Source organism: Amblyomma maculatum, chromosome 1 (assembly GCF_055883805.1).
Source record: "Amblyomma maculatum isolate TAMU_Amacu chromosome 1, ASM5588380v1, whole genome shotgun sequence".
NCBI classification, from domain to species: domain Eukaryota; kingdom Metazoa; phylum Arthropoda; class Arachnida; order Ixodida; family Ixodidae; genus Amblyomma; species Amblyomma maculatum.
Window position 1 is genome coordinate 467201210 of NC_139344.1, and position 72089 is coordinate 467273298.

The following is a 72089-nucleotide window of genomic DNA, read 5'->3' on the forward strand; positions in this document are numbered from 1 at the left end:
CGGCCTACGGGCTTCGTCTGCGAGAAGGGAAATTTCACGCACCATACCACATCGACTGAAGAAGATGAACGGTCGGATGATCGGCAGAGGAAGAAGAACGAGGATCAAAAGGACGTTTGTAGTCGCTGTCCTGCTCGATCAATCCCTCTCTAAATAAACCCCCTGTGCGTACTCAGCACGTAAGAATATATATTGTTAAGGAAAAGTACACAGTGGTAAACGCTAGTTCACTGTTAGACGCACACCACACACCGCACACCACATAACGAAGTCAGCTAGGCCTGAGCGTCGTCCTCTTCCCTACTTCCCATCAGCACTTCGTCTTCGTCTCGATACTGTGCTCCGTAACAGTAATCCCCGCGCCGAAGAAGCACCGTCCCGGTGCGTCCTGCACAAAATAACTCGAATGATATGGTTTTAGACGGGCGACATGCACGAGTTCTGGATGAGGGGTTGTGGAAGGATTCTTGGGCTGTAAAGGGGCGATCCCATAGGTCACATCGGCGACTTGCCGCAAGACGGAGTAAGGGCCCACGTAACGAGGCAGAAGTTTCTCACACATACCTACCCGGCAAGCCGGGTGCAAAAGAAGTACGAGGGAACCAGGAGGGTAGTGGAAGTCTCGGTGATGAAGGTCATAGCGACGTTTTTGAGAGCGCTGAGACGCTCCAAGACGCTCTAGAGCAATGTGGCGGGCGGTATCAGCGCGGACGATGCAATCCGAAGCGTAGCTGCAGGAAGAGTCGTCTAGAGGCAGCAAGGTGTAGAGTGGGAGTGAAGGGCCACGGCCGAAGAGTAGATAAAAGGGAGAGTATCCGGCGGTATCATGGCTTGAGGAGTTATAGGTGAACGTGACGAAAAGTAAGGAGACGTCCCAGTCACGATGGTGATCGGACACATACATAGACAGCATGTCGGTCAGTGTGCGATTGAGGCGCTCAGTAAGATCGTTCGTTTGCGGATGGTAGGCCGTGGTCAACTGGTGACGAGTAGCGCATGAGCGGAGAAGGTCATGAACCATTTGAAAGAGGAAACCGCGGCCACGATCTGCGAGCAGTTGACGTGGAGCGCCATGAATCAAGATGACATCATGCAGAAGAAAGTCGGCAATGTCGGAGGCGCAGCTGGTGGGGATATCCCTGGTTACAGCATATCGGGTGGTATAATCAGTCGCCACAGCAATCCATTTGTTTCCAAAAGTTGATGTCGGAAAAGGCCCAAGAAGACCGAGGCCCACACGAGAAAACGGCTCAGTCGGCACTGGAATTGGTTGCAGGGGCCCACTAGGTGGAAGCGAGTGTGTCTTACGGCGCTGACATAGCTCACAAGCGGCGACGTAGCGACGGACAGAGCGGCAGAGACCAGGCCAGAAAAATCTGGGGGTATCACGCACACTGTCGTACGTGCGTGATACCCCCAAGTGTCCTGCTGTAGGAACTTCGTGAAGTTCGGTGAGGACACTAGAGCGCAGATGATCCGGAACGACCAGTAAAAGGTTCGCGCCATCTGGACGCATATTGCGTCTGTATAATGTTTCGTTATGGAGTACAAACATGCTGGCGGAAGGATTGGGGATGTTGCGCAGCTGGTCAATAATTGGTTGCAGGGCAGGATCACGACGCTGTTCGGAGCCGATATTTATAAAGTCCGAGATGGACAAAACGTAGTCGTCAGCAGTATGATCGGAAAAATCGGAAGGATCTACGGGATGGCGGTACAACCAGTCAGCGTCTTGGTGTAAGTGGCCGGACTTGTACACCACAGTAAATTCATACTCTTGTATTCGTAAGGCCCAGTGACCTAAGCGGCCAGTGGGGTCCTTAAGTGAGGACAGCCAACACAAAGCATGACGATCACGCCAGTTTCAGGTGGTGCATGTCGCCGGTCTCAAGTGGTTTCTTTCCGGATGATTTATTTAACTCGGCCTACGGGCTTCGTCTGCGAGAAGGGAAATTTCACGCACCATACCACAGAAGGACTACACAGAAGGACCGCCCAAACAAGTAAGGGCGGAATATGGTCAGCGCCCAAACAAGTGCAAGGCATTCCCGCTCTGTTATTGAATAATTGCGCTCGGAGGACGAAAGCAGGCGGCTTATGCAAAAGCATAAGCAATGACGCGGGAGGAACCATGCTGGGACTGGGCAAGGATAGCACCAATACCATGTCCGCTAGTGTCGGTGCGCAGTTCGGTAGGTGCAGAAGGATCGAAGTGCGCCTGAACAGGTGGGGTGGTGAGGGCGGAAATAAGCGTCGTGAAGACATAAGCTTGGTCACAATCCCACGTGAAAGGTACGTTTTTTGCATAAGAGAGGTAAGCGGACGAGCGATGTCTGCGAAGTTCCGAATAAAGCGGCGGAAGTAGGAACAAAGGCCAAGGAAGCTTCGCACGTCATTTGAGCTACGTGGGGTAGGGAAGTCGCGCACGGCTCGAAATTTGTCAGGGTCGGGCTGCACACTATTTGTGTCAACCAGATGACCCAGGACCGGCCGAAGCTGCATTTTTTGGCGTTCAGCTGAAGCCCGGCGCGGCGGAAAACGTCCAGGACCGTAGAAAGTCGATCAAGGTGGGTTGAGAACATGGAGAGAAAACGACGACGTCATCCAAGTAGCATAAACATGCTGTCCATTTGAAGCCACGGGGGAGTGAGTCCATCATGCGCTCGAATGTCACAGGAGCGTTACAGAGTCCAAATGGCATCACCTTGAATTGATAGAGTACGTCGGGGGTGACAAATGCGGTGTTCTCGCGATCCCCTTCGTCGACAGCAATTCGCCAGTAGCCTGAACGCATGTCGATGGACGAAAAATAGCTGGCACCATGCAAGCAGCCAAGCGCGTCACCAATTCGCGGAAGAGGGTAAACACCCTTCTTTTTTATTTGATTAAGGTGGCAATAGTCGACACAAAATCTCTAACTTTGGTCTTTCTTTTTGACCAATACGACAGGAGACGCCCACGGACTGCAGGAAGGCTCAATAATATTTTGCGCCAGCATCTTGTCAGCTTCTTTCTGTATAACATGCCGCTCAGTAAGGGAATCACGATAAGGCCGTCTGTGGATGGGGCCGGCGTCACCCGTATTGATTCGATGGGTCGAAACGGATGTTTGGCCCAATGGTAGGTCCCCGAAATCAAATATATCACTGTACAACATCAAAAGGTTGGAGAGAGCTCTGGCTTGGTCATCTGGCACGTCCGCAGCTATCATGCCTGAAAAGAGATTCGAATTAAAAGAAGCCGATGTATGCTGCTCCTACAGATGTTGAGGGGTTACAGCAGCAACTTCGCAGTCCGCCAAAGGAAACAGATCAGCGAGTGCGATACCATGGGGTAAAACTTGAGTCGAACGGTTGAAGTTTAGTATGGGAAGATAGGTGCGGTTAGCAGTGAAAGTCACGACAGTATGAGGGAGTATGACGTTGTGGCGGAGAACAACATCGGTAAATTGGGCAAGTGATGTATGTGCCGTTAAGAACTGCGAGGATCAGGGCCAGCGGGACATAAATAGCAGCTTCGGATGGTAGACGAACAAATTCGGTGGATCGGAGACGGGGCTTGACATCGGTGTTTTCGGAGCAGTAGGGCAGGTCTAAGCGAAGAAGACCAGTTGAGCAATCAATCAGGGCAGAATGGGCCGTCAAAACGTCGATGCTGAGGATCACGTCGTAAGGGCAGCGGTCGATAACAGTTACGAGGGCAGGGGTAGTGCGACCGGAAAAACTCACGCGCGCAGTGCAGTCCCACGACGGCAGCGACGCTTCCATCGGCAACACTAACGGCGGATGAAGCGGCGGGTGTGACAACCTTTTGAGACGAAGGCGAAAGGATAAGCTGAGGACTGAAATTTGGGCACCAGTTTCAATGAGGGGAGTAACAGGGGTACCATCCACACAGATGTCTGGAAGGTAGCGGCGATGAGCGAGGGTCAGCAGAGGATTCTCAGGCCGGGTCGTCAATGCAGCGTCACCTCCGGGAGCTGCATTGATTAGTTTTCCGGATGAGAGCCGGAGAAGTGGGGAGATGAGGAACGCCGAGATTGGGGCGAGCGGGACCGCCGGGTCTGAGGAGACGGTGAGCGGCTGGACATGCGCGGGGCTAGCGAGTCACGAGTGCGCGTATCACGACATAGGTTGGGTGTGGAACATAGTCAGCGCTGCCATCAGAATAGTAGCGAGGTCGAAGTGACGGAACCCAACGGCTGCGGCAATGGCGAGAAATGTGGCCGACACGTGAGCAGTTGAAGTGAAGCAGATGGGTCGGTTATCCGAGGTTCGCCATTCGCCCAGGTTGCAGTAGCGGTAGCGGTACCGCGTCTGAAAGAGCGTGGTAGGAGCCGCAGTAGCTACGACTGCAACGTTAGGTTGGAGCGAGGGCTGTGCGGAAGGTTGGCAGGAGTTGAAGCCCATGTTCGCGTTCCTACATTTGCGAACTCCTGGCGAACGACAGATTGGATTAAGGTTATGGTAGCATCCGCTGGCTGAGGAGCGAACTCAATGGGTGTCATAGCTTCTATCTCTCGACGAACAATCCTGGTCAAGTTGGGGGAATGAGATGGCTGCTGTAAGGTTAGACTATCTTCGCACGAGGATGTAGCAGCTGTGTTTAGCAAGCGTTCGAAGCGGTGAGTAATACGGCGGTGTTTTGCTTGCTCGAGCTGGCGGCAAACTTGGATAACTGACTCGACCGTCGGACAATCTTTGCAAAGCAGCAGATTGTAAAAATCGTCTGCAATTCCTTTTTTTATGTGGCCCACCTTGTCTAATTCGGACATGGCGCTGTCCACCTTTCGGCATAGGGCTAGAATGTCTTGAATAGAAGACAAGTACGATTCCGTCGAAGACTGGGCACGGGATGCAAGGTCTTTTTGTGTGCCAAACTTGAGTCCGATCGGCTTGCCAAATAGGTTTCGACGCTTCTCCTTGCACATCTCCTACGATGTGATATCGTCTTCATTTGTCTCGAACCAGACGCGCGCCGTACCTGCCAGATAGAAGATTACGTTGGCGAGCATGAGGGTCGCGTCCCAACGGTTGTGCTTGCTGACACACTCGTACATGGCGAGCCAGTCTTCTACGTTGACGTGGTCGGTGCCGCAAAAGGTGCCTGGATCGCGAGGCTGCGTCATGACGACGGTAGGAGCTGATGCTGCCGCTGAAAGTGTCGCGTCGGATGGCATAGTGATAGTACCAATCTGGCGGCCACTACGGAGATCCAGGTTTGGCGACTTACGTACTTCCAGCAATCTTCCACCAAATGTCAAGGAAAAGTACACAGTGGTAAACGCTAGTTCACTGTTAGATGCACACCACACACCGCATACCACAGAACGAAGTCAGCTAGGCCTGAGCGTCGTCTTCTTCCCTACTTCCCATCAGCACGTTGTCGTCGTCTTGATACTGTGCTCCGTAACCATATATATATATATATATATATATATATATATATATATATATATATATATATATATATATATATATATATATATATTGTAGCAATCCTGAGGAAGAGAAAAAACACATAGAAGAAAGGGAAAAGGACATTGAAAAAGACGAGGACACTCGTGCCCGTGCCGGACTCGCAGCCGTTCATCAGCTGAGTTCTCTGCCCCCTCGACCTGTGCAGCGCTCCGACGTCAAACCCCCGTCATAACAACTTGGTGGAAGGCACTGGGGACAAAAACCCTCACGACGCATCCTCAACCACTGGAGCCTCGCTGGTCTTCCTGCTATTCCTCCGAAAATGCAGCAGACAACTAAGCAGTCTCGAGGATCACCGCGAAGCATTCTGTCCCCGTCTGGTGATGTACCATCAACTGCCTCATACGCGACGCTACCGCTTCGAGAGCAAGCAGGGGAAGATGTTGATGAGTGACTCACTCATTTTGAACGTGTGAACCGCTTCAACTGCTGGGATTCGGTGGCGAAACTAGCGAATGGGTATTCTTCTTGACGCAGACCGCCTTGATGTGGTACGATAACCACGAAGACTCTCTGACCACTTGAGAGGGCTTTGTGGAAGCTATCAAAAAATGTTTTTGCGATCTGACTGTAAAGAGAAGGCAGGCTGAGGAGACACTTCCTCAGAGAGCTCAGACAGCAGGTGAGACGCACCACATACATCGAGGCAATATTGGAATTAGGCAAGACTGTCTACAGTCGGATGGCCGGGGAAGGTAAGGTAGGCCACCTGCTCAAGGGCATTGAAGAAGATGTCTACCACTTCCTCATTGCCAAAGAAAACTTGAATTCGGTCGCAGACGTTATTAGACAGTGCCGGACATTCGAGGCCCTCAAGACCCGCCGGATTACACCGAAGTTTGGGCGACTGGCAAATGTCACTACCGTGGCCAGCATCGAAGAATCTCCATCCCCAAGTCTCCTGTGCGCCATTCATGAAATCGTTAGGGATGAAATTTCACGACGTGAGCTGCTTGCCCGACCGCCCTCTTGCTTTGCGGCAGAAGCATACGCTTTCCAGCCCATGCACGTACGTGCCCACTGTTACGTTTCTCCACCGAGAAGTGGGACAGCTGACGCGGCCACCGCATAGCAACAGGCAGAACCGCGAGCGGATCGGCCATTTCGGCGCCGTTCATCGGCCGCGCAACGCTTCCTCCCGCGGGCAAGACTCGACGTGTTCCTGCCACGCGCCAAATGTGTGTGCGTGCGTGTGTGTGCAGACGCCGGCCAAGCCTGGAGCTCGTGAGAGAGGGCGCCGCCCTCGCCCGTCTGCAGGAGGTGGAGGAGATGAGGTCGGACCATCTGCGATTGAGTCATTCGTCGTGAACCAACATGTTTGGCTCTCCCTCTCCTGTGAGGGTTTACCCTTTCCCTGTGAACTGGCATGCCTATATAAAGCAGCGGCCGACTCCGCTGAGAGAGAGACTACTTTTACGCGCTGTTGTTACGACGCTAGACACCAGCTGTGTGAGAGTGTCTGTAATCTCTCCGGGTCAGCTTCACTGCCCGTTTCTTCATGATGTTGCAGTAAAGGTTGTTTCGTTAAAAGACGCCTCGTCTTTGCTGGCACCTTTGATGCCGTCCACGGAGCCGCCAGGCAACGCTACCGAGGGGCCGCACGCCGCACGTAATAACTGCTGGCAGCGGTACGTTACCCCGGCAGTCGCGATCCCCACACGTAACAATTGGTGAACAGCGGTGGGATGACGACGACCAAGCCGTAACCGTGGTCGGAGGAGCCAGGCGATACCATCGTCCAACGTGAACAGCGGAGGTACGAGGACGACCAAGCAGTGACCGTGGTCGGTGAAACGAGCCAGGCCTGACCGAAGTGCAACATCTGGTGGGAAGAGCGGAGATGTCCGAGGCGTGACTCGTGAATCAAAGCAGCTCAGCGGAAAGGCGGGAGCAGTGCAACGAGCCCTGTGTGATGACTGGTTGCCTGCAGCGGAACGACTGCGTTGGATTCTTGGCTGCGAGGTTTGGTGAGTGCGGGACTTTCTTCTACTGAGTTTTGCCAGGCTTTTGTTAAGTAGAGAACAGAGCTGGTAATTGTGTTGTCGTTGTTGCTGGGTTAATTGCAGCAAGGCAATAGTGGGCAGTAGAGAAGGCAGCACTCGGAACAGCCATGGGTTTGGATTTGAAGTCGTTGCGCAAACCGAAATTGCTGGAGCTTGCGGAGGAGTTGGGTCTGGATTTTTCAGACAAACTCAGAAAACCAGAAGTGTTAAAGGCTATTCTTGAGTTGAAAGCTGAAGATGACGAGCTTTTGGAATGCCTTGAGATCATTGAAGAACGTAAGGAAAGGCTAGAGAAAGAGGAGCATGAACGTGAACGTAGGAAACTGATGCAGCTGGAGATTTCAGCACATAGAATGAGCGTGGAAAGGATTAAAGCTTGCAATGCCATTCAGTGTAACGGTTCAATACCGCGAGATGGTCCGTCACCGTTCCTCATTGCCGAGGATGTGGCCGAGTATTTGGCAGACTTCGAGAATGTCTGCAGAAGTAAACGCTTCGAGCGAGATAGTTGGGCGCAGAAGTTGGTAGCTCTTCTTTCCGCTGAAGCGTCGGAAGAAATCAAGCGATTGGTTGGCGACCGCTTGAAAAATTACGATGAACTAAAAGAGTCATTGCTGATACGATATCAGATAACGCCTCAGGATCTTCGGAAGAGATATGAGAGCGAGAAACATTGTAACGAGGCATACTTTGATTTGGCCTATCAGTTGAAAGCCGCTGTAAGCGAATGGCTAGACAGTGCGGAAGTTCCGGAGAAAATCGAACTTGCACCGGAGTGTGAGAAACAGCTTGGGGAAGCGGCCGAGCAAGGTGACCGCAGTAGCGAGCCGACCGAGCCTCGAACAGAGGAGTATTGTGTTACCTTGGTCGAGCCACCAGCTGAGACGGTTAGCACAGGCTTAATCGGCGAGAAGTCCGAAGTGACGCCGTTAAGCGAGGTGAACTGCATGCCGACCCAAGTAGCTGCAGGAAATACAGTTCCATCAAATGAGTGTGGGGAACTAGTAGTAACTGAACCGCCTCTCGAGTCAGAAGCAGAAGCTTGTGGAGAGCGCGACGGAGATGAGAAAATTTCGGTTTCCGAAATCAGCTGTGTCGTAGAGAAGGGCACGCAGAAAAACGAAGTGCCGATCAGGGAAACTGCGCAGCCCGCCAGTTGTGATCAGCCAGGGCAGACCGACGAGGAGTGCGCGTCCGCTGTAGAGAGCGAGACTTGCGAAGGCGACAGTGAGCGACCAGAGCAGAGTCAGAATCGTTCGTGCCCTGATACGCTAGGTTGTATTCGCGAAAGCAACCCCAGTGCGAACGCGGACGTAGCACACATGACCCTCACGCAATCCGAAGCGCCCCAGCTATCGAAAGAGCTTGATCGTGCTTTGGTTAGCTCCGAGCGAGGCGACGCACTGAGTGGCGAGCCGCCAGAGCAAATGCCTAGAAGGGGGACTGATGCGACTGACTTCAGCCGTTGCTGTTCGGACTTGACTGAAAGTGAGTCATGCGCTGCTGGCCGCAATGCAGACGCGGCACCACACTTTGACCACTCAGACGGCACCGGTGTCCTACTAGCTCCGGTTACCGCTAGAGCGTTGACCGCTAGCTTGCCAGAGCTCGCGCCGAAAGAAAGTAGGACTAGAGTATTCAAGTGCTGCCACCGAAAAACGCGGAAAGGCAGGCGCGAGAAAGAATGCTGCCATCGTAAGGAGGGCAAACGATTGCAGAAAGAAAGCAGAAGGCTAGTATTCCTGTGCTGCCGACGAAAAACGCGAAAGGGCAGGCGCGATAAAGAATGCTGCCATCGTAAGGAGAGGACACTCAAACGATTGCGAAAAGAAAGCAAAACGCCTGTGTTCCAGTGCTGCCGCAGAAAAAAGCAGAAAGGCAGGCGCGAGAAAGAATGGAGCAAGTGTAAGCTATCGCGAAAGAGAAAGCGACTATCCCAAAGGCACAAATGCGCCCGTGCCCAGAAAATGCGTGACTGGTGCGCAACCCGTAAGGAGAGGGATAGGTTGTTCATGAAAGTGAGTGATTCATCCTCATGTAGATATTTGCACAGAAACAGGAAGGTACGGTTGTTCCGTGAAACGGACAGCCGAAGCTTTAGTGAAAAAGGTGATCTCAACGGTAACGCCGATGGCTCAAGTCGAAGCCCATAACGTGAGAAGAAGCCTTTATTCACTAGTCGGTGTTTTTCTTCCTGACATAGGATTTTGAACCTTTGCATTGTATTATCTTTGTTTGAAGTGCTGTTTTGAAAATGCGATTTTCAAATTTGTGGACGCGTTCCAAGTGCTGCTGAGCTGCCCTTTAATATAGATGGGGGCATAAGAGGGAAATAGTCTGGCATAACTTAGTGAAGATTGTGCCGTGCTTGCTGGCTGAACGGTTGAGTCTTTAGCGTGGTTGTGACGTTGTGGGTTGTCAGCAAACTATCCTGAAGACAAGTTGCAGAGTGCCTTCGAAACCCGGACTTGCCAAGGACTTCTTCAGGCTGACTGGCTCAAGAGAAGCTGAGACGGACGACCCCGGCTAGCAGCAACATCCCGATCCCTCCGGACAGCGGATGCAGTCCCCTGCCCTTCGGGATCTCCCTTCCCCGGCGGGGCAGTCTGTTACGTTTCTCCACCGAGAAGTGGGACAGCTGACGCGGCCACCGCATAGCAACAGGCAGAACCGCGAGCGGATCGGCCATTTCGGCGCCGTTCATCGGCCGCGCAAAGCTTCCTCCCGCGGGCAAGACTGGACGTGTTCCTGCCACGCGCCAAATGTGTGTGCGCGCGTGTGTGTGCAGACGCCGGCCAAGCCTGGAGCTCGTGAGAGAGGGCGCCGCCCTCGCCCGTCTGCAGGAGGTGGAGGAGATGAGGTCGGACCATCTGCGATTGAGTCATTCGTCGTGAACCAACATGTTTGGCTCTCCCTTTCCTGTGAGGGTTTACCCTTTCCCTGTGAACTGGCATGCCTATATAAAGCAGCGGCCGACTCCGCTGAGAGACTACTTTGACGCGCCGTTGTTACGACGCTAGACACCAGCTGTGTGATAGTGTCTGTAATCTCTCCGGGTCAGCTTCACTGCCCGTTTCTTCATGATGTTGCAGTAAAGGTTGTTTCGTTAAAAGACGCCTCGTCTTTGCTGGCACCTTTGATGCCGTCCGCCGTCCACGGAGCCGCCAGGCCAACGCTACCGAGAGGCCGCGCGCCGCAGCGGTACGCTACCCCGGCACTCGCGACTCAAACCTAACACCACCAACGCCCAGCTACACACCAGCCAATGACACCGACTTCGCATTCAGGGAAGACCTGGACACCCCGCGACCTAGGCCCAACCAGATTTACCGGCAATGCTTTTATCAGCACAGAGACCATCGCTCATACCCAAACCGTACACCGCGCCTACCGCGGGAAAGCTACGTCGACCCGGAACCTACATTTCAATATTCTTCGCGTCTCACCTCGCAAGAGTCCACTGAAGCGCAGCTTTTTGATCGGCCTAATCCCGTGTGCTACCGGTGTAGTGTCGCAGGTCATATTTCCCGCTACGGCAATCGGCGCGCACAGTTCAGGAATCCTCCGACGGCATCGAGCCGAAGAACCGTCCAGCCCTACATCGACAGCTATCAGCCAGAACATTCATCCTGGAGGGGCCGTTTTCAAAACGAAGGGCTCCGCAGCCATTGTCCAGCTGCGTCTGACCGTAGTGTGACACCGCCCCCGTCATTTCGTGTGCGTCGTTCCCCGTCACATCTCCAGCACCAACGCAGGAAAACTAGCTAGCGCGGCCAATGGAGGCGAGGTCGTGGGACAGTTTCGCTATTATTCCTCCGTCTATGTTCATGTTAAATAACAAGGTTAATGTGCTCGTTGATAGTTTACCTACGATGGCGTTGGTAGACACTGGCGCCACTGTCTCAGTAATAAGTTTAGATTTTAAGAACCTTTTGAAGAACAATGTTATGTTTGTTTGGGACAAAACTGATAATTTTTATGGAGTAAGTGGAGAGTTATTGTGTCCGGTTGGGATATGCAGCGTTAAAGTTCATTTGGGGGGCACAGTATTTCCGGCGGAGTTTCCAGTACTGCCCCGTTCAACACACGGTGTAATCTTGGTAATTGACTTCCTGCGTATGTGCGGCACTACAGTTGATTATCGAACGGGAGAGCTAAGTGTTAGTGGCTCTCTTCCTCGTGAGCTTTTGGAAGAGACGTCAAATTATGAAGACGTTTTGTGTGTGCGTGATGAAGTCATCGTACCGCCACATTATGCAGTGTGCATTCAGGTGTCCTACTCCCATCCTATTGATGACTCTTTTGAGGTTACTGTTGCACCTTTTAATTCACAGTGCGTAAAAAAATGTATTAGTGCCACATTGTTTGGTTTGCATGAAAGAGGGCCGCACCGGACTGTGGACTATAAATTGCTCACCGGAACCAGTTGTTTTTCCAGCGGGCTCTAAACTAGCTTCATGTAGTGCAGCTATCCCGAATTATGTGACTCTCCTAACTTCTTCGCTTAAAAACCCCGCTATTAACTCACCTGCTGACGAGAAGCTTCTTCCGGTGATCAGAGCATCGTTGAACACCTCACAACAACATATGTTGAAGAGCCCCTTGTCCCAGCACATGTCCGTCTTTGATTTTGCGCAATCCGAAGGCTCTTAACGTTTTCCGCTGTCGCGCGCACGCCACAAGATTAGCACGGGATCTGCCCAACAGATCCGCCAAAAGCCGTATCGCGTGTCGCAGTCAGAGCGCAAGGTGATCACCGAGCAAGTTAATGACATGTTGTAAATCAGCAGTCCTCCAGACTTTGGGCTGCTCCCGTGATATTGGTAAAAAAGGACGGAACATGGAGGTGCTGCATCGACTACCGTCGCCTCAACTCCATCACTGCAAAGGATGTGTATCCTCTCCCTCGCATCGACGATGCCTTAGATTGCCTTTTCTATGCATCTTATTTCTCTTCGGTTGATTTGCGATCGGGGTATAGGCAGATTCCGATGGATCCCGCTGATAAAGAAATGTTACGCCGGATGGCCTATTTGAATTCAATGTGATGCCCTCCGGCCAATGTAATGCGCCGGTCACTTTTAAAAGATTTATGGACACAGTACTGCGTGGTCTCAAGTGGGAAATCTGCATGTGCTATTTAGACGCCGTTGTTATTTTTGGCCGGACATTTAATGAACATAACACGCAACTCGCTATTGTTTTAGATTGCCTGCAGAAGGCTGGCCTTGTCCTCAATTCTAAAAAGTGCCGTTTTGGCGAGCGTCAAGCGCTGGTACTCGGACAACTCGCCGACAGCGATGGAGTTCGGCCACATCCACAGAAGACAGCAGCAGTTGCAGCATTTGAAAGACATCAGAATCATAATTAGCTCCGCAGTTTTCTGCGGCTGTGCTCCTACTTTCGACGATTCATTCCAAGGTTTGCCGACGTCGCTTACCCTGTAACGTCCCTTCTACAAAAGGAAGTCCCTTTCGACTGGACCTCAGATTGTGACGCGTCTTTCCACCAGCTAAAGTTATTGCTTACGTCACATCCCATACTACAATATATATATATATATATATATATATATATATATATATATATATATATATATATATTGTTACGACGGGGGTTTGACGTCGGAGCGCTGCACAGGTCGAGGGGGAAGAAAACGCAGTTGATGAACGGCTGCGAGTCCGGCACGGGCACGAGAGTCTCCTCGTCTTTCTCAACGTCCTTTCTCTTTCCTCTTCTATGTGTTTTTTCTCTTCCTCATCATTGCTACATTTCCCCCCGGGACAGCCGAAGCCCCCTGGGCGAGAGAGTTAGTCGTTCCCACGGAGGCACGGCTTCATTCGGGCGACATGAGCGAGTTCCGTTCTAGCTGAGCGACGACCAGATGCGGTCATACGTGCGATTTCGTAATTCAGGTCCCTGATGCGGTCGAGGACAACGTAAGGGCCAGCGCAATGTGCCAACATTTTCTGGGCTAAACCAAGTTTCCGGAGAGGTTGCCTAAGCCACACTGAGTCTCTAGGTGCGTAAGACACATAGCGATCTTTGGAACGGTCTTTGGAACGGTCTTGCAAAGTGAGAATCCGCCAACGGGCGAGACGGCCAGCTTCTTCGGCCCGACAAAGAGTTTCGGCGATGCAAGGTTCGTCATGGATGGAATAGGGAAGAATGGTGTTGATTGAATACCGTAGATCACGGGCATAGAGAACAAACAACGGGCTGTAGATGGTCGTCTCATGTGTTGCAGTGTTGAAGGCAAACATTATAAACGGCAGTATTGTATCCCAGTTCTTGTGGCCTGATGCTATGTACATAGAGAGCATGTTGAAGAGTGTGCGGTTTGTGCGGTCCGTCAAACCGTTGGTTTGAGGGTGGCATGGTGTGGAGTGTCGAAAATGTAACGAGCACAAACGAAGAAGTCTTCCACAACATAAGCCATAAACTGGCGACCTCGATCACTGATGATCACTCGCGGAGGTTCATGGTGGAGGATGCAGAACGGAGCACAAAAATTAACACGTGGTGAGCGGTGGCTGAAGGAAGAGCGGCCGTTTCGCAGTAGCGGGTGAGATAGTCGACAAAAACCACGATCCAGCGATTTCCTTCGGAAGATTTCGGGAAGGAACCCATAAGGTCGATTCCAACTATCTCAAATGCACCATGTGGTGGTGTCACAGGGTGCAGCAGGCCCTGTGGCGTGGACGTAGGCCGTTTGTGCCGTTCGCACTCAGTGCAGCTCGCCACATATCGCTCAGTCGTCTGACGCATCTTCGACCAATAAAACCGGTCGCGGGCACGATGGAGGGTTCGTGCAGAGCCCAGGTGACTGGAAGTGGGGTCGCCATGCATGGCACGCAGGATGCATGAGCGGTAACTCTCGGGAACCACAAGTAGAAAATTTGTACCGGTGCTGGAATAAGCCCTTTTGTACAGAAGGCCATCACCGAGACAGAATGGGCTGGTAGCTGTGGAATCGCGCGCCGCCGCAAACAGTGGCTAGAGGCTTGTGGCGGCCTCTTGTGCAGTCCGCAGAGCCGAGGCTTCAGGAAACTCGAGAACAACGGAGGAGATGTAGTGATCGAAGTCAGCAGAGTCACATTCGGTCGTGGGAAGAGGGAGCCATGATAGGCAGCCTGCATCGGCATGTTTGCGGCCACTCTTGTATGAGACAGTGAAGTCGTATTCCTGCAGACGAAGGGCCCAGCGTGCCAGACGACCAGATGGATAACAAAGTTTGACGAGCTAACAGAGGGCATGATGGCCCCTCACAATCGTGAAATGGCATCCATATCGGTAGCACCGAAACCGCTGAACAGCGAAAACTACAGCGAGACACTCTTGCTCCGTAACAGTGTAGTTGCGCTCAGGTTTGCTGAGGGAATGGTTTGCATACGCAATTACATGCTCGCCAGTTGGCGAACGTTGCCAAAGCACAGCGCCAACACCGATCCCACTTGCGTCAGTGTGAACTTCCGTCGGAGCGCAGGGGTGAAGTACCGTAGTATGGGATGTGACGTAAGCAATAACTTTAGCTGGTGGAAAGACGCGTCACAATCTGAGGTCCAGTCGAAAGGGACTTCCTTTTGTAGAAGGGACGTTACAGGGTAAGCGACGTCGGCAAACCTTGGAATGAATCGTCGAAAGTAGGGGCACAGCCGCAGAAAACTGCGCAGCTAATTATGATTCTGGGGTCTTTCAAATGCTGCAACTGCTGCTGTCTTCTGTGGATGTGGCCGAACTCCATCGCTGTCGGCGAGTTGTCCGAGTACCAGCGCTTGACGCTCGCCAAAACGGCACTTTTTAGAATTGAGGACAAGGCCAGCCTTCTGCAGGCAATCTAAAACAATAGCGAGTTGCGTGTTATGTTCATTAAATGTCCGGCCAAAAATAACAACGGCGTCTAAATAGCACATGCAGATTCCCCACTTGAGACCACGCAGTACTGTGTCCATAAATATTTTAAAAGTGACCGGCGCATTACATTGGCCGGAGGGCATCACATTGAATTCAAATAGGCCATCCGGCGTAACATTTCTTTATCAGCGGGATCCATCGGAATCTGCCTATACCCCGATCGCAAATCAACCGAAGAGAAATAAGATGCATAGAAAAGGCAATCTAAGGCATCGTCGATGCGAGGGAGAGGATACACATCCTTTGCAGTGATGGAGTTGAGGCGACGGTAGTTGATGCAGCACCTCCATGTTCCGTCCTTTTTTACCAATATCACGGGAGCAGCCCAAGGTCTGGAGGACTGCTGATTTATAACATGTCATTAACTTGCTCGGTGATCACCTTGCGCTCTGACTGCGACACGCGATACGGCTTTTGGCGGATCTGTTGGGCAGATCCCGTGCTAATCCTGTGGCGTGCGCGCGACAGCGGAAAACGTTAAGAGCCTTCGGATTGCGCAAAATCAAAGACGGACATGTGCTGGGACAAGGGGCTCTTCAACATATGTTGTTGTGAGGTGTTCAACGATGCTCTGATCACCGGAAGAAGCTTCTCGTCAGCAGGTGAGTTAATAGCGGGGTTATCAAGCGAAGAAGTTAGGAGAGTCACATAATTCGGGATTGCTGCACTACATGAAGCTAGTTTAGAGCCCGCTGGAAAAACAACTGGTTCCGGTGAGCAATTTACAGTCCACAGTCCGGTACGGCCCTCTTTCATGCAAACCAAACAATGCGGCACTAATACATTTTTTTACGCACTGTAAATTAAAAGGTGCAACAGTAACCTCAAAAGAGTCATCAATAGGATGGGAGTAGGACACCTGAATGCACACTGCATAATGTGGCGGTACGACGACTTCATCACGCACACACAAAACGTCTTCATAATTTGACGTCTCTTCCAAAAGCCCACGAGGAAGAGAGCCACTAACACTTAGCTCTCCCGTTCGATAATCAACTGTAGTGCCGCACATATGCAGGAAGTCAATTACCAAGATTACATCGTGTGTTGAACGGGGCAGTACTGGAAACTCCGCCGGAAATACTGTGCCCCCCAAATGAACTTTAACGCTGCATATCCCAACCGGACACAATAACTCTCCACTTACTCCATAAAAATTATCAGTTTTGTCCCAAACAAACATAACATTGTTCTTCAAAAGGTTCTTAAAATCTAAACTTATTACTGAGACAGTGGCACCAGTGTCTACCAACGCCATCGTAGGTAAACTATCAACGAGCACATTAACCTTGTTATTTAACATGAACATAGACGGAGGAATAATAGCGAAACTGTCCCACGACCTCGCCTCCATTGGCCGCGCTAGCTAGTTTTCCTGCGTTGGTGCTGGAGATCGGCGCCGTGGTGACGGGGAACGACGCACACGAAATGACGGGGGCGGTGTCACACTACGGTCAGACGCAGCTGGACAATGGCTGTGGAGCCCTTCGTTTTGAAAACGGCCCCTCCAGGATGAATGTTCTGGCTGATAGCTGTCGATGTAGGGCTGGACGGTTCTTCGGCTCGATGCCGTCGGAGGATTCCTGAACTGTGCGCGCCGATTGCCGTAGCGGGAAATATGACCTGCGACACCACACCGGTAGCACACGGGATTAGGCCGATCAAAAAGCTGCGCTTCAGTGGACTCTTGCGAGGTGAGAAGCGAAGAATATTGAAATGTAGGTTCCGGGTCGACGTAGCTTTCCCGCGGTAGGCGCGGTGTACGGTTTGGGTATGAGCGATGGTCTCTGTGCTGATAAAAGAATTGCCGGTAAATCTGGTGTGGCCTAGGTCGCGGGGTGTCCAGGTCTTCCCGGAATGCGAAGTCGGTGTCATTGGCTGGTGTGTAGCTGGGCGTTGGTGGGCACGTACGTGCATGGGCTGGAAAGCGTATGCTTCTGCCGCAAAGCAAGAGGGCGGTCGGGCAAGCAGCTCACGTCGTGAAATTTCATCCCTAACGATTTCATGAATGGCGCACAGGAGATTTGGGGATTGAGATTCTTCGATGCTGGCCACGGTAGTGACATTTGCCAGTCGCCCAAACTTCGGTGTAATCCGGAGGGTCTTGAGGGCCTCGAATGTCCGGCACTGTCGAATAACGTCTGCGACCGAATTCAAGTTTTCTTTGGCAATGAGGAAGTGGCAGACATCTTCTTCAATGCCCTTGAGCAGGTGGCCTACCTTACCTTCCTCAGCCATCCGACTGTAGACAGTCTTGCCTAATTCCAATATTGCCTCGATGTATGTGGTGCGTCTCACCTGCTGTCTGAGCTCTCTGAAAAAGTGTCTCCTCAGCCTGCCTTCTCTTTACAGTCAGATCGCAAAAACATTTTTTGATAGCTTCCACAAAGCCCTCTCAAGTGGTCAGAGAGTCTTCGTGGTTATCGTACCACATCAAGGCGGTCTGCGTCAAGAAGAATACCCATTCGCTAGTTTCGCCACCGAATCCCAGCAGTTGAAGCGGTTCACACGTTCAAAATGAGTGAGTCACTCATCAACATCTTCCCCTGCTTGCTCTCGAAGCGGTAGCGTCGCGTATGAGGCAGTTGATGGTACATCACCAGACGGGGACAGAATGCTTCGCGGTGATCCTCGAGACTGCTTAGTTGTCTGCTGCATTTTCGGAGGAATAGCAGGAAGACCAGCGAGGCTCCAGTGGTTGAGGATGCGTCGTGAGGGTTTTTGTCCCCAGTGCCTTCCACCAAGTTGTTATGACGGGGGTTTGACGTCGGAGCGCTGCACAGGTCGAGGGGGCAGAGAACTCAGCTGATGAACGGATGCCAGTCCGGCACGGGCACGAGTGTCCTCGTCTTTTTCAATGTCCTTTTCCCTTTCTTCTATGTGTTTTTCTCTTCCTCAGGATTGCTACAATATATATATATATATGGTTACGGAGCACAGTATCAAGACGACGACAACGTGCTGATGGGAAGTAGGGAAGAAGACGACGCTCAGGCCTAGCTGACTTCGTTCTGTGGTATGCGGTGTGTGGTGTGCATCTAACAGTGAACTAGCGTTTACCAATGTGTACTTTTCCTTGACATTTGGTGGAGGATTGCTGGAAGTACGTAAGTCGCCAAACCTGGATCTCCGTAGTGGCCGCCAGATTGGTACTATCACTATGCCATCCGACGCGACACTTTCAGCGGCAGCATCAGCTCCTACCGCCGTCATGACGCAGCCTCGCGATCCAGGCACCTTTTGCGGCACCGACCACGTCGACGTAGAAGACTGGCTCGCCATGTACGAGTGTGTCAGCAAGCACAACCGTTGGGACGCGACCCTCATGCTCGCCAACGTAATCTTCTATCTGGCAGGTACGGCGCGCGTCTGGTTCGAGACAAATGAAGACGATATCACATCGTAGGAGATGTGCAAGGAGAAGCGTCGAAACCTATTTGGCAAGCCAATCGGACTCAAGCTTGACACACAAAAAGACCTTGCATCCCGTGCCCAGTCTTCGACGGAATCGTACTTGTCTTCTATTCAAGACATTCTAGCCCTATGCCGAAAGGTGGACAGCGCCATGTCCGAATTAGACAAGGTGGGCCACATAAAAAAAGGAATTGCAGACGATTTTTACAATCTGCTGCTTTGCAAAGATTGTCCGACGGTCGACTCAGTTATCCAAGTTTGCCGCCAGCTCGAGCAAGCAAAACACCGCCGTATTACTCACCGCTTCGAACGCTTGCTAAACACAGCTGCTACATCCTCGTGCGAAGATAGTCTAACCTTACAGCAGCCATCTCATTCCCCCAACTTGACCAGGATTGTTCGTCGAGAGATAGAAGCTATGACACCCATTGAGTTCGCTCCTCAGCCAGCGGATGCTACCATAACCTTAATCCAATCTGTCGTTCGCCAGGAGTTCGCAAATGTAGGAACGCGAACATGGGCTTCAACTCCGGCCAACCTTCCGCACAGCCCTCGCTCCAACCTAACGTTGCAGTCGTAGCTACTGCGGCTCCTACCACGCTCTTTCAGACGCGGTACCGCTACCGCTACTGCAACCCGGGCGAATGGCGAACCTCGGATAACCGACCCATCTGCTTCACTTCAACTGCTCACGTGTCGGCCACATTTCTCGCCATTGCCGCAGCCGTTGGGTTCCGTCACTTCGACCTCGCTACTATTCTGATGGCAGCGCTGACTATGTTCCACACCCAACCTATGTCGTGATACGCGCACTCGTGACTCGCTAGCCCCGCGCATGTCCAGCCGCTCACCGTCTCCTCAGACCCGGCGGTCCCGCTCGCCCCAATCTCGGCGTTCCTCATCTCCCCACTTCTCCGGCTCTCATCCGGAAAACTAATCAATGCAGCTCCCGGAGGTGACGCTGCATTGACGACCCGGCCTGAGAATCCTCTGCTGACCCTCGCTCATCGCCGCTACCTTCCAGACATCTGTGTGGATGGTACCCCTGTTACTCCCCTCATTGAAACTGGTGCCCAAATTTCAGTCCTCAGCTTATCCTTTCGCCTTCGTCTCAAAAGGTTGTCACACCCGCCGCTTCATCCGCCGTTAGTGTTGCCGATGTAAGCGTCGCTGCCGTCGTGGGACTGCACTGCGCGCGTGAGTATTTCCGGTCGCACTACCCCTGCCCTCGTAACTGTTATCGACCGCTGCCCTTAGGACGTGATCCTCAGCATCGACGTTTTGACGGCCCATTCTGCCCTGATTGATTGCTCAACTGGTCTTCTTCGCTTAGACCTGCCCTACTGCTCCGAAAACACCGATGTCAAGCCCCGTCTCCGATCCACCGAATTTGTTCGTCTACCATCCGAAGCTGCTATTTATGTCCCGCTGGCCCTGATCCTCGCAGTTCTTAACGGCACATACATCACTTGCCCAATTTACCGATGTTGTTCTCCGCCACAACGTCATACTCCCTCATACTGTCGTGACTTTCACTGCTAACCGCACCTATCTTCCCATACTAAACTTCAACCGTTCGACTCAAGTTTTACCCCATGGTATCGCACTCGCTGATCTGTTTCCTTTGGCGGACTGCGAAGTTGCTGCTGTAACCCCTCAACATCTGTAGGAGCAGCATACATCGGCTTCTTTTAATTCGAATCTCTTTTCAGGCATGATAGCTGCGGACGTGCCAGATGACCAAGCCAGAGCTCTCTCCAACCTTTTGATGTTGTACAGTGATATATTTGATTTCGGGGACCTACCATTGGGCCAAACATCCGTTTCGACCCATCGAATCAATACGGGTGACGCCGGCCCCATCCACAGACGGCCTTATCGTGATTCCCTTACTGAGCGGCATGTTATACAGAAAGAAGCTGACAAGATGCTGGCGCAAAATATTATTGAGCCTTCCTGCAGTCCGTGGGCGTCTCCTGTCGTATTGGTCAAAAAGAAAGACCAAAGTTAGAGATTTTGTGTCGACTATTGCCACCTTAATCAAATAAAAAAGAAGGGTGTTTACCCTCTTCCGCGAATTGGTGACGCGCTTGGCTGCTTGCATGGTGCCAGCTATTTTTCGTCCATCGACATGCGTTCAGGCTACTGGCGAATTGCTGTCGACGAAGGGGATCGCGAGAACACCGCATTTGTCACCCCCGACGTACTCTATCAATTCAAGGTGATGCCATTTGGACTCTGTAACGCTCCTGTGACATTCGAGCGCATGATGGACTCACTCCCCCGTGGCTTCAAATGGACAGCATGTTTATGCTACTTGGATGACGTCGTCGTTTTCTCTCCATGTTCTCAACCCACCTTGATCGACTTTCTACGGTCCTGGACGTTTTCCGCCGCGCCGGGCTTCAGCTGAACGCCAAAAAATGCAGCTTCGGCCGGTCCTGGGTCATCTGGTTGACACAAATAGTGTGCAGCCCGACCCTGACAAATTTCGAGCCGTGCGCGACTTCCCTACCCCACGTAGCTCAAATGACGTGCGAAGCTTCCTTGGCCTTTGTTCCTACTTCCGCCGCTTTATTCGGAACTTCGCAGACATCGCTCGTCCGCTTACCTCTCTTATGCAAAAAACGTACCTTTCACGTGGGATTGTGACCAAGCTTATGTCTTCACGACGCTTATTTCCGCCCTCACCACCCCACCTGTTCAGGCGCACTTCGATCCTTCTGCACCTACCGAACTGCGCACCGACACTAGCGGACATGGTATTGGTGCTATCCTTGCCCAGTCCCAGCATGGTTCCTCCCGCGTCATTGCTTATGCTTTTGCATAAGCCGCCTGCTTTCGTCCTCCGAGCGCAATTATTCAATAACAGAGCGGGAATGCCTTGCACTTGTTTGGGCGCTGACCATATTCCGCCCTTACTTGTTTGGGCGGTCCTTCTGTGTAGTGACTGATCATCATGCTTTGTGTTGGCTGTCCTCACTTAAGGACCCCACTGGCCGCTTAGGTCACTGGGCCTTACGAATACAAGAGTATGAATTTACTGTGGTGTACAAGTCCGGCCACTTACACCAAGACGCTGACTGGTTGTACCGCCATCCCGTAGATCCTTCCGATTTTTCCGATCATACTGCTGACGACTACGTTTTGTCCATCTCGGACTTTATAAATATCGGCTCCGAACAGCGTCGTGATCCTGCCCTGCAACCAATTATTGACCAGCTGCGCAACATCCCCAATCCTTACGCCAGCATGTTTGTACTCCATAACGAAACATTATACAGACGCAATATGCGTCCAGATGGCGCGAACCTTTTACTGGTCGTTCCGGATCATCTGCGCTCTAGTGTCCTCACCGAACTTCACGAAGTTCCTACAGCAGGACACTTGGGGGTATCACGCACGTACGACAGTGTGCGTGATACCCCCAGATTTTTCTGGCCTGGTCTCTGCCGCTCTGTCCGTCGCTACGTCGCCGCTTGTGAGCTATGTCAGCGCCGTAAGACACACTCGCTTCCACCTAGTGGGCCCCTGCAACCAATTCCAGTGCCGACTGAGCCGTTTTCTCGTGTGGGCCTCGGTCTTCTTGGGCCTTTTCCGACAACAACTTTTGGAAACAAATGGATTGCTGTGGCGACTGATTATACCACCCGATATGCTGTAACCAGGGATATCCCCACCAGCTGCGCCTCCGACATTGCCGACTTTCTTCTGCATGATGTCATCTTGATTCATGGCGCTCCAAGTCAACTGCTCGCAGATCGTGGCCGCGGTTTCCTCTTTCAAATGGTTCATGACCTTCTCCGCTCATGCGCTACTCGTCACCAGTTCACCACGGCCTACCATCCGCAAACGAACGATCTTACTGAGCGCCTCAATCGCACACTGACCGACATGCTGTCTATGTATGTGTCCGATCACCATCGTGACTGGGACGTCTCCTTACTTTTCGTCACGTTCACCTATAACTCCTCAAGCCATGATACCGCCGGATACTCTCCCTTTTATCTACTCTTCGGCCGTGGCCCTTCACTCCCACTCTACACCTTGCTGCCTCTAGATGACTCTTCCTGCAGCTACGCTTCGGATTGCATCGTCCGCGCTGATACCGCCCGTCACATTGCTCTAGAGCGTCTTGGAGCGTCTCAGCGCTCTCAAAAACGTCGCTATGACCTTCATCACCGAGACTTCCACTACCCTCCTGGTTCCCTCGTACTTCTTTTGCACCCGGCTTGCCGGGTAGGTATGTGTGAGAAACTTCTGCCTCGTTACGTGGGCCCTTACTCCGTCTTGCGGCAAGTCGCCGATGTGACCTATGGGATCGCCCCTTTACAGCCCAAGAATCCTTCCACAACCCCTCATCCAGAACTCGTGCATGTCGCCCGTCTAAAACCATATCATTCGAGTTATTTTGTGCAGGACGCACCGGGACGGTGCTTCTTCGGCGCGGGGATTACTGTTACGGAGCACAGTATCGAGACGAAGACGACGTGCTGATGGGAAGTAGGGAAGAGGACGACGCTGAGGCCTAGCTGACTTCGTTATGTGGTGTGCGGTGTGTGGTGTGCGTCTAACAGTGAACTAGCGTTTACCACTGTGTACTTTTCCTTAACAATATATATTCTTACGTGCTGAGTACGCACAGGGGGTTTATTTAGAGAGGGATTGATCGAGCAGGACAGCGACTACAAACGTCCTTTTGATCCTCGTTCTTCTTCCTCTGCCGATCATCCGACCGTTCATCTTCTTCAGTCGATGTGGTATGGTGCGTGAAATTTCCCTTCTCGCAGACGAAGCCCGTAGGCCGAGTTAAATAAATCATCCGGAAAGAAACCACTTGAGACCGGCGACATGCACCACCTGAAACTGGCGTGATCGTCAACCACTTGCAGTTAGGCGTACTATAACGTATTTTAAGTCATTGATACACCTTAACACAACAAGCTCTCCAGTGTAGTAGGACAGCAGTTTCTGACAGTCTATGCTTACGGAGAGGTGTCCACAATCACGTTACCAGAAACATAAATGTGTTGGTGGCGCGCGTCGTAGAGGTTCTTAGAACGCTCTTGCATAGATAAATTCGAACGTGGGCAAGCCTGCCGGCTTCTTCAGCTCTGCCGAGCTTGGTAGCAAGAGAAGGTTCTTCGTGTAGGAAAAATTGCAGTATGGTGTCCAGGCCACAGCGAGCCGATCGAGCATAGAGAAGGTAGAAGGGGCTGTAGCCTGTTGTGTCATGTTGCGCTGTGTTACATGCATGACTAATGAACGGTAGAACGTCATCCTAGTCCTTATGGTCTGCAGCGACGTACATAACTAACACGCATGTTGTAAGCGTCCGATTAGTGCGTTCTACAACACCGTTCGTTTGGGGAGATGGTTTGGAGTGGCGAAAACTGCAGGCGTTGAGGAGAATTTCTTCGACAATGTCCGTTGTGAATTGGCGTCCACGGTAACTAATGATGACTGCAGGAGGGCCGTGCTGAAGGATGACGAATCGAAGAAATGGGATACTTCAGACGCAGTAGCGGAAGGCATCGTAGCTCTCTCACACTAGCAGGTTAAATAATCTACGTACACAAGAATACATCGGTTTCGTTTAGAGGACCGCAGGAAAGGCCCAAGAAGGTCAATGCCAACTTGCTCAAATGGGGCTGTTGGAGAGTCACTGGTCGCAGTTTGCCCGGTGGACTTGAAGTCGGCAGCTTAAAACGCTGGCATTGAACACAGCTGGGCACATATCGCTCAATCGTTGAACGCATCTTCGGCCAGTAAACCCGCTGCTGTGTGCGGTGGAGTGTTGGGATCACTCCTAATTCTCCAGGCGCGGCGTCATTATGCAATATTTCTAAAACTGTGATGCGTAAGCTTCCCGGAACGACAAGAAGCATGCGTGCTCCCCCAGAAATGAAGTTCTTCTAAATCACTCCTCCGCGAATGCTAAATGCGTTCTTCATAGGATCGTTGGCAGAATCAAACAGAGCGGTTAATGTTTGGTTTTTGCATTGCTTGGTTCGGAAAACGCGAATATCGGGGAAGGTTTGCGAAAGTGGAGCCAAATATTCATCGAAGTTGTCTGTGTCGTCATTAGTCGTTGGGAGCGGCAAACGCGAAAGAAAATCATCTGAGTGTTTATGGGCGCTTTTATGCACCACAGTAAAATTAAACACTTGTAGACGTAAAGCCCATCGAGCGAGTCACCCACATGGGTCACAAAGTCTAACGAGCCAGCAAAGTGAATGGTGGTCGGTCACAACAGTGAAAGCATTCCCGTACAGATAAGAGCGGAAGCTCTATATAGCGAAAACAACGGTGAGACAAATATTCTTGCTCAGTAACCATGTAATGTCTTTCGCACTTACTCAACGAGCGGCTGGCATATGCTATGACGTGCTGATCACGGCCATGACATATAAGTACAGCGCCGATACCCATACCACTTGCGTCAGTGTGTACTTGAATTGGAGCTGATGGGCAAAAGTGGCGTAGGATGGGGCCCGAGGTCAAAAGAAATTTGAGATGACGAAAAGCGGCGTCACATTCGCCGGTCCAATTGAATGGTGTATCTTTATTCAGCAGACATGAGTGGTTAAGCGATATCTGCGAACCTTAGTATAAAGCATCGAAAGTACGAGCATAAACCTAAAAGCTCTGCACTCCTTTTACTGATTGGGGCACCTTAAAACTTTTGACAACTTCAATTTTCTTCGGATCTGGTCGAACACCTTCTTTGTTAACTAAATGACTAAGCACAACTGTTTCACGATCTCCAAAATGACAATTGTTCGAATTCAGTATAAGTCCAGCTCGCTCCATGCAATCAAGTACGATATCCAGACGACGTTTGTGCTCACGAAATGTTTCGCCAAAAAAATACAACGTCGTGCAAATAAAATGAACAAATTTGCCACTTTAGTCCACGCACGATAGTATCCATGAACCGCCGAATGTGGCAGGCGCATAACACAATCCTAAAGGCATAAACTTGAATTCATAGAGATCATCTGGTGTTACGAATGCCGTTTTCTCTTTATCTGCAGTGTGCATGGGAATTTGTCAGTAGCCTGATCTCAAGTCAATAGAAAAAAAGTATGAAGCTGAGTGCAGACAGTCATCTGTGTCATCTATACGTGGAAGTGGGTAGACATCTTTCTTGGTTACTGTATTTAAGCGAAGGTAGTGAACACAAAACCTCCATGTGCCATCTTTCTTTCTAACAAGGATGACTGGAGCTGCCCAAGGACTAGAAGATTCTCGAATAATTCCGCACTTTAGCATGCCTTGAACTTGGTCATTGATTACCTTACGTTCAGCTGCTGAGACTCGATAGGGCTTCTGGCGTATCGGAGGTGCGGGACCGCAGTTGATCATGTGATGAATACTACTGGTAGGCAGCGGTGTTGAAGAACGTCCTTGGCAAAGCCGAACACTGTCACGTGCTTCAGAAGCAGTTCCTTTAGAATGCGATGATCAGATATTGAAAGAGACTTGTTCGTCATTTCCTGAACTTCGATCGCCATAACTGGTTGCACGTGCTGCTCTCTGACAGAGCAGTTTAACGCCGTGACAGAACCTGAGACGCCTTCCTCGAAACGGGCGAGTTTCAAACCTCGAAGAAACATAGCTGGCTCTTCAGAGTGGTTGACTATCCACAGCTCACTGCGTCTTCTAGTGACGGGAACGACGCAGCGAGGCACGATGATATTCTTCTTAGGTCAGGTGAGTGTTGGTTCTACTACAGCTTCAAACGATTCATGGTGATTGCGGATAGAGAAAATCCGCACGAATGATGCTGATAAAGCTAGTACATTTGTATCTTCTTCCACCGCAAATTCTCCAAACTCGGGTGTCGAATTATCCACAAGAGCCTAAAGTAGTGAAGAATCCAAATTAATCACTGCTGTACGACAGTCTACAGTTGCGCCACACTCTTGCAGAAAATCAATCCCCAGAATCACATCATGCGTTGACCGAGGCAGCACTGCGAATTCTGTTCTAATTTTGAGGCCACCAATAGCACACATACCATCTGGAACCAAATGTTTACCACCGACACCACAGAATAAAATGCACGGTCACCACTAAATGGTATGTCGCCAATGTGTATGTCGCCAATGAGTCGAATGGTATGTGTGCCAAGCGGACATAGGTGTCGCTGCTGTTCGGTGTGCAGTAAAGCCCCTTGATACTTTGAAAGTTACGCCAACGATTGAACTTTGCCGCCGCCGCGCTACCTCCTCGCCTCCTCCTCGCCCCTTGCGCGCCCCTTCGCTGAAGGCCGGCTCTCCGCCCGATTTCCTGAGCGACGATTGGTCTCCCTGCCGTTGCCATTGGAAACCGACGCGCGTCCGGCGTTTTCCTTGTGTTTTCTTTTTCCTTCGCGCCATTTTTCTCCTAGTCTCGGCGAGCGAATATTGCGCGCTGTGCTTTTATTGCAGCGTGCAAGCTCTGTGCCGTGCTGTTGAGCGTACAGCTTCAGCAAGCGGCCTGAAGATGGTTATGCGGTATTCATGATATCTCAAGGCAAGCGTGACGGCTTGAGCACGAGTCAATGGATTCACAAGATTAGTCGAAAGACGTTTATTCCTAGAAACAACAGAGTTGTTTGCGACGTCGAGTGCCTTTCTCACTCCCCGTAATAACGCGTCACCTGACGCTGCGTTTTTTATTCCTGCTTGCTGCTCAATATTTTTGCGGCGGCAGCATGTTCATTGTATAAAAATAAGGTTGTCCTCTGCAGCATGCTGAATATTCTGCGAGGCTCCAAGGCTCCATCATTTAACACGCTTCGACTTTTGTACAGTCAGAAACAGGGCGCTATAATCTGCTTTTTGCTGTCAGAAATAACTGGAAAATTACAGTCTCTCGATTGCATTTGTCGCGATTATGCTAGGATCCCTGGCCTCCTTCACTAAAAATCAAAATTCGGGCTTGTAGAGGAGCTAGCCTTTCCAGCTTTTACTTGTAGTGTGCGTCGGTTACTCGGGAGCAATGAATGCTGGCCCTGAAAAACTCTTTGGCAAGTAAACCCGAGGTATTGCGGGTAATCTGCACTAGTTAGGTCGTATGGCATTTTTTTTTCAATTCTTGAATGTGTCTTGCCATGCTTCGACACACGCGTGGGTTAAAAAAATATGCGTTTGTTTTATCAGGGATACGGCCAATGTGCAGGAGGTGTTCATATGATCACACACGCTTCACTTTGACCATGACTACTAGGCGTTGGCAGGTTACCTTCGCTTTGAAAGCTGGAGCTCTAAAAGCGCGATTCCGCGTATTCATTTATTGCGAGAAAAGTTATCCCATCGATGTCAAATCAGCCGGAATCCTTGCATAAATTTTCTGTATTTACGAAACTTAAACAATCAATAATGATTTTAGTTATTATGTAAAAATAGGGGAACATTTTGCGAGCAACAATTCTTAACACTAACATATTACTTATTTCAATTGTATGCAAGATTTTTTTTTTCACCTAGCCTGAGTAATTATCTCATCGCTCTATGTTCTAGCTACATTTCACTGAAGACCAGTTTGAGCCGCCAATATTACACGAACTCGAAAAAAAGAACAGACCAAACGCAGTTCCATCAATTTTCTCTCACCGACCTGTCCTAAAGTAAAGGAAGCCTCCTCGACAGAGACATGAACCTCGCGCTGATATTAGTCAGTTATTTCTGTGGCTTGCTGTTTTCCCACCTCCATTTATGAGAAAACAAGAAAGTATAAGAATTAAAAGTCAATGTATAGTTGTCTCGTCAGATATTATGAGATAATAGAGATATGACTGACAACGTAAGTCAATGAAAATTGAAGTATATCAATAGGTCATGGGACGGCATCAGATTAAATAATGATGGTTATGAATAGTGATAAGTAATGATGGTGACTGTTACGGATAATAATAGTAAATTATAGTAATAGGCCCGGATAGTGAGGTGATAGTGTTCGTGGTGTATAGTGACAGTTACGATAGGTCTCTGGCATTAGTAGATATAGTGATAGATAGGATAGCGATAGTTAATGAATTGGCAGTTATATGCTTTCTCATTTCCGCACGTTGAAGACCTACGTGCACCTTGTAATTTTTTTATTTGATTGTTGCGTTCAATGAAATCAAGCTCTTTTACACAGCGCATGAGACCACAGCATGCCTGCCCCAGAACTTCAGTGTATCGGCAATGGGGCCCACCACTTCTCCCAGTGTACCCTGCTGTCTTTTAACTACAGGCGAAGTCAGTGAGGGGCCACGTACTCATAAAATTATTTAATTCCTCCATCAGCATCATATCAAGACTGCCGTGGCAAACCTGTTCCTTGCCTCGAAGCAGCAAGGAACAGCTCAAAATTTGATTTTATACAAAATTAACTAATGAACGCAGATTATCGCGGATCGCTAACTAGCACAGTGCCATTACGCTTGGCCTAAGCTTTCCAACGGTATACGGTTCGGTGTTGCAGCTAAAATTTAGATTTTAATTGCAATTTACTAAATATAAATTAATTTGGCCCAGTAATTGATTGAAATACATGTACAATTAACCAATAATCCAATCTCATGGTTGATCACGTGACATATACTATGCTTAGAGAGAGAGCTTGACAGTAGCGAAACAGACTAAGTCCTGCTTTAACCTTCTCTAATCTTGAAGTTCAAAGCACCAGCCTGGATCGTTTTACCGTGGTGACAGATTTCACGCTCTAAAAAAAACAAACACAAAGCTGGACACTGCCGCCTCCCATCGCTCGAGGTCGGAGAGTTGCCAAGTGGCAGGAGGGTGGAATTCTGAGCATTTGATCATAATGTGTTCAAAATCAGCTTTAGGTGCCCCGAACATGGTGCACTGCGGCGAGTCCTGGATGGATTAAATCTAAGAAAGCAGGGGATGGGAATGTACGGGAATGAAGCTGGCGTCACGTCACCTGTTGTAGCTTAGTCATAGATTAATGAGTAGGAGGGTAGATGGTTCGTTGATCACGGTAATGGAGAGAGGTTTCGTGATAGGATACCATGCGCTCGCGAGCATCTCCCCAGGCAGTGGCAGTCCCTGCTCGGCTGACGTATCCTCGAGCAAAAGAGTGAGCTGCTTCGTTGCCTGGGTGGCCCGTGTGAGCGGGCGCCCATATGAATTGAATAGGGTATTCGGGGGGGGGGGGGGGGGACGGGGGAGGGAGGCGAGAAACCGGAAAGCTGGGCTAGAGATCCGACCGCGAGCGAAGTTCTGTACTGCGGATTTAGAGTCGCTAAAGATGGTTGTGGCTCGGGTAGTAGCTATGGCGAGGGCAACCGCCGCCACCAGGGAAGTGGAGGCAAAAGTTGTACCAGCCGTGAGCAGTTGCAAAGAGTTGGAAACAGCACTGAGGGCGAACGCAGGGCGGGAGGGGTATGAGAAGCGTCTACGTAAACGGTCTCTGGCTGGAAGCCATAGTGTTTGTGAAGAGCTTCTGCGCGTACCTTGCGGCGAGCGACATGGTGCTCTGGGTGCATATTCTTTGGCAGGGGATGCACCTTAAGAACGCGGTGTATTGCAGGGGTAAGTGTATGTTGTGTAGAGCAGTGACCGGGAGGTGAGAAATGGATGCGAGCATGGTTGTTCCGGCCGGTGAGGGTAGATTATATTCGCTCCAACTGGGCTGAGCGGTGGACTTCCGTGAGCTCAGCTAGGGAGTTATGGATGCCCATGTGAAGAAGGCGTTCATTGGAGGTGTAGCGGGGTAAGCTGAGGGCGGCACTGTACGCCTGTCGGGTAAGGGCGTTAACCTTGTCTTCCTCCACCCGTGGGAGGAAGAGGTAGGGGAGCGAGTACACAACACGGCTCAGGACAAATGCCTGTACCAGGCGTGTGAGGTAATGCTCGCGCATGCCACGATGGACCTTGTCTTCCTCCACCCGCGTAAGGAAGAGTTAGGGGAGTGAGTACACAACACGGCTCAGGACAAATGCCTGTACCAGGCGTGTGAGGTAATGCTCGCGCATGCCACGATGGACCTTGTCTTCCTCCACCCGCGTAAGGAAGAGTTAGGGGAGCGAGTACACAACACGGCTCAGGACAAATGCCTGTACCACGCATATGAGATCATGCTCGCGCATGCCACGATGGCGATTGGCTATGCGGCGAATGAGGCGGATTGTTTGATGAACCATCACCGTCAGCTGAGTGATGGTTGCGGTATTCTTGCCATTGTTTTGTATCAGGATTCGGCTCCCTGTAAACAGTCCAATGCGTCGTCGATTCGCGGCTAAGGATAGACATCTTTGCGCGTGATCTTGTTTAGCTTATGGTTATCGACGCAAAACCGGCTGGAACCATCTTTCTTGGTAACAAAACAACTGGAGAAGCCCCAGGACTGTTAGATGGCTGTATGACACCCCGGCGAAGCATGCCGTCATCGTTATCAGCAATCACTTGGCGCTCAGAGGCCGACACGCGATAAGGACGCTGTCGTAAAAGTGCGTTTGTACCAGTGTGGATTGTGTACGTAACAACATACGTGCGACCCAGAGTAGGGGGGGAAGGTCGAAGGCAGAAGTGAAGTTCTGTAGAAGAGCAGCGAGCTCATTGCCTTGTGCGGGTGGAAGATCTACATCAATAGCTTGTTGAGGAACATCGGGTGGTGTCGAAGCGGTTGCTATATCACAAGAGCTGAGAACATTAATGTCTAATCAAGTAGGCTTGGCAGGAAGAGTATTTACAAGCGCGGGATTAAGTTCTTCAATACGACTGAGACACTCACCGCGTAGCAGAACGGACAGGACCTAAAATTGATTTGTGACCTACATTGCACTAAGGCCATCTTCGAACTTGAGAACAGCAAATAGAAGCAGGAGGAAGGGATGGCGTGAAACGGCGTCGGAAGGTGTGAAGAACATAGTCGAAGTAGTATCGCTTTCACAGAAGAGTGGAACGAGGGCAGCAGAAAATGAAGGAATGTCTATGTCATTGGCAACAAGGAGTTTTGCAGACCGGGTAGGGGCGTCACAAAATACGGTATCACAAAGAGGTAAAAAGGAAACTTCTGCGCGGGTGCAGTTAATAACGGCACGATGAGAGGAAAGGAAATCGTAGCCCAGGATGATTTCGTGTGAGCAATGAGACAGTAAAATAAACTCGATGGTGTGTAAGACGTCTTCGATGAGAGCACGGGCCGTGCACGCCGCTGAGGGATGAATGCGCTGTGATGAGGCGGTCCGGAGCGAAAAGTCGGAAAGCGCGGTTGTCACCTTACGATGACGACGGCAAAGAGCTTCACTGATGACGTATACTGCAGCGCCTGTGTCGACAAGAGCGAGTATTGCGACGCCGTTGACAGACACTTGTATTACGTTAGCGAGAGAACACGGAGGACTTGGAGAGTTCGAACCAAGCGCAGTTCTTGCCCCGGAAACTGCGACTGTTAGTTTCCCTCAACAGCGCCGGTAGAACGTCGGAGAAGCGGGGACGGGGAACGGCAACGAGGGGAAGATGATCGGCGAGTGGTATACGTTTGATTGTTGCGAGATACAAAGTCGGAACCGGGCGGAGTTCTCGGCGAGGGCTGGTCCGTATCGTAGGAGTAGTTCCACAGGTCAGGTCGAGGAGGTGGAAGGCGTTGGCGACAAAAGCGTGCGACATGGGCCGGCAGCCCGCAAGAGTAGCAGATTGGCCGGTTGTCCGCGGTACGCCAAGGGTTCGTAGTGCGTTGGCGTACCCTTAGAATTGGGACATGGAATGCAGACCCAGCAAAGGCGAAGGAAGTTTAGGAAAGAGATGCTGATGGCATTAGCGGCCTGGCCGCTACTTGGGCGTAAGTCAGTAGTGCCGTTACTTGCGGCATGGGACTGGGTGGCAGCACAGGGCTGGGCGGGAGCATGGAGCTTGGCGGAAGGACATCAGCGATGTGACCTTGCACGCCACGCCGTATGGTAGGGGTCCAAGACTGTGCCATGTCAGGAACAAGACGGCCAGTATCCTGTAACTGAGGGACCACTGATAGCTGGCAGGCGATCTCTTATCGAACAATGCTTTGATTTGTGTAAGCAAAGGGCTGTCCTCTGATGTAGTAGAACCGCCCAGCGCTAGTGTAGATATGGCATCGTCTCTAATACAGGACCGCCGGGTAGAAGAGCGCTTTTTACGAACCTCGTCGTAGCTCAGGCAAAGTTTGATCGTGTCTCTGACCGTGGAAGGGACTTTTCACCCAGAGCATCTCGCACGCGTCCTCAGAGATGCCTTTTAGGATGTTTTCGATCTTATCCGCTTCGGACATTATAGGGTCGACATGCTTTCACAGGTCAAAGATGTCTTCTATATAAGTGGTGAACGACTGTTCAGCCTGCTGCGTGCGCTCGCGCAAGCATTGTCACTCTCGGAGCTTGCGAGCTGCAGGGCGGCTGAACATTTCCGTAAAATTCTTAACTGCAGACCTAGACGGCAGGTCTGTCTCATCGCTGCGAAACCAGAGGTTCGCCACGTCAGTCAGATAAAAGATTACGTTACTTTGTTTGATTGTGTCGTTCCATCTGTTGTAACTACTGACACGCTCGTACGCCGACAACCGATCGTCGACGTCTTAATTGGCCGTGCCACTTAAGAGGCATGGGTCACGCTGCCGTAGAGCTCCAGAACACAGCACCGTGCTTAGGAGGTCCGGCGATGTCGAGGCAGTATCGTCGGGCATGGTGGAAGCAGATTACAATGTGCGACTTCTTAGTTCCAGGGTGGACGGGAACGCACCCAGCACCTCCAGCAATTGTAGAAATGTGTTTATTCAGTCGACGCAGATGGATTCAGCTGCTCAGGATGAATTCGCAACGGAGCGTCACAAAGACAACGACCAACTTCTTCGATCTCGAGAGCGCCAGCACGCGACGCATATCAGTGGCTATGACGACGATATATATATATATATATATATATATATATATATATATATATATATATATATATATATATATATATATATATATATATTGTTACGTGGAAGATTTACAGTCCCAAAGCTGTCCGCACAACTAACGTTGATGAGGGCACCGATTTCACAACACTCAGCGTCGTCGTCTTCTCGGAGTCTGTTGCACTTCTTCATCCTCATCACGAACAGCGAATACAGCTAAGTAACACTACCCCCCCGCGGGAAAAGCACAGTCCCGGTGCGGTCTATGTTAGCGAAATAGAACGTTGATGATAGGGCTTCAGACGGGACACATGCACTATTTCGGAGGTTGGAGCTGTGGACGTGGACTTCGGAACCACAGATTCAACTTCGTAGGTGACGTCGGTCACGGGGCGCAAAATACGGTAAGGGCCAGTGTAACGGGGCAAAAGTTTTTCACACAAGCCCACTCGACGGCACGGGAGCCACAGCAAAACGAGAGATCCAGGAGTGTAGTGGACATCACGGTGGCGGCTGTCGTACCGGATCTTTTGAGAGTCTTGGGATGCAGAGAGCCTGGCATGAGCTAACCGGCGGGCATCATGAGCACGGGTGACGGCATCACTGGTGTAAGTACTGGTGGCGTCTGCCGCGGGTGGAGAGGTGTCGAAGGGTAGTAACGGGTGTCGGCCAAATAATAAATAAAATGGGGAGTATCCAGCGGTAGAATGGACAGATGAATTGTAGGCGAATGTGACAAAGGGGAGATGAACGTCCCAATCTCGATGGTCGTCAGACCATACATGGCCAGCATGTCTGTGAGGGTACGGTTTAGACGTTCCGTGAGGCCGTTGGTCTGGGGGTGATATGCGGTGGTGAATTTGTGGCGGACGGAGCACGAACGGAGAATTTCGTCAACCACTCGCGACAGGAAACAGCGGCCACGGTCAGTTAGTAGTTCGCGAGGAGCACCATGATGAAGAATTACGTTTTCTAGAAGGAAGTCAGCGACGTCTGTGGCGCAGCTGGTCGGGATGGCTCGGGTAATAGCGTACCGAGTAGCGTAATCGGTGGCGACGGCGATCCATTTGTTCCCCGAGGTGGAAACTGGAAAGGGGCCAAGGAGGTCAACGCCTATACGGGAAAATGGGTCAGTTGGTATGGGTATTGGCTGCATATGACCTGAAGGCAAAATTGTGGGCTTCTTCCGACGCTGACACAGTTCACACGCGGCAATGTACTGCTGGACAGAGCGGTAGAGCCCCGGCCAGTAGAAACGTCGGCGCAGGCTGTCGTATGTTCGAGAGACACCCAAGTGGCCAGCCGTGGGAGCATCATGGAACTGTTCAAGGAGGGTGGAACGCAGGTGTTGTGGAACGACGAGCAAAAGGTCTGTGCCATCTGGTCGCATATTACGTCGGTATAGGGTGTTCTGGTGGAGCACAAATAAGGCGAGAGATGGGTCAGGACGGTCGGAGGTAAGACGGAGGATAATGGAATGCAGAGAAGGATCTAAGTGCTGTTCCTTGGCAATGTTGGCAAAGGCGGAGACAGATAAGACATATGCATCATCGTCAGAGTCTGTAGGACTAGGGGAGTCGACGGGATGACGTGACAAACAGTCGGCATCTTGGTGAAGCCGGCCGGACTTGTAGACGACGGAAAAGGTGTATTCTTGTAATCGTAGCGCCCAGCGCCCCAAACGGCCAGTAGGATCTTTGAGAGAGGAAAGCCAGCACAAGGCATGATGGTCTGTTATCACAGTAAAATGGCGGCCAAACAAATAAGGGCGGAATTTCGTAATAGCCCAGACAAGCGCCAGGCACTCTCGCTCTGTAATAGAATAATTTTGTTCGGGCGTTGACAGGAGGCGGCTGGCATACGCAATCACCCTTGCACGGCCGTGTTGTTGCTGAGCGAGAATAGCTCCTATTCCATGGCCACTTGCGTCGGTACGGAGTTCAGTATTGGCGAAAGGGTTGAAGTGGGCCAAGACTGGTGGAGTAGTAAGAGCAGCAATAAGCTTTGAGAAAGCTGCAACTTGTTCAGGCCCCCAGTAGAATGAAACGTCTTTCTTGAGGAGTTGGGTGAGCGGACGAGCAAGGACTGCGAAGTTCGGGACGAATCGTCGGAAATAGGAACATAGGCCAATAAAGCTTCGGACATCGCTGGATGAACGCGGAGTGGGAAAATCTGTGACGGCACGTATCTTGTCAGGGTCAGGCTGAACACCGGAAGCATTAACCAAGTGACCAAGCACTTTGATTTCCCGATGGCCGAAACTGCATTTCTTTGAGTTGAGTTGAAGGCCGGCGCGGCGGAATAGCTCGAGAATGGTAGAAAGGCGAGAGAGGTGGCTGTCAAAAGTGGACGAGAAAACAATGACGTCGTCTAAGTAACAAAGACAAGTCGTCCACTTGAAGCCGCGCAGCAATGAGTCCATCATCCGTTCGAAAGTTGCAGGGGCGTTACATAGGCCAAAAGGCATGACTTTAAATTGATAGAGGCCGTCAGGGGTGATGAACGCTGTCTTTTCACGGTCTCTCTCGTCGACAGAAATCTGCCAGTAGCCGGAACGAAGGTCGATGGATGAAAAGTAGCTGGCTCCGTGCAAACTATCAAGCGCGTCGTCGATGCGCGGAAGAGGATATACATCTTTTTTGGTTATCTTATTCAAATGACGGTAGTCAACGCAGAATCTCCAACTGTTATCCTTCTTCTTGACCAGCACGACAGGGGATGCCCAGGGGCTACTGGAAGGCTCGATTATGTCGTTCGTTAACATCTTTTCGACCTCCGTTTGAATGACGCGTCGCTCGGCAAGCGAAACACGATAGGGCCGCCTGTGGATAGGACTGGCGTCCCCGGTGTCAATGCGGTGGGTTACAACTGTCGTTTGACCCAATGGGCGGGTGCCGAAGTCAAAAAGGTCGCTGTAGGCAAACAAAAGCTTGTGTAAATCAGCGGCGAATTCAGGTTGCAGATCAGCTGATATCATGCTGTCAAGCGGATCAGGGCGCGATGTGGACGACGAGGGGGTGTTGGCAGGGACGGCAGTTGTATGATCTGTAGACAGAGCTGAAATGGCACAATCGGTCATCGGGGACAGCGAAGCTAATGAAATTCCCTCGGGCAGAACTTGAGTTGAAAAGCTGAAGTTGAGGACTGGGAGAGTGGTGCGGTTTTGGGAGATGTGCACAATTAGATGAGGAAGGATGACGTGCCGCTGCAGCATGACATCAGTAATGGGACAAGCGAGATAGTCGCCATCTGGGACGGGTGGGAATGGCGACATAGGGATGTAAACGGCAGTTTCTGGAGGAAGGCGGCTAAACTGTGCTGATCGAAGTCGGGGTGAGCAGGAGGGGTCTTCAGAGCAGAGCGGGAGGTCCAAGCGAAGTAGGCCACTAGAGCAGTCGATAAGGGCAGAGTGGGCTGTTAAGAAATCAATGCCAAGGATAACGTCGTGGGGGCATTCATGTAGGACGGTGAACAACACTGGGGCATGACGGTCAGCAATTGTAACTCGCGCCGTACACATGCCAACCACGGCAGCAGGGCTGCCATTGGCGACGCGAACTGTGGACGAGACGGCTGGCGTAAGGACTTTCTTGAGGCGACGACGCAATGAGGAGCTTAGAACGGACAGTTGGGCGCCTGTATCAATTAGAGCAGAAACGGGAACTCCATCCACAAGGACGTCGATACGGTTATTTTGTAGGGCAGGGGTCAACAGAGGCTTTTCAGTCCGGGTCATAAATGCAGCGTCACCTCCGGGAGCTGCATTGGCTAGTTTTCCGGTAAGTGGCCAGAGTAGGACGTTGGCGAACTGCGGCGAGGATGAGGAGAACGCGAACGTCGTGCTTGCGGGGATGGTGAACGGTTGGCAGGACGGACAGTGGAACCGGGGTCAGCAAGGGTCTGGTCGGGGCGAGGTGGGGAATAGCGAGGGGCATAGTCTCCGCGGCGGTCAACGTAGGTGTACTGACGAGATGGCGTGTACCAGCGACTACGGCAGTGGCGGGAAATGTGGCCAACGCGAGAACAAGTAAAACAGATGGGGCGATTGTCGTGGGTACGCCATTCATTTGGGTTGCGGTAACGATATCGGGGCGAGAAACCGGCGTTGGTTGATGTGGCAGCAATTACTGGAGGGGCAGGTCCTGAATCCGTGGTGTCGGTGGTGCTGGTAGAAGGGAGGCCCATATTCGCAACCTCTTGGCGAACAACAGCCTTAATAAGTGATATGGTAGCCATGGTGTTGTCGGGTGTATGCGACAGCGAGGCCGCGGGAGTCATTGCCTCAAGCTCTTGGCGGACAATGCGTGTCAAAGTGGTGTCGTTCGCAGGCGGTCGAGGAGTCGGGATATCGATACAGGAGGAGCTAGCAGCCGTGTTCGGCAGCCGGTCGAAACGGTGATATATGCGCCTCTGTTTCGCCTGCTCGAAACGTCGGCACACCTGCAGCACAGAGTCCACTGTGGAGCAATCCCTGCACAACAGGAGGTTGAAGGCATCGTCGGCAATGCCTTTTACTATATGGCCGACTTTATCCTCCTCAGGCATGCCTTGGTCGACTTTGCGGCATAGAGACAGGACGTCTTGGATGTAAGTGAGATATGACTCCGTAGACGTTTGGGCCCGAGAGGCGAGCGCTTTTTTGGCGGCAATGTGGCGGCCAATAGGCTTTCCGAATAGGTCGTGCAGCTTTTGTTTGCAAATATCCCAAGATGTTAGCTCGTCTTCGTGGGTTTCAAACCACACCCGCGCGGTCCCAGCCAAGTAAAATATTACATTCGCGAGCATGAGTGTGGCATCCCACCTGTTGTGCTTGCTCACGCGCTCGTATAGGGCTAGCCAGTCGTCCACGTCGATGTCGTCGGTCCCGCAGAAGGTTCCGGGGTCACGGGGGTGGGCCATTACAACAGCAGGGGCGGCGGCTGTAGAGGTAGAGGCGTCGGTAGTCATCGTGGTGGTTCCGATGTGGCGGCCGCTGCGGAGATCCAGCTTGTGACAGGGGATCGAATAGATTAACCTCCACCAAGAGATGTTACGTGGAAGATTTACAGTCCCAAAGCTGTCCGCACAACTAACGTTGATGAGGGCACCGATTTCACAACACTCAGCGTCGTCGTCTTCTCGGAGTCTGTTGCACTTCTTCATCCTCATCACGAACAGCGAATACAGCTAAGTAACAGTATATATATATATATATATATATATATATATATATATATATATATATATATATATATATATATATACACACATTGTAAGGTAACGCGAAGGTCGGACTTGGGGAATCAGTCTTTATTGCAGACCTGAAGCCTTGGTCGCCACTGCAGCCAAACACACTCCGCGATGACGATGGGTATCTACAAGAGGGAGCAGGATGAAGATGAAGCAGCACGTTCAGCCGTGTGGAAGTTGAAGCGCCACTCAGTGCTCACACTATTTCGCCCGCGCAGTTGAAGCGGCCAGCCTGGCCGCAAATAGTCCGCAGGATTGCGCCGAATAAAAGGTTTCATACGTGAAACGTGGACAACTTCAGTGCCATGGTAACGACAGTCCGGAGGAGGGCAAACGGGAGACGCGATAGTTGACCGGGTAGGGTTTTGCAAGAACTGTGTAAGGACCAATGTAACGGTGCTGTAACTTGTCATAAAGGCTAGGAGTGCGTAATGGGGTCCAAAGTAACACCTCGTCGCCGGGACGGAACGAAACTTGGCGATGGATTGCATCATAGCGGCACTTGCGGTCTTCCTTACTAGCTTCCGTGTTGACGCGAGCAAGCCGGCGAGATTTGGCCACTCGGGAAAGGAACTGGTCAGGAAGAGAGAATGAGGAACTGGCATGTGTAGAAAGAAAAGAGGCGTCAAGAAAGGTAGCGGGAGAACGGCCGTAAACGAGGAAAAACGGGGTGTAACCTGTGGTCCGCTGTACAGCCGTATTGTAGGCGAACGTGACAAAAGGAAGTATTACGTCCCAGTTTCGGTGGTCCTGGTCGACGTACATAGACAACATGTCAGAAAACGTGCGGTGCAGCCGCTCAGTCAACCCATTGGTCTGCGAGTGATAGCTGGAGGTCAATTTGTGATGTGTGGTTGAGGCCTCAATAACTTCGGCTGCAATCGTCGACAGAAATGTCCGACCACGATCGCTGAGAAGCACTTGAGGGTCCCCATGGCGCAGTACGAGCGATTCCAAAAAGTAGGTCGCGACCTCATGTACTGAGCCATTAGGCAGGGAAGCGGTCTCAGCGTAGCGCGTTAGGTGGTCGACGGCGGTGACGATCCAGCGATTACCTCGTGCGGACAATGGAAGTGGCCCGTATAAGTCTATGCCAACAACGGCAAAAGGAGTAGCAGGGCAAGGTAGCGGCTGTAGTAGGCCAGCAGGAGGAGAAGTGGACCGTTTGCGGCGCTGACATGGCAGACAAGAGGCGACGTATTTCGCCACACTTGAGGCGAGGCCTGGCCACAGGAAACGGGTTTTCACGCGGTGGTAAGTTTTATGAAAGCCTGTAGCATCAGCTCTAGCATCATCGTGGAAAGCCGCCAGGATACGGGTGCGAAGCGCTCTCGGAATAACAGGGATCCAACGGGTGCCTTCAGAGCAATAAATATAACGGGAGAGCACGCCGTTGTCAAGTTTGAACTTTTGGAGTTGTCTGCGCATCCTAGGGGTAGGAGGGTGAGAAGCACCGGTGAGAAGCTTGATTTGGGAAATACAGTAGGGATCTGCTCGCTGGTGTGAAATAATGGCGTAGCTATCTGGAGCAGCGGCAGGAGTAGCACAGGTGATGTTTGGAGCTCTGGATGACATTGGGACGTCGAGGGTGCACGCAGGAAGGCTCGAGGAAGCACTAGGTGGTGATTCTGATAGTGGGCAGCGGGAAAGAGCATCGGCATCTCGATGTTTGCGTCCCGATTTGAATATGACATCAAAGTGGTACTCCTGCAAACGCAGAATCCAACGGCCCAGGCGTCCAGTCAAATTTTTGAGGGTTGATAACCAGCACAGAGCGTGGTGATCGGTAACGATCGTGAAATGTCGGCCGTGGAGGTAAGGGTGGAATTTCTGAACTACCCAAACGACGGCGAATCACTCTTGCTCAGTGATGGTGTAGTTGCGTTCCGCTGGTGTTAGAGTTCGACTGGCAAACGCAATTACCTTTTCCCGAGAAGCGGTATCACGTTGCAGAAGTACGGCGCTGACACCGAGGCTGCTGGCATCGGTGTGAAGAATGGTGGCAGCAGTGTCGTCGAAGTGTGCGAGAACAGGGTCCAAAGTGAGGGCATTCTTTAGGGTTTGGAAAGCTTTTTCGCATTCTTCGGACCAATTGAAAGTAGTGCGGTCTGTAAGGAGGCGGTGGAGCGGTGCAGCAATGGTAGCGAAATTGCGAATGAAACGGCGAAAGTACGAAGACAGGCCAAGGAAACTGCGTAGTTCCTTAGTCCGCTGAGGGCGTGCAAAGTTCAAAACTGCTGCAAGCTTGTCAGGGTCGGGACGAATGCCATCGCGGCTGACGAGGTGGCCCAGGATCTTGATTTCTTTCTTGGCGAAATTACACTTTTTTGTGTTCAGCTGGAGACCGGCGGATCCCAGGCACGTTAATACTTGATCAAGGCGGCATAAATGATCAGAAAAAGTCGCGGAGAAAATAACTATGTCGTCCAGGTAGCACAAGCATGTTTTCCACTTAAGTCCTCTAAGAACAGTGTCAATCATGCGCTCAAACTTAGCGGGGGCATTACAAAGTCCAAAAGGCATGACATTGAATTCGTGAAGCCCATCGGGAGCAGCGAATGCGGTTTTTTCTTTGTCGGCTTCGTGCATCAGTATCTGCCAGTAACCGGAATGCAAATCCAAAGTGGAAAAATATTCGGCGCCCTGAAGACAGTCGAGGGAGTCGTCAATTCGTGGCATAGGGTAAACATCTTTTTCGAGTGACTTTGTTAAGTGCGCGGTAATCAACGCAAAAACGCACGGACCCATTCTTTTTTTTTTGACCAAGACGACTGGAGATGACCAGGGGCTAGCTGATGGCCGAATAATGTCTCGTCGGAGCATATCATTCACATTATCTTCTATGATTTTACGTTCTGATAAGGAAACACGGTAAGGGCGGCGGCTAACAATAGAAGTACCTTCTGTAATAATGCGGTGCTGTGCAGAAGACGTTCGGCCCAAGATCGGAGAAGTGACATCAAAGGAGGCTTAGTGTTTTCGAAGTTATTCCTGCAAAGCTTGGCGGTGAGTCGCAGGAAAGCCAGGATTGATGGTGCCAAAGAGAACACAGAGAGAAGCATCGGAAGAAGTTGCTGGTGAGGAAGAGGGGGCGGTAAGGGTCGGACTTGGGGAGTCAGGCTTTATTGCAGACCTGAAGCCTTGGTCGCACACTGCAGCCAAACACACTCCGCGATGACGATGGGTATCTACAAGAGGGAGCAGGATGAAGATGAAGCACCACGTTCAGCCGTGTGGAAGATGAAGCGCCACTCAGTGTTCACAATATATATATTGTGGAAGAAGGCCACGTCGAGACGGCAAGGTCGAGACGGCATGGCAACGGATGCGGTGTCTGGCGTTTTATTCCGATGGACAGAACCCAAGCGCGTGCCGCAGCCAGCGCCGCGGGACGATGATGATGGTATGTACAAGAGGAAGAAGAAGATCATGGTATGTACAAATGAAAGAAGATCCGTGGAGGGCTCAGACAATCTGCCCGGGGGGTCGGAAGCGGCCAGCCTGGCCGCTCCTAATCAACCGATGTACCGCGGCGCACAAACGGCTTCAAGCGAGATACATGAACAATTTCAGCTCCACGGTGGCGTCGGTCGGCGGGGGGATCAACAGGTGTGACTTGGTAGTTTACTGGGGACATTTGGTTGATGACCTTGTAGGGACCAACATAGCGGCGCTGAAATTTATCACTAAGGCCAGGGGTGCGCAGGGGTGTATAGAGCAGCACTTCTTCACCAGGACGAAAAGAGACCACGCGATGCTTCGAGTCGTAGCGACTCTTGCGGTCTTGCTGGCACGCTTTTGTGTTGAGGCGGGCAAGATGACGGGATCGGGTCACACGGGATAAGAACTGGGCTGGTAATGATGAGAAGTAATCGGGCGTAGAGAAGAAGGAAGTGTCGAAGACTGTAGTGGGAGGACGGCCGAAAACGAGAAAAAATGGGGAGTAACCGGTAGTCCGCTGTACTGCAGTATTATAGGCGAATGTGACGAATGGTAGAACAGTATCCCAATTTCGATGATTCGGTGTGATGTACATAGATATCATGTCCGATAGGGTGCGATGAAATCGCTCAGTCAGTCCGTTAGTCTGGGGATGGTAGCTTGAGGTTGTCTTATGGAGGGTGGATGAGGCCCGAAGAACTTCGGATACTACTGTCGATAAGAAGGCCGTCCCGCGGTCACTTAGAAGCACCCGAGGAGCGCCATGACGCAATACAATTGATCGCAAAAAGAAATCAGCTACTTCTTCAGCGGAACCAGTCGGTACAGGGGCCGTTTCAGCATAGCGTGTAAGGTGGTGGACAGCTGTTATAATCCAATGGTTACCCCCGTCGGAGAGAGGTAGGGGACCATATAAGTCGATGCCGACTACGTCGAATGGCGTGGCGGGACATGGAAGAGGTTGTAGGAGGCCAGCGGGCGAAGAAGTTGGCCGCTTCCGACGTTGGCACAGATGGCAGGAAGCGACGTATTTAGCTATGGTAGAAGATAGGCCAGGCCAAAAGAATCGTCTTTTCACGCGGTCATATGTTTTGTTAAAACCAAGGTGACCGGCAGTGGCGTCATCGTGGAAAGCCGCCAGTATACGTGGGCGAAGCGCACGCGGCACGACTGGGAGCCAACGAGTTCCATCAGGGCAATATACGTAGCGGCATAGTATGCCATCTTCGAGCTTGAAATTGCGAAGCTGTCGGCGAAGCCTAGCATTGCGCGGGTTCGTAGCGCCGATAAGCCGGTCGATGATGGGCCGGCAGTAGGCATCAGCTAATTGCTGCGAGCGGAGTGCGTGTTTATGCTCAGAATCGTCAAAAGAAACTGATGTGATATGCGTCGGGGGAAGAGATGGTCGGCTGTGGTCAGAGGTAGAAATGCGTTGCGAAGAAAAACAGCAGGCTGATTCCGTAAGTGGGCAGCGAGAAAGAGCATCGGCGTCTTGGTGTTGGCGACCCGATTTATAAACGACGTCGAAACTGTATTCTTGCAGGCGTACAATCCAGCGGCCAAGTCGGCCTGTCAAATTTTTCAGTGAAGACAGCCAGCAAAGAGCATGGTGCTCGGTCACAACTGTAAAGTGCCGACCATAGTGGTAGGGCGAAACTTTTGAACAGCCCAGACGACGGCAAGACATTCCTGCTCGGTAATGGTGTAGTTTTTCTCAGCTGGAGTCAAGGTCCGACTGGCGAAGGCAATAACTTTCTCACGCGAAGTTGCATCGCGCTGCAGAAGGACAGCGCCAAGACCGTGACCACTGGCATCAGTGTGCAGGATGGTAGGAGTGCTGTCGCTGAAGTGGCCAAGAACGGAATCTGATGTGAGGGCGTGCTTTAGGTCGGTAAAAACAGTGTTGCACTGTTCAGTCCACACGAAAGAGCTTCGCGCTTTAAGTAGTTCATGAAGTGGCGCCGCAATAGTTGCGAAATGCCTCATGAAACGCCGGAAATATGACGCCAGGCCGAGGAAACTACGCAAATCTGTAGTCCGTTGTGGGCGAGGAAAGTTCAAGACCGCGCTGATTTTATCAGGATCTGGACGAATACCATCACGGCTAACCAGATGTCCCAATATTTTAATTTCCTTCTGTGCAAAATGGCACTTTTTGGTGTTGAGCTGAAGGCCCGCTGAAGAAAGACAAGTCAGGACTTCATTCAGGCGCGTGAGATGGTCGTTAAAAGTTGCCGAAAAGATAACAATGCCTCCAAGTAACATATAATAATATAATAATAATAATACTTTATTCACTTCAAAGAAACAATACAGGACGCGGACGCGCCAAAGCCGCAATTGGGATTGTAGGGCGCCGTCCGGCAGCAGCAACAACCTCTGTTACCAAATCACAGAATTATTATTTTTTTTTTTGTGGACGAAAACAGCATGAACTAGAGCTGCTCAAGCTCGGCAATAGCACCCCGTAACTGCCTGCGAGTGTTCAAGTTGAAAACGCCATCAGGCAGCTCATTGAATATACATGGGATATAAAATGACCTCACAGACATACCAAAATGAGTTCGTACTGTAGGCACGAAATATCTAGGAATGTTCCGTAGTGGAATAGGTTTAACATTAGGCAACCTAAATTCGGTGTTCCAGAAATATCTAAGTACAGTGATTTGTTTGAAAACAGTGTCAAAGGATGGCAGACCTGAAGAAAGGAATACACTTTGCAGTTTATGGGGTGTTGAATAGATTACACTCTTAGCCATATTCTTGAGAATACGGTTTATCCTATTTTTCCATGTTTCAGAACAGTTAAAGAAACAGCACATGCCATATCTCAGCAAAGAATATCCCAAGGACTGTGCAATTAAACGTCTTATGGCAAATGGCAGGTAGGCCCTTAGAGCATAGAGCAAGCATGCGACGCCTCTAAGCTTCCTACTGAGGTGCGCCATATGTGTGTTCCAGGATAAATCGCTGTCCATGTAAATGCCAAGATATTTCACGGTCGGAACACATGTAATGGGGCAGCAAGAACATGCAGTGCACCTGGAGCTGTGAAAAACAACCGCTGCGTTTTTAGGGATTGGTTTGTGTGCATTGCGAAAGCACACTAGTTGAGTTTTTTGGGGATTTATTTCAATCAAGTTACATTGAAACCAATCATATAGCTTGGTGGCATCCTCTTGAAGTTGTCGGAGTGCGCACGAAAAATCTGCATTAGCTGAGATGAGGAGGGTGTCATCAGCATGTTGATAAATCTGTGATGAAGTTATAACACTGGGAAGGTCATTAACATAAAGATTAAATAAGAGAGGTGATAAGATGGATCCCTGAGGAGCACCACTATGTAAGTCTATAATACTGCTTTGCATAGGTCCAAGTTCCACCATTTGGGATCGCTGAGACAAATAATTTCTTAGTAACATTTGAAAAGGACCACGAAACCCATAGCAATACAACTTTTCACATAGAATGTCCTGGTGTACAGAATTAAACGCCGTCTTAACATCAAGAAAAAGCCCAAATGCCACTTCATTTTTATCAAAATTAGAATGAATAGAATCCGACAAGTTTTCTAATAATGTTTGGGTACCAGAACCAGCAACAAATCCGTATTGATGCGGGCTGAGCAAATTATGCCTCAGCAAAAATGCTGACATAGTAGATGAGATATGTTTTTCTAATATTTGTGATATACATGACACGATAGAAATTGGGCGATAGTTCGAAATATCATTCCTTTTGCCACCCTTGTAAAGTGGAATAACACGTGCTTGTTTGAGAGAGTGTGGTAGGCAGCCACTTTCAATGATACTATTTAGCATAAAGAGGAGGACACACTTTAAGCTTTGAAAGTTTCTGGAAAGGTCGCTGATAAATATCCCATCAATTCCAGCCGATTTGTTGTGCTGTAGGCTGGAAATTATACCGAAAAGATCTGGCTATGTTATGGGTGGAAAAAATGCCGAGTCAGCCACAGAAGAAGGAAGTAACGGCGGACGTGATGCGGCAAGGGTAATGCGCTGTTCCTTCGAAAAAAAGTTATTAAAATCATTTGCCAAAGATGACGTCAAGTGACCTAAACTATGCTCTATTGCGTCCTTGACACGCCTACGCTGACGCCCACGTAGTTCGTTCACGATAGCCCACGTTTTGGCCACGTCATGGTGGCAACTGTGAAACTGGCTAGCGTAGTAACGTCTTTTAGCGGACCTAAGAAGAGCGGTTACTTTGTTCCTAGCAACCCGAAATTCAATTCTTAAGGTTGTATTTTTCGGTGAAGCGCGGCATTTCGACCAAACGGCTTCTTTCTCTTTGATGGCTGCGAGAATGTCAGGTGTAAGCCAGTAACATTTATTATTTCGTTTTTTGGTAATTATACTTCTTTTGCAGGATTCCTTTAAATTTTTAAAAACCAAAATGAAGTTATCATACGCCGTATCTTTGTTATTTCCCGATAGAAATGAGTTCCAGTCGAAGGATGACACCTTTCTGTCAAACAGTTTTCGGTCTAGGAGAGTAATGACACATTTGCTACCATCGGGTTTCTGTGCAGAATCAACCTTAGCAACGTGGCATAATGTAAAGTAATGATCTGCTAATTTCTGTTGAATGACAGCTGCCATAGCGTGAGACAGGTCCGAGGCGCGAACATTAACGTGATCTACGCAAGTTTTAGACATACTGTTATTTACGAACTCTTCTCTAGTAGGATCTGAAAGTAGTGCTTCTATACCATGGTCAGCAAGGGCATTTAGGTAGTTTTCCGCAGACGCTCTCTCAGGCTTTATTAGATCTATATTCAAGTCACCCATTATGCATAGGTTACCTTGGCTGAACCTCTGTTTACAAATGTCATGCTGTTCTGTGATAAAATTAGACACGTTTCCAGACGGCGGGCGGTATATGATAAGGAGGTGACTCGAGATAAACAGGTTCTCCATTTTAGGCCACGAAGTACCGTATCAATCATTCTTTCAAATGTCGCTGGTGCGTTACACAGGCCGAAGGGCATAACATTAAACTCGTAAAGTCCATCGGGAGTTGCGAAAGCGGTTTTTTCTTTGTCGCTCTCATGCATAGGTATTTGCCAATAACCTGAGCGGAGATCCAAGGTCGAGAAATATTCGGCGCCTTGTAGAGAGTCAAGGGCGTCATCTATTCGCGGCATAGGGTAGACATTAGACATCTTTACGGGTAATTTTGTTGAGTGCGCGATAATCAACACAAAATCGTACCGGTCCGTCCTTTGTTTAACTAATACTACTGGGGAGGACCATGGGCTTGTTGATGGACGAATAATATCGCGACGGAGCATGTCATTCACATTTTCTTCGATTACTTTTCGTTCCGAGAGAGAAACCCGATAAGGTCGTCGGCGTACGATCGAGTTACCTTCAGTAATGATGCGGTGGTGTGCAACACTAGTCCGTCCCAGTGGTGGGGAAGTGGCGTCAAAAATGGCTTGATGGGCTTGAAGCAATTCCAGCAATTCTTTGCGTTGGTGCGGAATGAGGTCCGGACTGATTGTCTTCGACAGCATGAGAAGAGAGACGTGCGATGAATCACGTTGCTGAGGTAGCGGGGCGGTGAGCACCATCATGGACATAGGGTGAGCATCCACTATGCATGGCAGGGAAGTTCCTTTAGTCAGCACGAGGGATTCACGGAATGTGTTCGTGGCAGCTACTATCGCTGAGCCGCTGCGGAATCGTACAAGACTTGATGGGAAGGCAATTCCACGTGCAAAATGACGATGAGATGGTGCGATGAGTACATCCCCGTCAGTGATGTGTTCTGACACAACGGTAACAAGCTTTTCGCACTGTGGAGGCAATACAGTATCAACTGCGGCAATGAGGGAATGACGTCCTTCAGAAATGTCAGATGAAAAATCACTGTCTGCCATATGAATGACACGGTCGCCACAAGAAATTAACGCTGAAGCGGTCGACAAAAAATCCCATCAAAAATCATCTGATGCGCATACGGTGAAAGCACAGCAAACTGCACATGGTGGCGGGCGCCGTCTATAACAATTCGAACTGTACACTTTGCTGAAGGATGTAGAGGGACGTCATTTGCTCCACGAAGTTGGGGTCCATCGTATGGTGTCGTTACCTTCCGCAAACGGTGGCACAAATCAGCGCGAATAACAGAAATTGCAGCCCCTGTGTCAATCAAAGCTTCGACCGGTAATCATTCAGCTGAAACGGAAATCTTATTGTACGGGCGATGAGGAGGACTTTTGGTTAGTTCGCAGAGTGCAGTTTCACCTCCGCAAACTGCATCGCTTAGTTTTCCGAGTGACGGATAGGAACAGTTGTTGCTTTCGAAGTGGAGAAACAGAGCGGCGGTATGGGGAAAGGGACCGGCGTCGGGATACATGGGCGCCACTTGGTTCAGACGAGGATACCGGCGGTGGAGAGGATCGACGAGGTGGGCCGGGATTAGGTCGTCGCTGATAATAGGAGGGTGCGTCACTTTCGAAGGCGTCGTAACCACGCCGCTCGTTCTGAATGCGTCGACGACAGAAGCGGGATATATGTCCTCGTATTCCACAGTAGTAGCACACTGGGCGAGAGGGGCGCCAAGGTGCGTAGTAGGGTGGCGTAGGCTGAGCCGTCGTCACGGCGTTGATGTGGTTGTAGGGCGATGCCAGTTGGGACGGCGGAACAAAAGGAAGGGGTGATGCTGTGACGTGCGCGTAAGTCGATGCTGGGCGGGGTGCAGGAGGGTCGGACGCCATAGGTCGGGTGATGGTTGCAAGCTCATCTTTAATGATGTTGCGGAGACCGGCGTCATTAGAAGCTACGGAAGAATGATCGCACCCATGTCGACAGACAGGCTTGAGGGCTTGGAGCTCCTCCCGGTTGATCGCTCGAATCAGTGCCCGCAGATCCAGGTCAGCAGAGGTCGGGCCAGCAGCAATGCCGGGCTGCAATCGGGAGGACTGCAGCTGGTCGCTGCGTTGGCAGGTCGCAATAATGGCGTCAACAGTAGAAGGATTCTGGGCAATCAGGGTATTATAAGCCACAGAATTAATTCCTTTCAAGATGTGGTGTACGCGTTCAGGTTCCGGCATGGTGGGACTAATACGCCGGCAAAGTGCAAGTATGGCCTCTATATAAGACGCATACGACTCATCGGGACCTTGGAGGCGAGAGGCGAGCTTATTCTTCGCGACCTCAGTCCGAACTGCTGGGTCCGCGAAATATTGGCGGAACTGCTGCTTGAATGTGGTCCAGTTAGTGGTGTGGGGTTCGCGGTTAATAAACCAGGTTCTGGCGACCTCAATGAGGTAGAAAGAAACATTCAGAAATTTTAGAGCATCGTCCCACCGGTTGTAGTTACTGCATCGTTCATAGGTGTCCAGCCAGTCATCGACGTCTTCATCGCGACGACCAGCGAACAGCGGCGGGTCGCGTTGTCGTGTGGGCACAGTCGGAGGGGGTGGTGCAGCCGAGGTAGAGGGTCCTGCCGATTCGTGGGTACTCTCGGTAGACATAACGATGGTGGCAGGCGGTAAACAGCGACCGGAACGCAGCTCCAGCGACAGGCAGGGCACAAAACGGCAAGGGGATCAAGTCTTACCTCCACCACTTGTGGAAGAAGGCCACGTCGAGACGGCAAGGTCGAGACGGCAAGGCAACGGATGCCGTGTCTGGCGTTTTATTCCGATGGACAGAACCCAAGCGCGTGCCGGAGCCAGCGCCGCGGGCCGATGATGATGGTATGTACAAGAGGAAGAAGAAGATCATGGTATGTACAAATGAAAGAAGATCCGTGGAGGGCTCACAATATATATATTATGAGCACTGGGAAAGAATGTTTTCTTTATCCGTACGTATACGTCATCATCGGTCAGCTCGTCTGCAGAAGATGAAGTGTGAACGAACTGCTGCTGGTTCTTAGCTGCTGCATCTGCTGGTCTGTTAATAGCACAGTGAACCTGCCAAGCTTCCTCCCGTCTCACAAGTGGTGCAGGTCACTCTTTATCCCAACGTCCTGAAAAGCAGAAAAGTGACATAATGTTAGTAATATAGAAAGAAAAATTCAATAAATAGACTGATGGTAATTAAAGCAATCTAAAATCATAATTACGATATAGGGGGAAAAATTAGCATGACAGCAACTGCGACCATTCCGTTTTAAAAGGGACGCTCCTATATTTCATCCATCTATTCAGCCGCAGCGCACCGCGATGTGCTTTAGGAGGCTATAACTTTTCTTCCCTTGCAAAATGCCCTCTTGCATAATCAAAATTGTGGCGTACGTGCATGTTACTTCTGCTCTGTGTTACACTTTTGAAATCCGAAATTGCGACCATGCAGCGTCAAAGTATAGGGCGTGCACGTGATCCTTTATTAGTGAGTAAACTACTTTGCGCGCTCTTGATGCGTGCTTTATTTTCGAACTCAGACGCTGCAGGCATAAGAGATAATCCGTGTGTGTCCCTTCGTAGCTCTCAAAGGTTTAGAAAAGAACCGACGAGGCCCAACTTCTGAACACTCCTTGGTGGGAAATTCTAGAGAAAATGCAACTGTACCTTTAATTAAAATTAAGTTCAAGAGGCTTTAAAAAAACACTATTCGCACCACTCGTTTGCTCCGCTTTCTACAGCCGGTGCTAGGAGATCCGGGATTAAAAATTAAGGTCCTTTTTGCAGTCATACGCAGCAATAATTCCGCGGAAAATAATGGAAAAAAGTCGCAAGTGGTTTTAATTGCTGTTTATAGCAATGGAAATCCTCGCGCAAGCCTTCCACCAAAACACATCTAGCATTGATCTGGTACGGACGCAGTGCACAAATAAACCGGTTGTTTGACTAAACATGTAAAATACTCTTAAGCATAAAGAGCTCCAAGCATATTAACATAGGAGGAAAGCACTTTTAGCCACGGTGGACGTAATTGATTTTAAAACTCGTGTAAAACATACCAAAATTATTGAAAGTTAATAATTAGCTTTTATAATAACATAGTTTAGCGGGTAGTGTCAACGGGTGATTGAAGTATGAACAGTCATATGAGATTTTCGAACAATAAATATCATTTAAGTAAAATAAGCTCAGCGAGGAAATCAGGAATTTTTTCCTTCGCATAAGCAAGAAAAAAAGACATTACCGACAATTACGTTAATTCTTAAGCAAAATTTGAGCGCAGCTCATCAGCTGGTTCAGCTTTTCGATTGATTGAGGTATGCGTTTTGGCCCGGACGGCGCACATATCGAGATCCGCTGCCACCGATTCGGTGCTCTGATTGCCGCCTCACAGGGGTGGCATTGGAGGAGGAACGAAAAGAGCAATAAGTTATCGGGAGGTCACGGGAGGCAGGGCGTTGGCCCATAGGAACGTTGCGCGGCGAAGAGATAGCAGCTAAGGTGCCTCGGTTTTGCCCGCGCGCCGTCGTTCAGGGTGGTGGCAGCGCCGCCATTTTGGTTCTTAGGAGCGCTTCTCGCATCGGCATGACCGCGCATGACCGCGCTACCCGGCTGCAGGGACGAACGTGGCAAGGACAACCACACCCGCTCAAAACCAAAATGACGCCGCGGCTGCGCGATGCGGTAGTACAAAGCGTGCCATCACCCTGAACGGCGGCGCGCGGGCAACATCGAGGTGGCAGGTGCACGCGTGATCGCCGCCATGGAGGAGGAGAAGGGGAGGGGGGGGGGGGAGTACACGCACAGTGAACGGTGGCGGGAGGAGCGCGCGATCCCCCGCATGAGGGACAACGGCCAGGCCGACCCGAAACGCAGGAACGGGCGCCAAAGTGCGGCTCTCTAAAACAAGCGCAATCGCCCAGACGCAATCGACGCGGGGCAAACAGCTCGGTCTAGAGGCTGCAAGCACTGTGGACGTATGGTAGTACCAATGACGAGCACTGTGGACGTATGGTAGTACCAATGACGCCTATTCTAAATGGCGCCCCAATGTGCTACATGACGGGCATTCACTTACTTAGCCGATTGACGTGATGACGAATAAATTCGTTGCCAAGTGCTTGGTGGCTTCTCAATCACTTCAACTGAAGACGCCATCAGCGATCGTGAAATTTACAGCGCAATTGCTGCCCGTCCTATAAGCAAGATTTCTAGTTCGCGTGGTACGAGGCGCCCATACCCTTGCGCTGCAATTGTTTAGAAAAGACATCATATTTTCTAGCAAGAAGTCGTCTTGCCTAATAATGGAAATCCATTTAGCACTAAGCATTGACATGTGTTAATTACAATGTTAATAAGTGAGTTGCCTTTATATTTGTAACATGCTGCAGGAGTTTGTAATTTACCTCCATCGCTGCTAAGAAACCTAATGCCGAAAATGTTTTCGATTTCAAACTTCTTGTTTTTAAAAACTTTCAAATGTGTTAGGTGAAAGAACCGATACAAAAAAGGGCACTTTTGCAGGTGCCGGGTGCTTGGATTGTGAACACGGGAGTTGCTCGACCATATCGACAATGCCGCACCATCAAAACTACTTCCCTACGCAAGCGCTTTCAAACAGGCGTGAAGTAAATTGTGAGAGTAAAAGACTGCTTCAAGCCAAGCGTATCTTTCGTAACCATCTGTTGGCGGAAAAGGTGTGCATATAGCTCACCCTGACTTTGGACACGGAAGCGTTTTAACACTGGCGCAATTTGCTGCAGTAGAGCCACTATCGTCCTGTTTGCGAAAAGTAACAACCCTCTGCCTTCCCTCGAGTAAATTTGTTGGCCTAGATATAGCGGTACTTCTAGGGTGCAGCAAGTGACATCCCAGCTCGCTCATTACCGTCAGGGTACAGAAGGGAAGCAATATACAGGATGTAGAAATGCATAGACACATTGTAAGAAAGCACTTTCATCGGCATGCCCGTGCGTTCTTAAATTGCAGAGACCACAGCAAAGTAGCGCGGCAGAGCATGCAGTAATAATGAATGCTAAGACCTTCGTCCAGTGTGGTCAATATTCGACTGAATGTACATGTGGATATGCCATCGACCCACAACAAGAAAAATCAATCACGCGAACAAACCAGGGCGTGTATATTCGGCTACAAAGCAAATAAAATCGATGCTGCCCGCGAAACGACTCTAAAGTGCTGCTTCCACGTCATGTCTGCGTGTAGCATACTTTGACATCTTAGTAGTAGCAATTTTTATTGAGTATCGGAAGCACTGTTTGTCGTCAGATCCCGAAGAAGGTAGAATGTTGTCTAGGCAACAAACATTACTCGGCACGCGGTCCCTACATGTGTCGCTTACGATGCGCATGCCAGAAACAACTACTTATGAGTTCCGGATTGCAACAGGTCATAAATATTGAAGGCCCTGCCTTCTGGGGGACCGGTTTGGTCTCACCCGATGAGTGACACGCGCACATGTGGCTTTGTTAGACTTTAACGTTTGTGGTAATAAATCTTGCAGTTTTGGGACTCCATTCATTGCAGCAAAATTTGTTCCTGGCAGGAAAATACTAAGAGTACAACAAAATGGTAGTTCGCACTTTAACGCCACAAAGCAACACCAAAAAAAACTAATTGGCCTGCGCGAATGAAAATGCCATGTTCAGAACGTGTCCAAATCCCCGTGACCATCTACATTTAATGAAATTTAGAACTCGTTTGGTAGTTCACGAGAATATCAAAGGGGAGTCAAGTCGAGTTTGATTTATGGTCAACTCAGGATTTGAATTTCAATTTTCGATAGGCACAAAATCACATCTAGGTATTGACCCCACACCTTTTGGGGTGTGTCAAGTCTTATTAGTCAGAGTTGCCCCTTAAGAGAATACGATTGCGTGTTTGGATTAATAGTGCATGCGTGGAAGTTGAGGACATACACTGCACAGAGCGAAAGAGCGGCAGTAAAATCAACGGAAATTACGAGGCTCCGTGCTTGCTTCCGCCAAGAAATACCTTGATTAGTATCCACTTGGCTGCGACTAGACTTTTTTGTTTCACTGTTTTCATGAAGCTCCTATCCTAAGTTGAAAACGTCACTTCATGGTCAGGCCATCCAGTTCTCTCAGCATTGGTCATGATGTAATGTTTTCGCACTAAAAGGCGAATACCGCGATGCGACGCGTAAAAAGGCCTCGGAGCGATAAAGAAACCCGGCTTCACGCATACCTGGGACTCAAGCCGAATACGCTTGTGCACAGACCAAGAATAGAGAGGGCTGCAGGAAAGTGAAGCTAAAATCGAGGCAAATGAGATAAAGCTGTCGTAATCAAAACGAAGGTCTACGTTGTGTAACTGAAAAACTGCATTGTATTTATAGTTTCCCCTTGTGACTTATGAAATGCTGTAATATTAACTGTTTCACCTAGCATATGTCCGCAGTTTCCTCCTGCTGGAGACGTAACAGTGTAATAGGCCAGTTAAGGACAGTTACTGGCAAGGAGAGCTTCACAAGAACATCGCTTTAAGACAGATGTCTGCGAAAGGACATCACGAGCACATTTTGCGGTTTACAACTAGTGAATGATCAAAGCTACATTTGACTCAAAGGAAGAAGACAAAGATCGGGACTGAACAACCACAGGACTAGCGCTGACATACAACCGAAAGTTTGTTCGCTGGAAACAACACTACACTCCTATCAGAGTCCCGCATAAACCACTGCGTCTACACCGAAATTCGAAGTCACATTTTCGCTGCTTGTAGCCGGCCCTTTTAGCCCGGCCTACTAAGGACGCGGCACGCTCAATATGTACTCTAACAACATGCCGGAAATTGAGATCAAGCTGACCTGGCGGCTGGCCAGGTCAGTGGCATGTCGTAACTAAGGCTTCTAAAGTTGTCAGCCAGTGTAGTAACTGACTGAAGTCATGTACGACTAATATTGTAAGCGACAAATGTTGTAAGCGGGCAACGGGATGAGGAGCTCGCTGGGAAAGCAGCTTACAGGTTAGACGGTCAGCTGTTCATGAGGCTTGCACAACAAGCGGCTCGTCCAGTATATAAGCCTCAAAATCACTGGCGTCTCATATGAGCGACCCATTGCAGGCGCGGCTCGCTGTTTTGTGAGCAGCCAAGTATGTTGCCTGTACGGTAGTTCGAAAGAAAAAAAGGCTTTCTGTGTCACATTACCCGCTTTTCTGCCCCATTTGTGTGCGTAACAGCACCTCTGCAATCGCACAACTCGGGAACCAAGCGAACAAAGTGCGCAACAGTCAAGTATATCAAACACGGGGACACCGCGTGACAGACGGACACTATATTCTGCGCCACGTCGATTTTTTTTTCTATTTTCTATGTACATGAACTCTGCATAAACTATTAGGAAAAATAGCTTATGATCAATACGATGCCATATAGGGAGTACCTGGTTAACAGAGGTCTATATAAGAGGCACTGCGGAGCCCATCACGAAGAATGAGTGCCACTCTGTTTCGAGTTTTCCGTGTGCATGCAATTCCGTTAAATGAAGAATCACCTACAGACATTTTCGTTTGCAGAAACAACAGAATCGCAATATCGGCCCATCATGCGCATTCCCAGCGGGTATGTAATCCATTAAGAACATATCTAAAGGCTTATTCACAGATGGTAGGACAGTAATATATCGTACAGAGTGCAATGTTAAATTCAGAATCAGAATCAGAATCAGAATTTATTGATTCAATGCAAAGAATGAATACAAATATTGGTAAGTACAGGAGGAGGTCCCAAAGCCAATGGCTGCACAGGGGACCTCCTGTTACAAGTATACAAAACAAAAATAATTAAGTGCAAACAACAGCGGATGAAAACTAACTGTTATATAATATAAATGTGGAACACGCAGAAATACATGATAGCGTAATATAAACAGAATATAAATTGAGAACATGTTATATAAATGCAAAACAGTGGAAAACAATTGTATGTGGCATAAGTATTTTTATCAATTAATAATTTTTTTTTTAATTTTTTTTTTAGCCCGATAGCAGAAAAGTACGAAAATTATGCTTGAAGGCATGAATATTAGAAGATTGCTTAATTCTAAATGGTAATGAATTCCACAGAAATGAGCCAGAGAAATTAACTGTAGATTTGCCGTAATTAGTTCTGGGTTTTGGCAGTAAAATATTATTTTGGCATGAAAACCGAGTGAAGCTATGTCTCGGGAGCTGGGTACTATTAATTATTGAGATTGGAAGTGATCCATTCATGAATTTAAATACGAGGATGCCAATAGAATAATGAAACATGGATGAGACTTCAAGGATGTTATGAGCTTGCAGCAAGGGCGCAGCACTGCACAAATGGCTGTTAGAAGTAATGATGCGTATGGCTTGATTTTGTATGTGTTGTAGCGGAGCTATGTGTGTTCTGTATGTGTTTCCCCAAGACGAAATACAATAGTTCATATGGCTATGGATGAAAGCATAGTAGAGAGAAATGCGCGTATGTAAACTGAAGTAGTTTCGCACCTTGATGAGCACCCTTATGCCGTATGCTAATTTTTTTAAAAGGGAGGATATATGTCTGTTAAATTTTAAGTGACAGTCAAGATCTATGCCAAGGAACATCGCATGATCAGTGGCAAAGAGTATGTGAGAGTTAAGGGAAATATGTAAAGATGCAGGAATAGCCTTGAGAGGAGACGAAAAGATGACAAAGCTAGATTTGGATGCATTAATTGTAAGCATGTTATTTCGACACCAGGTTGCTATGTTTGCTGCATCGGTATTCAATTTGCGTGTTAAAGAATCTATGCACGAGTCAGATGCTAGTACGGTAGTATCATCAGCGTATAATATACATTCAGAAGATGTAAGGCACCAGGGAAGATCATTAATAAATAAAACAAAAAGAAGTGGTCCAAGGATGGAACCCTGAGGAACGCCAACATTAGTAGTCTTAGGTGTAGAGTAAGTATCAGATATGCAAACTGCTTGGATTCGGTTTAGTAGGTAGCTACGGATAAATGAAAGTGCAGGACCAGATACTCCAAGGGCATTTAATTTATCTAAAAGTATGTTGTGATTAATTGAGTCAAATGCCTTCGAAAGATCAATGAATAATGCGCCAGCTAATTGACCACGATCAATAATATCTTTAATCATATCAGTTAAAGAAATTAAGGCTAATTCAGTTGAAAAACCAGACGTGAAGCCGAACTGATTAGAAGATATGATGTTAAATTTTGTGAGGTATTTTGTCAGACGGACGACAAACAGCTTTTCAATTATTTTGCTAAAAAAGGAAAGAATAGCAATGGGACGATAGTTACTTGTTAGGCGCCTGTCACCTTTTTTGAAGACGGGTATTAGTTTGGCTTTTTTTAGTGCGCTAGGGAAGATACCGGTCTTGAAGATTAAGTTGACGATGTAAGAGAACACATTGCAAATCAGAGAAGATATTAGCTTGATATGGAAAGAATGGAAGTTGTCAAGGCCTGGGCTTGCATCTTTCTGATTCATAATGACAGTGCGCACCTCATCAGGAGAAACCGGGAAAAGGAAGAAGCTATGAGGTAGACGGGGGTACATGTGAATGGGGTGAGTAACGTGAGGTTGATCGATGACAAATGAATCAATGAAAGCATTCGCAATGTCACTAGTATCACGATAAACATGTGTGTCTGTCTGGATTTCCTTTATAGGAGCCGTAGTAGGAGTTCTATTTAATAATGAATTGATCACTTTCCATTGTTTTTTAGAATCACTACCAGCTTGGTTTATTTCAGATTCATAATATTTTTTCTTCGCAGTTTTGAGTAGCCTGCCAAGTATATTGCTATAAGTTTTATATCGTGTCCGTAAATTAATATTAAATGGCTGCTTCTTAGTCTTTTTATACAGATTATCCTTTTTCCGTAGACATTTCAAGAGACCGGTAGTTAACCATGGGTTGTAAGGGTTGTGATACCTTTTTCTGCAATATGTCACTGTTGTAGATGATGTATCAAGAGCTTTAGCAAGTACAGCAGTGAATGCTTCGTAAGCAATTTCAGGGTCATCAATCGAAGTAATTGGTAGCCAATCTATGTTAGCAATTGTTTCATAAAATAGTGAGGAATTCAAGCGTTTCTTAGTAACCTGCACATGATTATCAACGGGGATAGATTTTATTCGTACAAAAATAGGGTGGTGATCTGTTAATTCAACTTCGACTACGCCAGCATCGGGGGAAGTAATTAAGTTAGAAAGCGCATGATCAATAAGTGAACTGTTTCCGTTATTAGGGCATCTTGTAGGTACTTTTAATAGGCATTCGAAGCCATGGCCATTAATGCAGTTGTTGTATTCATGATATGAAGGCGTTGAAGCATCTAGAAGGTTGATGTTAATGTCACCCATGATAATTACATTTTTTTGTTCCAGTGAAAGCTTATTTAAAATTTCTTCAAAAGCCAAGCAGAATTCACTAACAGATGATGAAGGAGATCGATATAAGCAACCGATGATAATGTTTCTTGAATCTTGTGACACAAACGACTTATCAAGCTCAATCCATACAGACTCACAATTAGTCGTGTTGATTGACAAGTCCGAACGTCTGAGGTAATGGAACTGAGATGATATAAAAATAGCAGCGCCACCATGGTTACTATCCCCTCGATGACAGTATTCGGCTGAGTAAGACGGAAAAGAGTGTAAGTATTGGTCGTGGGAGCTTAGCCATGTTTCACTGATACAGATAAGCGAAAAATTGTGATGAATCGATGATAGGAAATTAGAAATGTCATCGGAATGTTTGCGAAGGCTACGCGCATTGAAATGAATAAATGAATGACATGGGACAGAAAGAAAGGCTTCAAGCTGAGAAGGTGAAAAGTAAGTCGTCGTTGCAAAAAAAAAAAAAAAAAAAAAAAAAAAAAAAGAAATACGATTACTTATTATGAATGGGCAAGCTTATGAAAAGATGGAAAGATCAGATTCGCTGCAGATACGGAACACGTCACTGTCGTCGGTTTGGCGCGCTTTGATACGGCAATTGTCGGTCCACAGAAACTTCCACTTTTTTTCTTTCTTAAGCTTTAGGGCTTTTGCAAACAGTTTTTTGTTATCTGGCGAAAGATGATCATTAACAAAGACTGGGTTCTTGACTTCTCCTTGAAAGCCAAGACTGCTAGTGTTCAGTCTGGCCTTTCGTGCCTTTCTCACAAACTCGCTTTTGTGTGACCGAGAGTAGAAACGGGCTACGATGTTTTGTTCGTTCGTTTTTGTTGGTACACGATGAACGATCTCTAGATCAGTGGCCAACACAGGACATTCAATTTTTTCGCCAATTGCCGACACGATGGCCGTGCAATCCTCGCTTTGTGTGTAAGGCACTCCCTTGATCTCAATGTTGTTGAGTCGGGAGTATTGCTCGAGATCAATTACTCTTTTTCGAAGAGCATCGTTCTCAGCTTTAAGCGCTTTATTAGAGGCGGCGAGATCAATCTGCCGGTCACGCACGTCTTCAACCAGTTTGTTGAATATCTGGAGGCTCGCCGTCATTCCCTCAACCTTTGTGTTAAGGCCACCGAAGTCGAGTCCCTCATCAGTCAATTTTTCCTTGATGTTCGTTATAAGCTCGTCAACAAGTTCATGCAACTTTTCATTGAACCTAGCTTCGAGGCTTTCGATTTGCTTAGCAAGCTCAGCATTCGTCGGCATTGTGATTAAAGCAGTCAGATTACAGATCACTGGACAAAATATTCAAAAATGCCTATGCAGAGGAGCAGCAGCAGCAGCTGTGGTGAAATACCTAAATACACTAATATGACAAGAGGATGCCAACAGCACCAACCTGAGGAATGGATGAAGAATTAACAGTGTTCTTGCTTGACCACAGCCGCTGCTGCTATGAATCCGGAGCCATGTCGGCGGCGACTTTTATAAGGAACGCCGGCAGTCCGCGCAGACGCAGGAGGTCCCGTCCAAGCAGCCTTGACTGGCAGGAAGATATGAAGATGGCACGTAGGCGGACGGCACGTGCGGTAATATTCTGGACCACTGAAGAGGACAGCAGCCCAGCAGAAACCTGAGGAATGGATGAAGAATTAACAGTGTTCTTGCTTGACCACAGCCGCTGCTGCTATGAATCCGGAGCCATGTCGGCGGCGACTTTTATAAGGAACGCCGGCAGTCCGCGCAGACGCAGGAGGTCCCGTCCAAGCAGCCTTGACTGGCAGGAAGATATGAAGATGGCACGTAGGCGGACGGCACGTGCGGTAATATTCTGGACCACTGAAGAGGACAGCAGCCCAGCAGAAACCTGAGGAATGGATGAAGAATTAACAGTGTTCTTGCTTGACCACAGCCGCTGCATAGCAGCCGCTGCTCCGTCCATATTTTTCAATCTTTTTTGGAAAACATTCCAGAACACCACTGCATCGTTGAATTCAATAAAACAATGCTCAGTGGTTTTTCGAGAATCACACGGCGGGCACTCAACCGTAGCAGCCACAAAAAATTACCTTTTTTTCAACCCCGTTTTACCGGGCAGATTCTCAGTGTCTAACTCAAAGGTAGTTTTCTTACACGACGCGCGAGGCATTTTCCACACTGTTTGGTATACACCCTGTCCCGCTGAACCAAAACAGGAAAAACGGTACATAGATGGAGAAAGCATGGAAATTAAATCATTGTACAATTGTTTCATCGGCACTGAAAATAGGAACTCAAGGGAAAACGAACAAGTAGGAATCGTGCAGCCAAATACACCTCTTGCATTACACCCCATAAACACGGGCAATCAGAACCATTATAAAACGTTATGAGATTTAGAAAACATTGTATAAACTTGCTCTTTCGCACCATGGCTGCAAAAGCGCACCACATTGATACCGCACTCACGCTTGGTAAGCGCTGCGCTAGCTGAAGCATCCAATTCCTTACAGCTTATAACGTACGCGTCTTACTCGAAGCACACAACTTGTTTAGTGCGAACGTCGCCGTAACACATTTTCGGCTTGGGTGTTGCCAGGTTTTGTCAGAAGAGTTCAGGATCTGGTGGAGGACTGTAAATGATGCTAATGGATGGGTTGTTTGGTGATTGTTGGCTAACGTTGAAGCCATATTTGTTTGATTATTTATGAGCAAAAAAATTGTTTTAGAAATTAGATGCATAAAAATTATTGAACAAAACAAGAAAGAAATAGGTAAATAAAGATAAAAAGTTCTTAATCATTCGCCATATTTTGTTTCAGCCCTGAAACTAGATGAAGCAAACCAATGCATGCTATCGCGTCTCCTGTTTAGACAAGCCTAATCCTAGTTTATGTCAGTTGTTTAAGCGCATCGATCGCACATTGTTTGAAATGTCACATTTGGCAAAGCTTTTCGGTCCTCGTAGACACGATGCCAGTTGTGAAAAAAAGCGAATTTTATTGCAGAGGCTTCTAAGCTATTTGGAATATTTCAGAAAGTTACCCATATACGTTTCGCTTTTCCGCGTCTACTCTTTATGCGTTTATATTTCGTGCTCCCATGACTACGCGTAGTCGTCTGGTCAAGCTGGTTACACAGTTACGTTTTTGACGTAGGCAAACTTTTGCATTTGCATCATAGAACATGAGCCAATGGGCTTCTATATTTGTCAGAAGGCACAGGTCTTTTATTCGCTGCTAAAATGTGCAATGTTTAGACAATATTTTTGTTCGGATTACAGTGTTCATAACTTACTGCTCATCCTGACCCACGGAAGCTCTTGAACTTTGTTCAGGGCGCTTTATACCAGCTCTCAAGTTTGAGCAAAAGCACTTGGATACTTGAGGCTCTTGATAAATCGTGTCCGACAGAGCGCAAGTGCTTCTTCAAGCCTGCATTCCATGCGTAGAATGACAGCTTCGCTCTCTCTGCTGTAGATGATCTTCGATCACTGAGTCCATACAATCCTTAGAACAGGCGCGTTCTCGTCTGAGTGGCAACCAAAACTGTCCGATGATCTGTGAAGTAGCAAGCAGCTGTCTCAATTTATCTATACATTAATTTGATTTGACATAGGGAACCTGCGCTGGAGTTTTGATGAATGGATGGAATATGGAGCGTCCCCTTTGAAACGGGGTGGTAGCAGTAGCTATGATGCTCATTGTTCTCCCTATATCTTAATTATTGTTTTAGATTGGTTAAATAAACCGTCATTCTATTTATTAAATTTTTGTTCTACATTGCTGACATTGTCATTTCTCTGCTTTTAAGCCACCAATCTCCCAGTCGTTTTTTGCTAGTTTCCACTGCCGGTTTATTCACCCGGCCACTCGTATCTCTAAACCCCAGAGCTTCAGGAACAGTGACTGCGCCTGCATCAACTTCCGGATGGATACCATTACATTCGAGTATAATCGAGTATAATATGGTCGATTGTTTCACTGGCGTTACCACATACAGCACATGCGTCATCTTCTTTGTTAAATTTCTTTTTGTAGCTGCGTATTCTAAGGCACCCTGATCTAGCTTCAAAAAGTAGGGCACTGTTTCTTGAGTTATCAAAGAAAGCTTCCTTTCTGACCTGCATTTTCCACTTTCGGTATAATTCCACACTCTGTTTCTTTTCCATCGAATTTATCGAATTTTTACCTTCTTTGTTTTTCACCTGTTGCTTAATGCTCTTTATTTCTCCATCCTTGTGACTAGCATACTTACTAGTTTGTTAGTTACTAGTTGTCTGCGTACCACCCGCGCCGCCTGGTGGCCGCCGCGCCACTACCCTGATAGGACGTCTGAAAGTGCCGTGGCGGCAGGCGCTGAAGATCATCTAATTTATCGCGATACCAAAGGCATGCTTCTGCGTTCAGAAGCGCTTGGTTATGATAAATAGATTGTGCTGTACTATATTCCATCGCAGCTGTACAAAACACACCGGTGGTAGAACTCAGCTCGATTCAGGAGACTGGATGAGTATGGGGGTTGTTGAGCTTCTCGTTTGAGCGCTCCTTATTGCGCTTCATGACGTGGCTTCTGCCGTACCGTACCCCTGCAGACAAAAGTAAACGGAGCGCGCTTTTTTCTTTTATTATTTTTCATGCGTTGCATAATTGAAATTGGCAGTCGTGGTAAGTGCGATCCGGTACTACGCCAGTGCCTTTTCACTAGGACAAATATGTTCTTATATCCAGTGTAGAAGGCGTGATTTTAATTTCAACTTAAAAGCGTGCTCCGTTTACTTATGTCCGCACCTGTAGATATAAATTTGTGTTTAGTCGTGCTTATCAATTTCGCAACCAGATGAGAACGTTTTGGGGAGGGCGCCTTTAAGAACTAGGCGTGAGTGGGACCTTTTCAAGATGGACGACCACTTAAAGTCAACAAAGGACGAACGTAAGTGGCATCCCGATATGCAGTTTGTGAACATCTAGATGACAAACCGAGAGAGTTAGCAACCTATCTGAATACGCAGTATTCGTCGGAATTGCAGTTTCGCGTAAGGCCTTAACCGGCATGCTTCTAAACTATCGCAACTCACCTAGTGACCATTCAACAGTTTTTCAATGCGTCAGTGAGGTTTGATTATAAAAAGCTCCACAATTGAGAGTTAATTCGTTCGTTGTTTGCTTCGACTAAAAGACGTATTGCGTCAGAGAAAGCGCTTTTTTGTTTTAACTTGGATGATTTAGTCTGCTGGCTGAGTACAGCTGAGAATATTCATGCAATATTTGTTTAGCACACCTACAAATTAATATGTAGATATTCTTCATATTCAATCCAGAACATGCCTATCGCGCTGCATGATCTAGTTGCTTCACCATGAATGACATGCTGATAGCTGACCATGAGTGCTCGAGTTGTTTATTTGGACACGAAATAGTACAGATACGCCAATCTCCAGTCGTAGTCGGGCCCCGCCGGGGTGGTGCAGTGGTAAGACGCCCGACTACTGTGCCGGAGTTCCCGGGATCGAATCCCGGCCTCGGCGGCTGCGTTTCGATGGAGGCGAAACGAAGTGGCGTCCGTGTGCTGTGCGATGTCAGCGCACGTTAAAGATCCCCAGGTGGTCGAAATTACTCCGTAGCCCTCCACTATGTGCTCCCTTTTCTCTCTATCCACTTTCACTCCCACCTTCATCCCTTCCCTTACGGCGCGGTTCAGGTGTCCACAGAGCAAGTGTGACAGATACTGCGCCTTTCCCTTCCTATGAACCAACCGACCAACCAGTCGTAGTCGGCGCACGGGGCGGGTGGAACGAGGAAGTGAGGTGGGGGATAGGGCAGTGTATCCACACACATCGCACCGAAATGGTGCCTGCTACAATTTTCATCCTGTGCAAATTTAGAAACAAAGCATAGCAACTTTGCTGTTTAAAGTTCGCACTAGCTGTATTATTGCTTTTTGTATTTTTTTTTTATTTTCTGCATTAGCCATCTCCAATACTAATCCCATCATCATCATCATCATTTATTATACCCTTAAAGGCCCCGGGTGGGGTATTACATAAGGGGGGGGGGGAGGTAACACATAAAGATAACCGTTCATGGTCTAAACATAGGTACAAAAAGTCAAAATGCTCAAATACAACAATTCAAATGAAGGAGGCACTGCAAATAAAAAGGAAGAGGAAACAATCGGTTATAAAGCGAAATGACATGTCAAGCGTTCTTTAAATCTAGTAGGGTCACGTTCGGTTACAATCTGTTCGGGAAGCTGGTTCCATTCTTGGATTGCGGCTGGTAGAAAAGACTTATTAAAGGCGTTAGTAGATCCATGTAAGCGCTGGATGCTCATGAAGTTGAAAAGACGTGATGATGTGCGCAATGGTGGAACTAACAGAGAATCACGGAGATGGTGGAAGTTGTGGTACAGGTTATGAAACAGGCATAGGCGAGAAATGCTGCGTCTTAGGGCTAAAGGGCTGATACCGAGAGATGTCTTAATACTGCTGATGCTGAAACGAAAGTCATAATTTGAAGATATAAAACGGGCAGCGCGATTCTGGATGAATTCAATTTCGTTAATTAAGTACATTTGATGAGGGGACCAAATTGCAGATGCGTATTCGAGCTTCGGGCGAATGAAAGTTTCGTACGCAAGTTTGCGAATGGATGGAGGTGATAGTGAAAGTGACCTTCTAATAAAGCCTAGAGTTCTGGAAGTGTCAGCAGCTAGTTTGGTGATGTGCTCATTCCATGTTAGTTTACTGCTGATTAGGACGCCGAGATACCTGTAAGTTTCAACCTGTGATATGATAGTTGCCTTTAGTGAATATGTATAGGAAATATTAGAACGTTTGCGTGACACCTGCATGAATTTGCATTTGGTTACGTTCAGTTCCATCATCCAGTCTGAGCACCAGGTGTCAATTTTACGTAAGCCGTTTTGAAGGGTTACTTGGTCATCGTGAGAAGAAATGCGACGGTATAAGACGCAGTCGTCGGCGAACAAGCGAATGGATGATGCTCCGCCAGAAGGGAGGTCATTTATAAAGATGAGGAACAGCAATGGCCCAAGCACGGATCCTTGCGGCACGCCCGAGATTACTTCGTGTGTGGCGGAATGATGCCCTCCGATGACGGTGTATTGAAAGCGGTTCGTGAGGAAGCAGTTAATCCAGGATAAAGTTAATGGATCAATACAAAGGCGTGAAAGTTTAAACATCGGTCTTTTGTGAGGGACGCGATCGAATGCTTTGGAAAAGTCCAGGAATATGACATCGGTTTGGAAAGATGAGTCAAGGTTAAAGTGAAGGTAAGTAGTGAATTCAAAGGGCTGAGTCTCGCAGGAAAGACCGGGGTGGAAGCCATGCTGGTTCTTAAAGAAAAATGAGTTATTATCGAGGTGGCTTGCAACTTGGGAGTAGATGATGTGTTCCATTATTTTACAGGCTATGCAAGTTAACGAAATAGGGCGATAATTGGATGGATCGGAGTGGTTTCCTGATTTGAACACTGGGGATACTCTACTTAGTTTCCAGTCATCCGGAATCGAACTGCTAACTAAGGACTGGGTGAATATGATCTGAAAGATAAGGCTGGAAATAACTTTGGTGGACTTAAGCACCTTCGCAGGTATATTGTCAGGATCAGGGCTACTTGACAGTTTTAGGCTGTCGATCAATTTTTCAATTCCTTCAGAATTGATGTGAAAGGGGGGCATCTCAGCAAAGTTTAAAGGAGGTAGGTTGGGTGTGTTCAGGGTAGGTTCTCGAGTGAAAATAGAAGAGAAGTATGAATTCATGACATCGGAACGCTGATCAATCGGCACTGAGGAGTTGTCGTGATTAAGTAAGGAAATGTTATGGCTTTTACTACGTGTAGGTGCAAGAATATTCCAGAATTTTTGGGGGTTGGTACGAAGAATGCCGAGTAGGTCCTGGTGATGAAACTTTTTCTTTGAATGTCTCAAAAGCTGTGTGTATTCCTTCAGGCAAGTAAAATATTTTTCCCCTTTAAGTTCAGAATGTGATGTCTTCGCTGCACGAAAAAGGCGTTTTTTCTTTCGGGATAGCTTTCTCAAAGCGTTCGAATACCACGGGTTTTCTGTATTACCGCGAATAGAAACGAGAGGAACGTACTTATGAATGAGTGATAAAAGTTTCTATAGTTCATTCTTGGCTTTTAGGATTGAGAGCACGGGTTTAGGCTGCGGAGATTTAAAGTATGAAAACTCTCCCCAACGCTCTCATATTGTAGGGCACCGATAATTCCCGGCCAACATTTATGAACAGAACAATTGCGGCCACTTAACTTTTTACAGTGGTAGCAGCGGGAGCCTTTTAGATGCATGCTTCCCAGCAGATCTCGGTGTTTTTCGTTTCCATGAATAAACAAAAGACAAATAAACCCATCAGTTGCTTGTCGTTCTTTGAGTTAAATAGGAAAGTACCGAAACGCGACTGCAGGCCTTTGTTTCTCTACAGAAGTAATCAACGGCATCGCCCTAATAACAGTGCATTATATTTCGTGACACACGAGGCACCAATTTAATTGACAAATTGTCTCATCACAAAGCTAGCTGTATTATTACTATTCCTCAAATCGGCAATAGGTAAGCACTGCATGAGTTCAATGCTCTTAAAGGGCCACTGTCCAGGGAAGGACCTTTTAGGCGAAGGAGCCCAGTGTTTCTATAAGGTATCGGAGATAGTCTGTGCAAAATGCTACAGTGACACGCGCGTTGCAAAGCAACGAAAATACAAATCAAAGCTCTCTCATGCTCTCCTTCGGGAAACCAGCTTCCCCGTTTCCTGCGCTGGCCCGTCAAGCCACACTAATGACGTACTTCCCACGAACGACGTCCATTGGTCCGTCTCGCTGTCTGAGGGTGAAGGATGGGTGTCTACCGCTCGCTGTGCGCTTTTCCCTCGCCACGGCCCGACTGGGTCCAGAGGCGAGCGCTCCCTCGCCCGTTTTCTTTCTTTTTTTTTTCGCGCAGGCGGAGTGCCACGCCCCACCTCCCGCAAAACGCGGAGGAGGAAGGGGAATTTGTCTTGCGGAGGTTAGACGACCGGGTAGCAGAGTGAAAAACTTTTGCGAGAGAACGGAAGGAGAGAAACACGACAGAATCGGGTGATTGGGGTGGCTGTAACAGCGTTATTAGCAACTCTTTTCAAAACATTTTGCGGCCTTGCGTTCTGGGGGCGAAGTCTCACAGTCACCGGGGAAGAAAATATTTTCGACCGGAGGGTGGACAGTGGGCCTTTAACGCGCGCAGTATTGCCAAATCGTACTGAATGTTAATATAGCAGTGAGGTCGTTTCATTTTGCTGGGATATATTTACCCTCCACTAGTGATGTTTCATAGCAGGACAATATTATTTGCCATAAAGTGTGCCCGTAATTAACAGTGCAGAGAGGCTGTACTTTGCCAACGCCCAATAGCAAATAAAAAAGGGAAGACTGAACTCACAACCATTGCAAACCTACGCGTAACGACCCTCTAGCTTCCATATTCCAGCAGCGCCGCGGCTCGTAGCCAAGCTGGCATGCAGCTGAGGAGGTCAAGTGGCGCCTTCAAGCAATTAAAAAGAAAACTCCAAGTTCTTCACAACATTAAACCTGTGATAAAAGAATTACGCACGAAATAGAAAGCTCCAAATCCGCCGATGGGCGCAGCCATGGTACGACGAGCGGTGTGCTCCGTCCTACTATACGCTTGCTCATTTTGAAACCAGGCGGCGCTGGCTGTCTGATTTTAAGCGCGCCCCCTGTGCAGCGCAGGTTCCCTATAGTCTCCAAACGCAAAGTATCATACATTGGATCACTCACCGGTGTCAAGTCCATTGGTGCCACAGTGTCTTGCGCACACAGCACGTCAAACACACCGCTAAATGGGTTGTTCGTGAAGTCCGCTTCAAACGTGCGCGGGATACTGGAACTTTCACTCAGCTTGATCACCTGGTCATTCATGGGACGGCCCTTCACGCCTTCTTCGGACGTCTCCATCTCTTCGCTTCGGTCCTCCAGTAGGGCCAGGGAACGCCGCTGTTTTCTCTCCGCCTGCAGGCGTCAGCGCTTGGCAATGCGCTCTTCTCTCTGCTCCGGAGCTACCGCATTTCTCTTGGCCTTGCGCCGCTCGTTTTTCCTGCCGTTGTGAGATGGGAAGGGGGACAGACACCCTAAAGTGCCGTGCCGCAGAGTCACACATCAGACCATCGTCACCTCCGGCAGGCTCCCCCTCCAGGGCCAATAGGGGACTGAGAGAGTGTTTGTGTTCGATGTGAGGGTCCTACCTGAACAAGAGGGATACCGCGCAATGCCCCCCAGGAGTGGGCAGCATCTATCGCGATAACGGCCTGCAGCGCCATAGTTGCATTGAGCCAACGAGACGGACCTTCGTGACAACGCAACAGATGTCATCAAGGACGACCAATCGCAGCAATGGAATCATAGCGACACAGAGAAGGTTTCACTCACAACCGAGAAAATCACGGACAGTCAACACCAAATCTCCAACAACCTCCGCTCACCAAGGATGCGCCGTTCCCGTCGCCAGTGGAACCAGACCTCCTTCCACACCTTAGGAGTCACTTCATGTAGACCCGGAACCCTGGTGCTGTATGCGGCCGCGCAGCATGACAGCCATACTTGGTACGCGCACTCCACGAGCAGGAGGACGAAGCAGTTTACGGCCTCGCCTGGGAAAGGACTCAGGTATCGCACAGTCTGGTACGGTATAGACAACCTGCAATGGAGTTGGCTGAGACATGTGGCGCTACCTGGCGGCCGACAGGAGCTAACACTGAGTCGGCGCAAAAACAGACGACGTGTATATTACGGCCGCGGTGTTCCTTCTGTTTTCGCGTTTTTTTATCCCATTGAGTGTGATTTACGGATTTAGTGGCTTCAGTGGGCTCATGCGATGCTTCTACTACTACGAATGCGAACAAAAATAAAAATAAGCGCAGGGGCGGCGAGAAAGACGGCCACAATCGCTGAGGAAACTCAAGCGTACCACTTGCTGTGGAGAACCTGGGAAAAATGATGAGAGAAGGGGATAGTGGCTGTGAGAGTGAAATGTAACTGAAATTCGTTTTGTTATAAGTCCAAGGAGCTAAAATAAGACGATTGCTCGCTGAGCGGAAGAAACGGTATAAACTTCTGACTCGGGGAGCCGCACGCTGGTTGGGGCACTCTCCTCAGTACACGCTCCGCGCTGTAAAATCTGGCGTGTACTGGTATAAGATGTGCAGGGTCGAGTGACATTGTCCTTCTTTTAAAGGACTCACGGTCCAAAAAAGCAAACAAGTCGCACAGCCGCAACATCAAATTCCACCCGCATTTCATCGATGGTGAAATAGAAAAAATACTCGTGGGCTCTTTGAACCGGATTTCTATGTGGTATCTATTCGGAACCTCAAAGCCAAAATACGTTAAAAATTTCCGATTACAGATTTGGATAAGCATATTTATTTGTAAATTAGTTTTTAAGATGCTGAAAAAGTCGGACTGGCGGAGTGTGGTGGCACGCGATACTGTGTACGCGGAGCATGGAACTTTGTTCTATCGTTCCGCGCCAAACATTTCTTGCATCGACTGCTTAAGCTGGTTAAGAGTTTCTTGTCCCAGACGATAGACTATTCCATCGTTAGTAGCAACAGTGAAAAATCCTAACTCTATATAACGGCCTCATTTACGGAAGCTTTATCGTTGAGTGCCAGCATTTCCCGCCGTCTTTCCCCAACCTTGAGGTATGGAGGTACAAAATGCATGCCAGTTTTCGTTGATGACGCACGCTACAACTGCACAGTGCTTGCAATCGCCACGACATTCGTAGGTGTAACCGCACTTGCCTACCTGTAACCACCGCGCCACTGTCGAAAAGTGCACCACGAAAAAAAGTGTTCATCAAGGTATTTAACTGTAAAGGGAAACCGCGAGGAATTTATTACGCTGTTCTAATCAAACAGCAAGAACAAAACAAAAAGAAACGGCGATCAATTTTTTCTCGGGTTCTCTCTGCACTTTCAATGTTTGGGTATGAAGTGTGAGTGTAATAATTAAATGAAAAGCTCCGTTTATATCTGCCAACATTTTCCATTCATTAATTCATTTCTTAAATAAATATTCCTACAAAAGAAAAAACTCCCTTTACTTACGCGATATTCAGCATTGTGCGCGTGTTTGTTTCGTCGCGAGCGGCGCGCACTTCGCGGTGACATCGACACCGTTCACGTTCTAAACATAACCATTCTCGAACAGGCGGTTTCCTTTCGCCAGTAGTGATGTTGGGAATTAGTTCTGTAGACATTCGATTGCCCTAAAACCATAGAAAATGAGAGCCGAGATGCTTCCCGCCGTACAACGCGAATGCAACCCGACCGCGCCTCAGATTACTCGGCGCCGCCGTTGCTGCGCTGAACGCTCCGCTCCACTAGCGCCATTGCAGATTGCCTATACTCGGAAGCTGGAAGAAGTTAGCTACAGGACGGATAAGCGCTTCAGGAGGAAGAGAAGATGTACGCAGTGTCTAACACCACAAACAGAAGTTGGTAGCAAGCTCGCCCGTGTAAATCCTTAATGGAGAGGACTCCCCTGGCGAAGCGGTACATAAAGAGTGCTCTGGGTGCTTCCAAAAAGTCTGCCGTCCTTGTCTCGACGCATGGAGGAAGGAAACGACTTAGGAGAGGCCCTTACCATTGCCTTTGACGTCAAAACTTAGGGTTAGTCAAGTCGGGCTATTAGCAACGGCGATGCTGTTGCTATGAAAACTCGGCCACTAGCAACAGGGTTGCTAAGGGCCCTAGTTACGTGAGCGTCGCGGAGAAAGAAAATGCGGAGGTCAAAGGAGCAGGACAGACGTTGCAGCGTCCGGTCGCGGCGCGGCCGTGCCGGCTTCAAAAGAATGACGTCAGGACCTCTCCTAAGTTCTTCCTTCCTCCATGTCTCGCCGGCTAACTGTCAGGCCAAACCCTCGGGGTCCGACAATTTGAGTTTATCCGCCGTATTCACAAGCACGCCTTCACTCGAACTTCTACTCCAAGCGCCTCTCGAGGCCTGTTTTTCGTTTCAGAAAGCAAACTCCACTCGAATCGCTCCTCCAGCGGCGGAGAAAACTCAAGTTTTCTCGAGAATCTCTAGTCGGCGACGACGCTACCTTGGCCGCTCCTCAACCGCGCCACTTCACTTGTAAACATGACGGGCATCGCATCGTTTGCGCGCTTCGTAGACTTTATTTTTCGTGTTGATGAAACCTTTCACGGCAACATCCAAGTTCATCGTGTGCCAAAACGTCGCCTGCGGGATCGACTTAATCCTTTGGAACATTTTAGCGACCGTGAATTCCTCTCTAGGTACCGGTTCACAAAGGAGACCGTGGCCTACTTCTTGACAAGGCTGCCGCTGATGCCGAGCGCCGACAATCGTGGCCTGCCGCTCTCGCCGATGCTGCAGCTGGGTCGCGCTCCGGTTCT